At 41.5% G+C, this 57947-nt stretch overlaps 1 protein-coding gene across 1 annotated transcript; it reads left to right on the forward strand.

Annotated features, from left to right (window-relative positions):
* The first annotated feature begins 6949 nt into the window (after positions 1-6949).
* Positions 6950-54236, forward strand: LOC127652270 (gap junction gamma-1 protein-like). The gene is made up of 2 exons (XM_052138416.1): positions 6950-7421; positions 52514-54236. Exon 2 carries the CDS (start codon positions 52568-52570, stop codon positions 54011-54013), a length of 1446 nt encoding a protein of 481 aa, XP_051994376.1. The 5' UTR covers positions 6950-7421; positions 52514-52567; the 3' UTR covers positions 54014-54236.
* Positions 54237-57947: the final 3711 nt, after the last annotated feature.

The raw sequence follows: 57947 nt of genomic DNA on the forward strand, positions 1-57947 counted from the left end.
TTGATGTGCTTTTTGGAACTTCAAAGTTCTGCTACCATTCACTTGCATTGTATGGATCTATAGAGCTAAGATGTTCTTCTCAAAATCTTTCTTTGTGTTTAGCAGAAGAATGAAAATCATATGCACTGCCATTCAAAAGTTTGGGGTCACATGACTGAAACGTTTTTCATGATCTTAAAAACCTTTTGATCTGAAGGTGTATGCTTAAATGTTTGAATTTGGTTTTGTTGACAAAAATACAATTGTGCCAACAAATTAATTTATTTCGATACAAAAAAAATTGTATTTTAAAAAAAAAAGGTTTTGAAATGGTTGACTTGGACTGAATAATAAAGCAGCCAATAAGTGCCAAGCATAGATGGGTACTCCTTCAATACTGTTTAAAAAACACCCCTGGGTGATACCTCAAGGAGTTGGTCGAGAAAATGCCAAGAGTACATTTCTGTAAATTCTAATCAAAGGGTGGCGTCTTTGAAGATGCTAAAATATAACAGTTTCTTTTTATTATTTATTTATTTTTAGCCACAACATAATTTCCTGTTCCATTTCTGTTATTCCACTGATTTGATGACTTTACTATTATTCTAAAATGAGAGAGAAAACAAAAATATAATATAGAGTGAGCAAATGACCCCAAACTATTGAATGGCAGTGTACATCTGGGATGGCATGAGGGTGAGTAAATTATGAAAGAATTTTCATTTTTGGGTGAACAATCTCTTTAAGGATGGTGGTGGCCAGCTGGTACTGTTTCAGTCTAATGCTTAGAAAAAGACTCTGGTTTAAAAGTTCACTCAGAATGCATTTGTGAGTAGCATTGCTTATGATGGCCCATCTGATAGCTCTCCTTAAGTAGGTCAATGAATACCTTTTGTTTACAGATTACGATGTTCATTGTATCTTTTGAAGCCATGCCTCCCTGACCACTTCACTTGTTACTCTTATTTACATTTCTCTCTCTCTCTCTCTCTCTCTCTCTCTCTCTTTCTCTCTTTATATATACACTCACCTAAAGGATTATTAGGAACACCTGTTCAATTTCTCATTAATGCAATTATCTAATCAACCAATCACATGGCAGTTGCTTCAATGCATTTAGGGGTGTGGTCCTGGTCAAGACAATCTCCTGATTTCCAAACTGAATGACAGAATGGGAAAGAAAGGTGATTTAAGCAATTTTGAGGGTGGCATGGTTGTTGATGCCAGACGGGCCGGTCTGAGTATTTCACAATCTGCTCAGTTACTGGGATTTTCACGCACAACCATTTCTAGGGTTTACAAAGAATGGTGTGAAAAGGGATAAACATCCAGTATGCGGCAGTCCTGTGGGCGAAAATGCCTTGTTGATGCTAAAGGTCAGAGGAGAATGGGCCGACTGATTCAAGCTGATAGAAGAGCAACTTTGCCTGAAATAACCACTCGTTACAACCGAGGTATGCAGCAAAGCATTTGTGAAGCCACAACACGCACAACCTTGAGGCGGATGGGCTACAACAGCAGAAGACCCCACCGGGTACCACTCACCTCCACTACAAATAGGAAAAAGAGGCTACAATTAGCAAGAGCTCACCAAAATTGGACAGTTGAAGACTGGAAAAATGTTGCCTGGTCTGATGAGTCTCGATTTCTGTTGAGACATTCAGATGGTAGAGTCAGAATTTGGCGTAAACAGAATGAGAACATGGATCCATCATGCCTTGTTACCACTGTGCAGGCTGGTGGTGGTGGTGTAATGGTGTGGGGGATGTTTTCTTTGCACACTTTAGGCCCCTTAGTGCCAATTGGGCATCGTTTAAATGCCACGGCCTACCTGAGCATTGTTTCTGACCATGTCCATCCCTTTATGGCCACCATGTACCCATCCTCTGGCTACTTCCAGCAGGATAATGCACCATGTCACAAAGCTCGAATCATTTCAAATTGGTTTCTTGAACATGACAATGAGTTCACTGTACTAAAATGGCCCCCACAGTCACCAGATCTCAACCCAATAGAGCATCTTTGGGATGTGGTGGAACGGGAGCTTCGTGCCCTGGATGTGCATCCCACAAATCTCCATCAACTGCAAGATGCTATCCTATCAATATGGGCCAACATTTCTAAAGAATGCTTTCAGCACCTTGTTGAATCAATGCCACGTAGAATTAAGGCAGTTCTGAAGTCGAAAGGGGGTCAAACACAGTATTAGTATGGTGTTCCTAATAATCCTTTAGGTGAGTGTATATATATATACATATACATACACACACTGGCAGCCAAAAGTTTTGAATAATGTACAGAATTTCCTCTTATTGAAAACAATTGGTACTTTTATTCACCAAAGTGGCATTCAACTGATCACAATGTATAATTTTTTTCAGAACTTCTTAAACTATTTCAAAGTGTTCTCATCAATAAATCCTCCACATGCAGTAATGACAGCTTTACAGATCCTTGGCATTCTAGCTGTCAGTTTGTCCAGATACATTTCACCCCACACTTCCTGTAGCAATAACCATAGATGTGGCTGTCTTGTAGGACACTTCTTACGCACCTTACAGTCTTGCTGATCCCTCAAAAGCTCAATGGGGTTAAGATACATAACACTCTTTTCCAATTATCTGTTGTCCAATGTCTGTTTCTTGGCCCACTCTAACCTTTTCTTTCTGTTTCAAAAGTGTCTGTTTCTTTGCAATTCTGCACCCCTGAGTCTTCTTTTTACTGTTGTACATGAAACTGGTGTTGAGCGGGTAGAATTCAATGAAGCTGTCAGGACATGTGAGGCGTCTATTTCTAATGTACTTATCCTCTTGTTTAGTTGTACATCTGGCCTTCCACATCTCTTTCTGCCCTTGTTAGAGCCAGTTGTCCTTTGTCTTTTGAGACTGTAGTGTACACCTTTGTATGAAATCTTAATTTTATTTTATTTTGCAATTTCAAGCATTGTATAGCCTTCATTCCTCAAAACAATGATTGACCGACGAGTTTCTAGAGAAAGTCAAAAATATTTTTGACCTAATATTGACCTTGACATGCCATTCTATTGCATACTGTGGCAACTCAAAAACAAACACAAAGACCATGTTAAGCACAATTTCACTAACCAAATAGCTTTCAGCAGTGTTTGATATAATGGCAAGTGATTTTCTAATAACAAATTAGCAATTTAGCATGATTACTCAAGGATAAGGTGTTGGAGTGATGGCTGCTGGAAATGGGGCCTGTCTAGATTGAATCAAATTGACTTTTTTCAAATAGTGATGGTGCTGTTTTTTTACATCAGTAATGTGCTGACTATACTGTGTGATCAGTTGAATGCCACTTTGGTTAATTAAATTTCCTTCTGAAACAGCTAAATCTATACATTATTCCAAACCTTTGGCCGCCAGTGTGTATACATATATAGAGAGAGAGAGAGAGAGAGAGAGAGAGAGAGAGAGAGAGAGAGAGAGAGAGAGAGATACAGCAAAAAACACAGCACTTTGGTGCAGTGCCAAATTAAACACAGATACACAAACATGACACTGCCACCCCATGGCACCTTTGTTGAAAAATGAGCCAGCCCAGAGGTCAGAAGAGAAGTACAGAAAGAGAAGAAAGAGATTAAACTAGCAAGGCAGAATTGCATCCTATGCACTGACGTGCGGTCTGGGTAGGCAAACTAGGCACTGCCTACCCTGCCAAAATTCAAAAATAAAATGTTTATTAAATAATAAACTTGTATTTATATTTTTACTTTTTATTCTTGTGATTTTTATATATGCAATATGTGTGTTATTCCAATTGTTTAGACGTTATGATGACAAATGTAGCAGTTACGCATAATCAACTAAAAACAAATGGTAGAATAAGCAGTGCTTTTACGGTCCATTCATTGCAGACGACAAGCGGAAAACCCATGTTGCGCATGCGCACTGCCTTTTGACGTAAATATGTTATGCCCGTAATCATCTCCGTTACGTATCATACATGGACCAATTAAAATCGAGATATTCCTGGACATTTGCGTAGCTAACGTCATTACACAACAGCTAGCGTACATGCCTAATCCCCGCCAAATTCAAAATCAAAATGACAGCACCGGCTGTAATCACGGAATTAAGACATTTTTCCAAGCTCGATTTTAATTCCAAATATGAGTTAATTGCACGAGGGAGGTCTACGCCAGCCTTAGATGGACTAGTACAGCAAAAGGGCCCAAAAATTATCCGATCATTTCAAACTGATTGGTATGTAAGAAAAGATTGGCTATGTGGCTGTGCGCTTGTGTGTGTGTGTGTGTGTGTGTGCGTGAGAGAGAGAGAGGGAGAGAGAGAGAGAGAATACACGATATACATCCTGATTTGTACATTTCTTGATATGCCGCGCTTGTGCGTAACGTTCACTGTTTACGCGCTTGTGTGTGTGTGTGTGTGTGTGTGTGTGTCTGTGTGTGTGTGAGAGAGAGAGAGAGAGAGTACACTATATACATCCTGATTTGTACATTTCTTGATATGCCGCGCTTGTGCGTAACGTTCACTGTTATTACGTATTATATTAGCTTAAACAATACATCAGGTAATCTGGCTTTCATAACTCACTGCCTAGCCTCTTTAAGACATCACCGCACGTCACTGATCCTATGTGATAGATAAAGAGGAAGAGCGGATAGAGTCGTCCATATCCGACACTAAATGCTAGGGTTGATAAATCTTAGGGAAAATGAGGGCCAGGCCTAAGTTTGCTTGGTCGTCAAACTGCCATTAATCCAAAGCTTTTCAAAAACGTAACTCTTGAAACATTAAACAGGGTCAAGACAGACTTACCTCAGGCATTTAAACAGTGCATGTTAAAGGAACCGTTCACTCAAAAATTAATATTGCCATTGTTTACTCTCCCTCATGCTGTTCCAATCCTGTATGACAAAAGGATTGTAATCCAATTACAAAGTAATTAGTTGTTGTAATATAATTCATTTTTAGTACACAAAGTAATGATACTTTATATTCAAATTCTTGTAATCAGATTACAGTTATTTACTTTCAAGGAAGTTAAATTCAATTAAACACATAATTCAATTACGCTATTTTAAAAATAATATTATGTAAAATATACAAATTGGTTTATTTTAAATATTTCTTTAACTGCTATTTAAAAGATTGTTTTTCCTTTACAAACACAATGAATGAAAGATTATTCTCTTTTAAAGAGAAAATAAGGCTTTGACATCATATATTTATAACTGAGCTCATCCTCTTATGCTGCATTCCATTTACCTCGGAAAGTCGGAATTTCCGACTTCCTAGTAGGAAGAGAGCAGTGGAATGCCACATGAAGTTGAACTTTCAACTTGGAAACTCGTGTGCCGAGATCCCGATGCGTGACGTCACACAAACTAGTCGGCACATGTTGGTAGATGTACAAGTTAAAAATAAACATGAACTTTTATTAAATAATATCGATCAATGAGTCAAAGTTTCTACATTAAATTATATTAAAGCTTGTTTAGCAAATGTTTGCAGAGACAGGTGTACAAAACATGGTAAATTATTCTCAATATATCTTTTGACAATCGTACACCTGTAGCACATACGCTAGCATTGCTTATCAGTTGGGTTGCTAGGAGACGTCTCTGGTGCAGTCGTACACCTGCTAAGCTAATGGGAGCGTTGCAATTTTGTTACATTATATTCCGACAGTATGGTAATGGAATGTCTTTATGGTCAGAGATAGGAGATATCAAATAGGAATATCTCAGTAGTGGAAAGGAATGGCTAAACTTGAAAATGTGATATTCTGAGTCCATTACAAAGAAGTAAATTAAAACATTTTTTTTAATTATTATTTAAAGAATGTAATGTGGCATTCAAATGTGATATCAAATAGAATTTCAATCATAGTCTGAGTGTCATAAAAACTACATTTTAGAGGTCTAGAGTGGTTTTAGACCTCCAGTTGCTGTTCCCATTAGTTGATCAGCCTCATCATAACACTGACATGTTGAGTTCACACTTGCAATACATCTTTGAGAGTTTTCGACTAATCAGTGTTGGCTGTCTGATCATTTGCTTAATCACACTGACTGACTGATTAATGGATTGACATTGAACAGTTTTATTGGACCCATGCCATCCTAGCAACAATAATTATTTCATGCCACTGACCAATCTAACCCTGCCATCATTTGACAAGTGAGAAAGGCAAGAAGATAGAAAAAAACTGTCAGAAAGAGAGAGAGAGAGAGAGAGAGAGATGCCTAAGAGAAACCCCCGTTTCTGATGTCACTGTCTGTATAAGATGTCAACCAGTGCACCGAAACCATGTCAGCCTGTCAAATGTCCTGTCAGAGTGCTTGAATGTCAGAGTTGAAAGCAGACGGATAGGTGACAATGGTTCGTTCAGATTTTAGACTGATGGAACACAGTTTCAGGGTAAGAACCATCGGCTCAAATACTGCTTGAGGTTGTGGGCACAGTGGCAGGTATTGCAAGTCTTGGTTTATTAAGCAAAAGGGATGAGAGAAGGGACCAATAGTTCAGGTTTAACAATAGCATCTCTCTCGCTTGCTCATTAAAATTATTTACGTTTATTCAAATAAAACGATACCACGAGCTGTAAAATAACTGATTTCGAGAATAAAATAATTATAATAATACCTGACCGAAAATTGGCAGTCTGTACCGGGCGGTAGAACACACGCTTTTTATGTTCAAAAGAAGTCAAAAGAGAGCGGGCGCGCGCAACGGGTTCGCGCGCAAATGCTCCCTTTGCCTTTTGAGAACGTCAGAAATTCCTCTCGTCAGTGTGCTACCATCCGTCAGTTTTCCCCTTCAGTATTAATACGCTTGAGCATCCTTTAAACAAGGTCGTGCACCTTTGCCTGTCCGTTTGGCAAGAAAACAAAAAAGTAATGTGGGTGAACCGTGGAAGCAGAAATCGGTCCAGCTTCGCATTGAGAAAGACGACGGAGACGCTTGGATACAACTTGAAATCGTAGTGATTCGTTGTTCTCAGACAAGATGGACAGTTCACACGTGTTCTGTGTAGTGCGTTATACTAGGTGCGCGATTGAAATTTACACTGCAAGCGCGCGAGAATTTTTCTCAAGGTAAATACGCGGACGAGACGACCTCGCGTTAGAGGCGCGAAAATGAAATCAGCTGCCAGCAAGGTTCAGCACCGATTTCTTAGAAATGACTGAAGATTTACACTCAGCTGCGCTTGTTTTAGCACAAAATTGGAAATGAATATTAACAACACTCGAGGCACATCGTAGAATAACGTTGGTGACTTAACAGTATGTTAAAATTGGACAATATCTGTTATACTCTGAGGTCTCCTGAGGTCTTCAACGCTTACAAGACGGAAGCAACATCTGGGCAGCGATTAAAATAAGGTTGACCTACCGTCATTTGACCGGGGCATCCTTCTTCTTAAAATAATCATCACAGACTCGCCGAGCGGTGAGAGACTTTTTTTTTTATTCTTTAGTATGATTATATTTTGTGTGGAGAAGCAGCACGTGCGTGAGAATGACAGAATTTTAGCGCCTACATTTAGGCGAGGTGATGATGACTATCAGTCAATTGTGTTTTTAGTTTATAAATGTATTTGAAAGAAGGAAAATGACACACTTTTGTGTAAAACCCAGCACAATAGTAATTACTGTACAACGTTTTTGCGCTCTGGAGTGAAAGTAAAGGCACTTATCCATTTAGCGTTCAGATTAGCGTTTGTGTAGACAGAAACAAAACATCATTGGAGATTTATTTATTTTTTTGCATTTTATCTGGTTTCACTTTTAAAGTTTTCGCTTTGGTGTTGTTGCACATGAAGTACCAGAGAGACGATTGTCGTTAAAGGAATATTCTGGGTTAAATTCAAGTTAAGCTCTATTGGCAGCATTTGTGGCATAATTTTGATTATCACAAACATGTACTTTGACTTGCCCCTCCTTTTCTATAAATAAGCAAAAATCGAGGTTTCAGTGAGGTACTTACAATGGAAGTGAATGGGGCCAATTTGTAAACTTAAAAAAAAAACCTCACAGTTTCAAAGGAATAGCCACATAAACAATATTTGTGTTAACATTATTTTAGTGTAAAAAAAGCGCTTACTAACCATTTCTGTGTAATGTTATAGCCGATTTTACAACTTTAAAATGATATCAACAATCCCTGAAACAACTGTAAAAATTATTTTAACAGAAGAATTAATGTAAGTGCTTTTATAAAATTATAAGCTTCACAAAGCTTTTGCTTTTTTTTTTTTTCTAAAGAAAAGTCTAAATTATTTATTATAAAAATTAACTTGTATTAAACCCAGAATATTCCTTTAACGCTACAAGGGACATGATGGTTGACAAATTTGACCTTTTCCCCTGTTTTTTATATGTTGCCCTTATGTTTTCTTGATTTGCATGATAACAAAGTCTTCTTTTGTTTCCTTCATCCTTTTCCTTTTTTCTTCTTCTACTTCTTGGTATAGTTGTTGTTGTTATTATTATTATTGTTATTACAAGAAAAATAATTGCAGTAATAACAATAAAACATTTATGATTAAAAGGTGAGAATACCTGTAAAGTCTACCTCTTTCTCTTTCACTATACTACTTTGTCAGAATATATCCTGAGGTTAGGTAATGTTCATAACATGTTTGTTTTAAAGTGGACTGTGGTTGCCATTGTCTATTTGAATGTATTTTGTTATCCATTTAGGAAGTGCATTGGTCTCTATGTGATAGGCAGTTAAATCCTGTGTTGTTTTTATCCATGGTTGTCTTTTATCTTGTGACCAGCTAGTTTTATTCTAAGAGGAAACCATATTTTCTGCTTAAATGTGCATTCTGCAGTACAGCTGTTCTACTTACTGCTCCACAGCAACAAGCCTTGCAGGTATTTGTCACAGTTATGCACCAAAACACCTGATTAATCTAATTAGTTTATATTAGAGCATGAAAAGTATTTAATTAGCTGAGGTGGGGTGGTGGAGTGGAATAGAACAAAATACCCCTAGTGTGTTTTTTATTTTAAAACCGCTAGTATTTTCTAGTATTTTTTTTGTATTGTCTAGAATGTATTATTTTAAAAATGGCTTAGTGCTGAGTGTAGCAATGCTATCAATGTATCAGTTATGCTCTGAGGTCTCCTGAGATCTTCAACGCTTACAAGACGTCACTGAGCACTTTATTAGGAACACCTGTACGCCTACTTATTCATGCGATTATCTAATCAGCCAATCATGTGGCAGAAGTGCAATGTATAAAATCATGCAGATATGGATCAGGAGCTTCAGTTAATATTCATATGGGGAAAAAAAATTATCTCCGTGATTTCAGCCGTGATATTGTTGGTTATATCAGACGGACTGGTTTGAGTATTTCTGTATCTGTCACTCACTCGATGTTGTGACACTAGGGGGTCACCGTTGGTAGCCCAGACATCTCTGATCTTTGAGAAGGCCAATGGGAATTGTCGTGTGGGATTTGCATGCCACTTCCCCGGACATAAGGGTATAAAAGGAGATCTGCTTGCAAACACACATTCAGATTCACATTCAGAGCCGAGCAGACACATTCACTGAGCTGAATCCTTCCTGCCGTTATAATTCTCTTAAAAGAGTGGCACAAACTTTCGTTTGTGTGTAATTCCTGGTTGTAGTCGATTTCTCTCCGCTTCTGACGGCCACGATTGCTGCCTTACGTGCTTGGGTGCTACCCTTGGGTGCTTGGATGGTTCATGCCCTCATTGTGGTCGCGGCTCACCTTCATAAGAGGGCAAGCCACCCCAGAGGCTCCCCGACTCGCTCATTCTACCGATGGGTACGAGGCAGGTTCGGTTAGCACTGGGGGCGATATGGGGACATCAATGGGAGCCTCTTCGCCGGGTATTCCCCCATGGACCTCCCATTCTCCCGGGATGTCCAGGTGGTCCAGGAACGCCACCTTTGGCTCAACCTAGGTCGAGTCGCAGAGGCCAACAAGGTTCGTTTCCTTGACGCCCCCATCTCCCAGGTTGGGCTTTTTGGCGACACCGTTGGAGACTTCACCCGGCAGTTTTCAATGGTAAGAAAGCAGATGGAGGCCATACAGCATATCCTGCCCCGGCGGAGCCACAGACCCCACGCTCCATCTACTCGTCGCCCTGGGTATCCCCCTGTGGAGGCAACACCAGCTCCGGCACAGCCCGCCCCATGGAGGCTCGGCATGGAGCTACCCGCAAGCCCCGGACGCCTCACGGCCGCCTGCCAAGAACCCCAAGAAGGCTTTGAAGGGCCCCTGATACGGGCAGCCCCGGGACTCTGCACTACGGGAACTGGTAAGCAGCTGGTAACATAAAGTAGCGTCTGTTTGCTAAGTGGTGTATTTCCCGAGGCGAAGACCCCCAGCGATGCGCAGCAGGATCAGTGGTTTCCTTCCTGCAAGACAAGTTGGAGGGACGGCTGTCCCCCTCCACCTTGAAGGTTTATGTGACCGCTATATCGGCGCATCACGATGCAGTGGACAATAGTATTTAGGGAAGCACGATTTGATCATCAGGTTCCTGAGAGGTGCGAGGAGGATAAATCCCCTCAGGCCACACCTCATTCCCTCATGGGACCTCTCTGTGGTCCTTCGGGAGCTCCCTTCGAGCCCCTTGAGTCAGCTGAGCTAAAGGCGCTCTCTCTGAAGACCGCCCTTCTGACGGCGTAGAGGGTAGTGGACCCTACAGGCTTACTCTCACATTATCCTGAGACCCCGACCGGGCTACGTGCCCAAGGTTCCCACGACCCCTTTCAGGGATCAGGTGGTGAACCTGCAAGCGCTGCCCCTGGAGGAGGCAGACCCATTCTTGGCATTACCGTGTCCGGTGCGTGCTCTTCGAATCTACTTGGATCGCACGCAGAGCTTTAGAAACTCCGAGCAGCTCTTTGTCTGCTTCGGTGGTCAGCGGAAAGGAAGTGCTGTCTCCAAACAGATGGCATACCATCACCATGGCATACCATGCCCAGCATGTGCCGCCTCATGCCTGCCAGTGTGTTGGGGTAGTTATGCGATGGCTTGCTGCGTTGGCTATGAGGCACACCGAGTTCTGCCCATCTCACACCGCCAGTCTGCATAACCCGGTTCAGCTCTTGTGGCATTTTCCATCGGGACCCCTAGTGTCAACTCATCGACACAACATCGAGTGAGTGACAGATATGGAATGTCATGGTTACTGATGTAACCTCCGTTTCCTGATGAAGGGAACGAGACGTTGTGTCCCTCTTGCCACAACACTGAACCAACCGCTGAAATGGCCGGGTCTTTGGCTCGGCTCCTCAGTGTGTAACTTGAGTGTGTGTTTGTGAGAGGCACTCCTTTTATACCCGTATGTCTGGGGGAGTGGCATGCAAATCCCACTCGCCAATTCCCATTGGCCTTTTCTCAAAGATCAGAGATGTCTGGGCTCCCAAGTGTGACCCCTTGTGTCAATTCATCGACACAACATCTCGTTCCCACCATCAGGGAACGGAGGTTACATCAGTAACCATGACTTGATCTTTGCCGTAGAAAAAAAATAAATAAAAAAAAAGAGTAAAAAAAAAAACTGTGCAGTACCCTGGTAAAAGAGACAGGAGTAGCACATTCTGCACACACACACACACACACACACACACACACACACACACACACACACACACACACATGTTGTGTTTCCATGTTTTATGGGGACTTTCCTTAGACATAATGGTTTTTATACTGTACAAACTTTATATTCTATCCCCTAAACCTAACCCTACCCCTAAACCTAACCCTCACAGAAAACATTCTGCATTTTTACATTTTCAAAAAACATAATTTAGTATGATTTATAAGCTGTTTTCCTCATGGGGACCGACAAAATGTCCCCACAAGGTCAAAAATTTCGGGTTTTACTATCCTTATGGGGACATTTGGTCCCCACAAAGTGATAAATACACGCTCACACAAACTCAGAGAGAGACATGATCAAGCCTAGGAATCTGATCAGAAGCCCCTGGCCTGTGTACAATTTTGTAGCATGAGCAGCATACACAAACACACACACACACACACACACACACACACACCCACAAAGGGGACACAACCAGTTTTGACTAACCAGATCAAGGAGACATCAGATAAGTGTGGAGGCTCTGAAACCTCTCATTTGGTCTTTCAGTCTTTAAATAGAAACATTTGAAGAACAATATGAATGGTGAAGATGAGGAAGAAATGGACAAACATTGGGGAAAATCAGGGAAAATTGGTTGTTTCGCTCTGCACCAACAAGTGATTTTTGGATGTAGCCTTATTTTATATGATCCCACTGTGATTTTAGTCTATATCTCTCTGCCTTTTTTATTCCCTTACACACACACACGCACACATGCAATGAAAGGAGCCTACATTAATGTGTGTGTGCGCGTGCGTGTGTGGTTATAAATCTTCAGTGACATTCCCAGTGGGAAGGAGTCTCATGTGATTCTTTTCTCCCATTCAGCTCAGTACCAAAGTATACAAAACACACACGTGTGTGCATACTATGCTTCTGTGGCTGAGTGAGTAAATCTGTAGTCAGTGTAATGTTATGTGACAGCAAGGGATGATTGCAAAGACAGGACACACCGAGACAACAGGCCAGATACACAAACACAAGCCACCCTGATATACAGATTTCTCTCCCATGGCCTGCCCAACATAATCTTTCTCAAGACTTTCTCTCACTCACTCACTCACTCACTCACACGCATACACACAAATCTCCACATTGACACACAACCTTGTGTCAGCGTGGGAATTCTTTAAGTAGAAGGAAAAGAAAAATGAAAGCCAGATCAAGTAAACTTTTAAAATTGGTCATAATCATGGCAGCAACAGGTATGTAATAAAATCGTAATACATATAACATTTTAATATATAAATGTGTACTATATACATTTAGACATAGGGCTTGCAAGACTAATAATTTATACCGGTTGACTAGTCCCAGAAAAGTGGCCGGGTCAATGTTCACCCCATCTGAATTCAAAATGATGTCCATCATTTTGATACATCAAATATAAGAAAACCATTTTAACCATAGCACCTCAAATTTCATCTGAACTATCTCTATTGTCTGTGATATATGTGCACTCCCTGCATGCGCTTGAGAGAGAGAGAGCACGACTGAGGTGACGCGGGTAAGAAATTAAGCATGCGTACCCCCATTGACAGATTTATTTGGCTTGCATTATCAAACAGTCAAGTCCCTACAGTTTCTTGATTAGTTTAATTGCTCTTCGGAAGAACTTTGGCTTGTGCGGTATATGAAAATGTACACACTAAATGTCCACAGTGCTTTGCAGCATGTTTTCCTCTCACATGCAGATGACATAGTATGCGGATTGAGGAATTTTCCATATAACAAGTGCGAGTGGAATCATGTGATCCACAATTGATTTAATTGTCATCCGAATGCATGAGTTTTATCACAGAGGAGCCATGCAAATGTACTTTTACAGACTTCACCCTGAGAAACAATTGCCATCCAAATAGGGCTTTAGAGTAATTTAAACAGACTAATTTCACTGTGATTTCAGCGACAGTAGGTCGAAAGTAGGAATGCACCAATATGGAATTTCTGGGCCAATAACCATAATACCGATAATCCCCTGCTCATTGTGGCTATAATACCGATAACCAATAATAAAAAAAAAAAGGTTTAATTTTTAAACCTGGAACTGCTAGTCCATTTATTAAAAGCTTCTCATTTGAAAAATATATGTAATTTAAAAGCTTGGAATTTGGACTTGATGCTATTTAAGGTTTGGTGGACAACATGACCCAGAAATGTGCCTTTATAACAGATGAAAGCTGACTTGAATGACAAAATAAATGACAATAAACTTGCATAAATTTAATGGTGCTCATTTATATGAGTGTTTACAGCAGGGTTCCACAATAGGCTGCCCGCGGTCCACATCCAGCCCGCGAGAGACAAATATTTATCCTACGCTAAAGGACTGTTCACAACAAATCCGTGACGATTATGTGAGACAAACTTCCGACGAAAGGTCTATACACAGAGTGTGTAAAAAATAAAAATGTAAAACAATTTCACCCCTGTACAGTTGGCAGCGCTATTGCTGTTCTATTTATACCAGTCTCAAGCATTAATTTACCTAATTTGGCAAAACTGTTTCATTTTGTTAGTTCCATGGTGTTGATGCATTATTATGTTGATGCATTCCATGGTGTTGATGAGAATAATGAACTTCAGGGAAGTGCTCGATGACCTGATGAGGTCGTGGAGGGCACCATTTGCTGCCTGAAACCGACTTCCAGGTTCGTCCTCTCTCACTACCCTTGACGGCGGGGTGGCCCACAGGTACACAGAGGTCCCTCAGGTGGATAAGGTGGTTGCGGTGCACCTATGCCCGCAAAACGCCGCCACCTGGCGGGATCGTTCAGCACTCCACTCAAGGGCCTGTGGGACTACGTTGTCTCTGGCGACCAAAGCCTACAGTGCTGCTGGACAGACTGCCTCCGCCCGGCATGCCATGGCCCTCCTGCAAGTACACCAGGCCAAGGCACTGAAAGAGCTGCACAGGGGTAGTCCTGATCCCGTTGTGCTGCAGGAGCTGCTCTCAGCGACCGACCTTGCCCTCTGGGTGACAAAGGTCATGGCACGAGCACTCGGTCAAGCGATGTCCACCTTGGTGGTCCAGAAGCGTTATCTGTGGCTGAAACTAGTCGAGATGAGGGACGCCAACAAAGTACACTTTATCAATGCGCCCATCTCCCAGATCAGCCTACACCGAGGACTGCCCAGCAGTTTATGGCGGTGAGGAAACAAATGGAGACTATACAGCACATTTTGCCCCGGTGGGGCTCAAGATCCCATACCCCATCTGCTCGCCGAGGGTGTCACCCTGTGGCGATGAAAGCCCAGATCTTGGCCCCAGTGTAGAGCCCCCTGCAGGAACCTGACACCCCCCACCTCACAGCCTGGAACAAGGACCCGGAAGGTTCCTAAGCCCCTGAGAGTGGAGACCCAGGGAGAGAGATGTCCGCTACAGAGCTGGTACCCAGACCACAGGCAGAAGACCTAAGTGGACTACCACCGGCAGTGGTAGACATGATCACCCAGGCCAGAACTCCCTCCCTTCAACTGTTCTTCCCAAGCCAAAGACACCCAGAGATGTGCAGTCAAGTCAGAACTTTCCTTCCTGCAGGAGAGGTTGGAGGGGTGGCTGTCCCTCTCCACCTTGAAGGTATATGTGGCTGCCATAGCGGCCACCACAACACGGTGCATGGTAAGTCCCTAGGGAAGCACAACCTGATCATCAGGTTCCTCAGAGGTGCATGGAGGCTGAATCCTCCTAGGTCACACCTATTCCCCTCTAGGGATCTCTCCGTGGTCCTCCTGGGCCTTCAGAGAGCCTCGTTTGAGCCGCTAGATTTAGTCGAGCTGAAAGCCGTCTCCTTGAAGACGGCCCTCCTAATTGCGCTCCCCTCCATCAAGAGGGTTGGGGACCTGCAAGCGTTCTGTGTTAGCGACACTTGCCTGGAGTTCGGTCCGGCAGATACTTATGTAATCCTGAGACCCCGGCCGGGCTATGTGCCCAAGGTTCCCACGACCCCTTTCAGGGATCAGATGGTGAACTTGCAAGCACTGCCTCTGGAGGAGGCAGACCCAGCCCTGTCATTGCTGTGTCCAGTGCGTGCTTTGTGCATCTACTTGGACGCTTTAGACGCTCTGAGCAGCTATTTGTCTGCTTTGGCGGACAGTGGAAAGAGAACGCTGTCTCCAAACAGAGGCTTGGATCATGGATCACTTGGCATACCAGGCCCAGGCCATGCCCGCCCCTTTGGGAATAGAAGCACACTCTAAAAGGAATGTGGAATCCTTGTGGGCACTGGCCAATGGCACCTCTCTAGCAGACATCTGCAGAGCAGTGGGCTAGGCAACACCCAATACAATCTCCGGGTTGAGCCGGTTTCATCCCGTGTTTTGTCAGGTACGAACAGGTAAGTTCGGTAATACAGAACAGCTGGCCGGGTGTATCGTTTGCGTGTAGCGCCTTTCCCCTCCGTGAAGCAAAGACTTGCTCTTCTTCTCCCATGCGAGTTCAAGAACCTGTGAACCCTGGATGTCCTTCCTCCCTAGCCCTTTGGCTTGCAAATTCGGTGGAGGAATTTGCAGCCTAACCCACTATGGGGTCTAATATGTCCTGTACTGGGATAGGTGCTCCCCAGGCCTGGTTACTCCGGTAACCCCCTGTGATTGTATTTTCCGCTCTCTCTGCCTTGGTCACTGTGTTTGTAGAGCTCCTCCCCTTCGAGGCAGGACCTACCACGCGCCTCTTCCATGTGCGGTTGGTGAGCTCACGTGTCGTATTGCCACATGTTCCTCCCCTTCAGGCAGGATATGTCCTCTGTGGAGTCTTTTCCCCCTGAAAGAATAGGAAAGAACACCTTCCCCAATGCATATAATAGCATTAGATGGCCTCAGCCGAATCTAATACTCTGTGGAAAGAAAATATAGAGAGAAACAAATGGGAAATGGCCTGTTGTTACTACAGCAGATGAATAAAACCAGACCCAAAACAACATAAGGTGCAGAGATGTTGAAATGATCCTCACAGAGCGACATGAGTGTACGCACTCACACTGTCTTTGGGGCTTCCTGAGTCCCTGCCTGAAGGAAAGAAGCAGCAGACTGTCAGAGATTTTCAGCCGCAAGCAATTAAACCATTACAAAATATCAGCTGTAATTCCATTATTGGCGATCCATAAGGGCTCTGTGGAAGCAGCATTTGTGAAACTTCTCATTTGAAACAAGCTGTATGACCTGGTACATGTTCCGACCGACTGAATGGAAGGGGGATGTGGTCCATTCATGCATCGGCATGTGAGTCTACCTTGTTCATTAAGAAGTGGGTGGAAGAGCAATTAATTCATAAAAGTGACAAATTTTTATACACATTAATGAGTGTTCACATGACTCGCATCAGTGCTGCCGAATACATTGAAATCTATAAATCTATTGAAGTCTCATAATTTCTTTTAATTAAATATTACCTTATAATTTACGAGTATACAGTGACCTCAGTTACTGAACTACAGTAACTACATTCACAAAAATCACTAAGACTTAACATAAACCAGTCCTCTTTTACTTTCTACAATCAAAGCAATTGCCATTTATTCTCTTCAAAATACATGTTTTCAATGTTTATTGTTCATATCCTCTGCTATCTTGCATGGCAAACTCGTTAGATCACCCCTCCATGATGCTTTCTGCACCACTTGTCATGTGGAGGGCAAAGCACCGCTTGACACTGGTGTTGAGCAGCACTTTGACGCCCCGACGAAAGTCATGTGAAAGGCGCCTTGCAATGACGAAAGGACATTACTGAAAAAACATTAATATTATTAGGCTATTATTGTTTTAAAAAAAAAAAGTTGAAGTCATGCTCGGCAGTTTAAATACTGTGGGAAAATGATAGATCTGCTTTTTTTCTTATAATATTTAAACTTTCTACTGAAGTTAGTAGATTTGTAGACATGCACAATTGAATAAAGGAGAAGGTAAGGACGTTATTGAAACTAACTATTATTTAACTTTGATTCATGTCTTTTTTGATAAAGTCATGAAGGAAAATCACTCATTGCTGAAGTGAGGGTTAATCGATCGACCCCGACTTCACTTGTCAGATGTCCTACTTCGGGCGGCATCCAGTCATAATTTTTTTTTAGTTTTTTTTGTTTAGGACGTATTTGGGACATACTTGAATTCTGTAGAAACACTTTTCTGTGTGTTTGTTTCTATTATGAGCATAACCGTGTTCAAGTTGGAATGTCTTTTTTGGACTTGGCCTCTTTCACTATTTTATACTGTTTGCAGTTGGCAAAATATACACATAGCAAGAGATGTAATCAGAAATCTTTCCTCTGTATCTGTCTCTTCTAGCTGAACACTTTCTTTACTGATAGAAGTGGGTGTATTCTTAATTTCACAGGAGTAAATTTTATAAAGTAATTATAAAAATGAGTTACAAAAACAAGCTTTTATTGTGCTTTCTGTTTTTCTTTCCCTGTGATCTGTTTCTCCTTTTCTTTCACCTCTAACTCTCCCCCAGTGATCCTGCCATGAGCACAGTGACAGACCTCTTGGTTGCATCATCAAAGCAACACATGAGTCCTCCAACACAGGTCAAAAAGTATTAGACAGAATGTGCGTGTCTGTGCACATTTGAATGTGTGTGTGTGTGTGTGTGAGATGTCCTTGTTTCCTGTCTTTTCCCCAAGTCATGTTCAGAGGGAGTATCGTTCACCCATGGCTGGGTTTCCATGGCCACAAGGACCGAGCCAATCAAAGCACAGGGCCACCATGTGCTCCAGACGAGGAAAAAGCCCACTGGCGACACATATGCTAGCGTGCTAAAGCAAACCCAGCATCTTTGCATCCGCTCCGCAGCTCTGCCTTCTTTGACTTCTCCCTCAATTTTTTTATTCTCTGTCCTTGAACAATAAATCTATCCTCAGTTTTAAACAGCTTGATGTATTTATAATGTTTTCACATTTGTTGTTACTTTTTTCTCCATGGTGTCTTCCTAAGGCAAGACATGAATAATGAGGGGAAAGAAAGGATGGACAGAAGTAGAGAGAGAGAAGTCCCCCTCAGACCACAAGACTTAACTCAACCTGTAAAAATAGAAATGGAGGTGAGAGGCATTCATTGTGGAATGCTTCTTCCACTTAAAAATGTGGCTGATTTATAATGTCTGAATGTTTATACTGAGAGAGTGTGGAAGAGTGAGGTAGAAAGGAAAGAGAGCCGGAGTACATCCAAAATGGATACGTAGAGGGAAATCTCTGTAAATAATTTTCTTCAGGCCAACAGCTGAATTTTCCTGTGGTTTAATGTTTTTTTTTTTAACTGTAATAGAATTGTATAGTTTACCTGCGGGAATGATTGTATACATGGAAATGGATTCCATTGTTAGAGGATAATCTCATTTTCATTTTAACATGGTTTTCATTTATCATGGCATCATCTTCTTAGGTACAGGATCTTAGGAGGAAAGCGTAGATGCAGCACTCTCTCTCGCTCGCTCACACATACACACATATTCTTTATAATCATACCTTGATGAAAGACTTAAAGCTCAGATTTTGGAGAAATCACCTCTATGGCATGTCACTGTTTCCATGGAAACTAAAATATTTTCCCAAGACTCACTCTAAACTTCTTAAACATGGTATTTTTCACCTCATTTTCGCCTCTTCTTCCTTCAAAAAGTAAAATCAGAGAGGTCAACTGGGATCAAATATTAAAATATATTTTGATGAATTGGCAAAGAATCAAAACTAGTGATGTCAGCCGATTATCATTTTTAATTGTGATTGATCACATAATTTATTGTAGTGAATTGCAGATTTTGAAAATGCTGAAATTAGTGGTACATGCCGGTTTATGCTAGTTTATATTTTATTAACGGTGTTAATAGCAATTAAGTACGTTAAACTCATGCATTAACACGTTAATTCTGACAGCTCTAATAAAAACTTACTTTAGTTAAACTATCCAAATATCGCACAAATATAAAGATTGGAGGCATATATTCCAGCATAAGAAGCTCACCAATATTATCAAAATATTAAATGAGAGGAAGGCACAGTAAAGAATGGCATGCAAAAGCATTAATACGTCTGTATCTTAACAAGGAGCTTGAACTGTGGATTAGATTCAGCTGTCAAGGATTTGATGCTCTTGTATTTACCTCACCAAACTAGTGTTGTCACGGTACCAAAATTTCAGTAGTCTGTACCGATACCGGTGAAATTTCATGGTTCTCCATTTCAATTTCACAGTTCTCTATATACCTATATTGGTATATACCAATAGATACCAATTGGTATCTATACCAATATTCTCTATACCTTTTTCACACTCCGGGTCTTGGAACGCGAAAGTAAGCGTTTGCAGGGTAAACTTCGGCAATGGTGAATGGGAGACCACAGCAAATATTATTTTCACTTATCCATTTGCTCAAAGACCAACCCCCCCACACCTTCCCCCCCCCCCACTATTACGTTTGAGGAGGAAAAAAATAGAGCGTGTTGGATTAGAGAAGATGCCAAATTTACTGTCACTCAGTAGCTGTGGTAATTATTATTTTTTAACTAATTCCAGGGTAATATAACAATAAACATAATGTTATAAATTTACACTCAATATTTAAAAAATGTATTATCTTTTTTTATTTTTTTTATTTAGGCTGACAAATAAGGCAGAAATGCATTATTATAGTCTGAAAAAGGTCTATTTCAGGCATCTAGCTTTTATTTAGAATTGTGCTTTTATTATGAAGTGTGTTTTTTGCTGCAAGCTTCACTTTTCCGGATAAACGGTTCACATTATGGCTAAGGGTGGGCATTGTTGGTCATTTTGTCTACTCGAGAACTCTGACTAATTACTCGTCATGTACTCAAGGGGCAATGACATGTACATAACTGTATATATAATAACATGTCTGACAAATGTTTTGGCTGCTGAATTGCGTCTTGTTTTTCCAGTGTATCGTATAAAAGATTGCGTAAACAAAATATAATACATCATATTTTGTCATAATGTGAAGGTTCGCTGCAGAACTCAATGAAAGAATGGGCACAACACGCGCACCAGTTTTTTCCGTGACTGTCTGAACCGTCTATTTTCAAATTGCTTTCAGTTTTGAAAACGCTGCATTCTGTTCCATCTAGCTGCGCTAGCTGTTTGAAACACTCACTTGCTGGATATGTGTTGAGTCCACTGCCACACGCGCCGTGTGTGTGTGTGTGTGTGTGTGTGTGTGTGTGTGTGTGTGTGTGTGTGTGTGTCCAAGTGTTCACTCCTGTGAGAAAGCCGCAATGCTCTGTATTTTTGCTGTGATAATTCATGAAGTGTTCCATTGAACTCGGATAGTTTGAAAATCCACCATTCAACTGAGGAAAGTGCAACGTACTTATGTAGGACTTATAATTTGGAAACCGGTTCGAAAAGCTTCAACTCCCATTTAGTCGAGAAGCAGGTGTGTTATGTCACTTAGGGCAGGAAGGTTTACAGTCAGTAACAAACATTCCCTTTTATTGAATAATATCCATTAACGAGTCAAAGTTCTTACATGAAATTATAAAAAAACATGTTTAGCAAATGTTTTGCAGAGACAGGTCTTCAAAACACGGTTAATTACACTCTTTGTTTTGATTGTCATAACGAGAGCATTGTTAAAATCAAAATTGACCAAAAGGAAATCAATGAAGTGAGTGAATTTAAATATTTAGGTGGCATTGTAGACTCTAAGCTAGGGCCGGGCGATATGGCAAAAAATATAATTCGATATCGATATTTATCACGATATTCAATCACATTTGCAAATTTTTTGGGAATTTCCAAAAAAAGATGAGAAAACAAAATACTAAACAGTCTAACAATCTTTACAAAACTGCGTTGGGGGCCCAGCCAATGCAGTGGTGTCTGAGGGATCTTCTATGAAAATATTACAGTATTTTATAAAGTTTATCAATTGAGTGCAGTTGGATAAAAATGGGGGCATAGAAGCCCTTGTGATTGAGGAATTATACTGTATGGGGGTTCAAGGGTATCTCCAGAGAGAAACCTTTGAAAATGTAAAAGTCTGAATGGACCATTTTTCTATTTTCATTAAAGTGAGAAAGACTAGGCTACAAACTAGTAATTGTTTTGTCTTTCATCCTTGTCAGAGATGATGAAATCTGAGTAGAACAGAAGTCTATTTGTTTATTATTAAAGGCTTGGAACATGCTGATTAATAAAACTAAATATAGAAAGAAAAAACTTTATGGTCTAAAGGTGCTCTGGAAACACGCACCTCATGTTTACTCACATGTGGGGAAAAGAGGATGCGGGTGCGGCCCGAGACAGGGCATCAGTGAAGCGTGTTTCAGTGCTAGAGAAAAATATTCAAGAATACATCGCAGAAAGATGTGATATGTTGTAACCGGCACTGTTGTTTTTGTCACGCTGCTCAATAAAGATGATGAGAGGGTGTAACCGTCGTCATGATGTCTTGCAGTCAAGATGCAATCAATCTGGGGTCCGGAACGCGGTGACCTGTGTAGCGGGAGCAATAGCAACTTCATACAGGGTTCAGTCTCCGGGCGCCTCTAAGGAACCTGATAATCAAGTCGTGCTTAACCAAGGACTTGCCGTCCACTGCAACGTGGTGGGCCGCGATATCGGCTACATACACCTTCAAGGTGGAGGGGGACAGCCTACCCTCCAGCCTCTCCTGCAGGAATGAAAGCACTGACCGAACTGTGCATCTCTGCGGGTCTTCGGCTCGGGAAGAACACCAATTCACGAACAAGCTCCACTTCAGGGTGTAAAGTTACCTGGTGGAGGGAGCTCTTGCTTGGTTGATCGTGTCTACGACTGCAGGTGGTAGATCACTCAGATCTTCTGCATCCCATCCAGGGGCCAAGAAAGGACCCTCTGAGAACCAGGACTGGGTGGGCCAATAAGGAGCCAACAAGGTGACCTGTTCCTTGTCCTCCCTGATCTTGCACAGCACCAGTGCAAGAAGGCTCACTTGGGGAAATGCATACTTGCGCAGCCCCTGGGGCCAGCATCTGTCAACGCATCTGTCCCAAGAGGGGCTTCTGTCAGGGAGTACCAGAGCGGGCAGTGAGTGTTGTCCTAGGAGGCAAAGAGATCTACCTGTGCCATGCCGAATCGGCCCCAAATCAGCTGGACCACCTGGGGGTGGAGCTTCCACTCTCCGCTGGGCAAAACCTGTCACAACAGTGCATCGGCTGTCGTGTTGTGGTTGCCAGGGATATGAATGGTGTGCAGCGACCTGAGTCACTGCTGAGTCCAAAGGAGGAGATGGCGGGCGAGTTGTGACATATGATGAGAGCGCACGCCGCCTTGGTGATTTATGTACGCTACCATCGTGGTGCTGTCTGAACGGTTCAAGACGTGCTTGCCCCGAATTAGCGAGAGGGACAGCCAGCAACTCTATGCGGTTGATGTGCCAATGCAGCCGGGCCCTGTCCTGGTACCAGTGGCAGCGTGCCCGTTGAACACGGTGCCCCAATCCTGTTGAGAGGCACCTGTGATGACTACGACAGGTCTGGACACCTGCTGTAGGGGGACTCTGGAGGTCTGTCCAAGGGTTGAAAGTCTGATGGCAGGAGTGGGGGATTATCACATGGTATGTGCCGTGGCGCCATGCCATCTTGGGACTCAAGTCTGAATCCAGTGCTGAAGAGGTCTCGTATGCATCAACCCGAGCGGCATGGCTGAGGATGCCATATGCCCCAGGAGCCTCTGGAATTGTTTTAGAGGAACCGCTGTGCCAGGCTCGAAGAGAGCGAGGCACCTGAGCACTGACTGCGCACTCGTTGGTGAGGTGCGCTGTTATTGAGTCTAACTCCATGCCGAGAAAAGAGATGCTCTGAACCTGGATGAGCTTGCTCTTTTCCCTTTTGACCTGAAGCCCTAGACGGCTGAGGTGCACCTGGGCACCTGGTCCCTGTGAGCGCATAGCAACTCTCAAGAGTGAGCCAGGATGAGCAAGTCGTCGAGGTAATCGAGTATGCAGATGCCCACTTGGTGAAGACGCGAGGGGACAGGCCAAAGGGGAGGACCTTGTACTGATATGCCTGGCCGTTGAACTAGAACCGTAGGTTGGTGTCGAGGCAAGATGGAGACGCCTTTTTTGGGTACGATGAAGGGCTATAGAAACCCTTCATCTCGGCTGGAGGGACGGCTCTATCGCGTCCTTGTGAAGCAGAGTCGTGATTTTTGCCTGTAAAGGGCTGTTTTTTTTTTCGCCGCGTACGGAGGTGGAGCAAATACCGCTGAAACGAGGTGGGAGCCAGGCGAACTGAATCACGTAGCCAAGTCAGATGGTCCTGGCCAATCGACGGGTTTGACAGCGAAAGCCACGCGTCCAAACTCCACGCGAGGGGCACTAGAGGGACAATCGTCAGCTCAAGGGAGATGTTGTGTTCCATTCCTTTTGGCCAGAACGATTAATTTTATTTTTACTTATTCCAATTGGAATAAAATTCCTTGACTTTGTTCACTTTTGACCATTTTCTTTACTTTTTATTGGTTTTATTTCACTTTGTTTCACCTGTTGTGTTCCCAGTCAAAAATGACCAGCCATTGGAAATGAATGGATTAGACTACAAAATGCACCAATATTAAGTGTTCAGGAGCATCCCAATCCTTTAGATGACCACATATGTGAATGTGTGCACACAATGTGTGTTGAGCACCCTTTTGTGCATCGTCTATCTCTGTACACTCTTTGAGGAATTTTTCAAGATCTACTTATCATATTATGTTGTGTATGGGCTTGTTTGAATCGGGATAGCCTGCTGTAAGTTAAGATATGGCATTATCTATGTTATATGTATGATTCAGGAAGTTATAAGGAAAATATACACAAATACTCACTGCAGTTTGGCAGTGAAACAAATTTATGCTTTGGATTTAACTAATTGAGACCTTTCTAACGATATATAACATATCTCATCTTTTGTATGTTTTTATCAACTCTGAATATAATTGATGAGATAACAAATGTGCAAATTATGAGAACTAAACAGTTCTAATTTGTCATCTAATTAAAAATTCTTATTTAAGAATTTTCAAGATCAGCTTTAAAGTCTAGATTCCAAGCCTAAAAATTACACCTATTTTGTTCAAAAAGTACAAAACTTCATAATTACTAAAAAAAGAAGCTGACAAAAATATCTAATGGAATATCTTAGGATAATATATGCAATATGAGAGATTTATTAACAATCTCAGTAGGCCAGTCATTTTTAACCAGGAACACAAAAGGTGTTAGCACAAATAAACACAACACAAGGGTTAAACTTAGTGATATAAAGAGTAATGCAGTATACTTAAGGTGATATACTTAAAGAAAAGTTTGCTTTTTGGAACTTCAGAATTTTGGTCACCATTCACAACTAAAGCTGAGCTGAAATATTCTTCTAAAAACCTTAATTTGTGTTCAGCAGAAGAAAGAAAGTCAGACACATCTGGGATGGCATGAGGGTGAGTAAATGATCTGAGAAGTTTCATTTTTGGGTGAATTATTCTATACTTTCGCCTAGCACTGCAGTGCGTGCGCCCTGTGTGCGCAGGTCTCGGTGGCCCGAGGCAGTTATATATAGGTGTGTGAACAAAAAACTTTGAGATCAACTGACTTAAACAAACCCAATAACATTGAAGTGCCCAAAACTTTGCCCCACAGAGTAAGTGTGTGTCAGGGATGTGCACAGACATTTTGAGGGGCAGCAGCTTAAACTGAGAAAAAAGGGCACCACCTCGTTTCATTAATAGATGCCCGGCATGCAAAGTGAATGGCTCATAAACACAGGATTAAAGGGAAAATTTAGTGTTTGTGATCTGATAATACAATTCATTTAAGAATCTAGCAATCCAATAAACATGCTCTGCTTAACCCTTAAAATCCTGATGGAGGGAGAGAATGAGTGGGTGGATGGATGGAGTTAACGGTTACAAATTCTGTATAGGCGCAGATGTAAACGGATGAAAAAGGGTAGAGGGAGAGCTGAGAGAAAGAAGGGATTGGGGGAAGGGCTTCAGGAGAGATTAGTTCTGTTCACCCTCACACTTGCACACATTCATACTGTGATCCATTGCTATAGCATTTAAAGCATTTGTTTTAACATCAAGCATGTACATATGTGTATTTGCATACACAAGGATTATAAATGTGAAATAAAGGGCATTTTTGTGTAATGTGCATATATGTGAGAAGGATTGTGATAATGGGAGTAATGTGCGAGTGTGTGTGTGTGTGTGTGTGTATGTATTCAGAGCAGTCTGCCTCTCTCCCCTCAAGTCATTTACAATTTCTGCATGGTTTGATGAATATGCTCCAGTGTTAGTGTGTTTATATAGATTTATACAACAGAGCGAGGGAACAGTTCAGTTTGAAGTCTCTGTGTTAAATATACAGTTATCTTCACCCGTGCTCTGTTCTCTCTGTGTTTAAAAGCGACATCTCTGTAGGCCATTTATTTTTCATCACAGTACATTACCATTCATAGAAATGTTGGGGAATATTATTATTGCATTCATTTATAAAAAATGCTACTCTGGTGCACTCATGCTGACATTCTCCTCTTGCCTCTGGATTCCCTCTGTCACCTCACTGCTGTTTAATAAATGGACATAGCAGTTTGGTGATAGCTTCCAAAGCTGCCTGGATGCATAGTGTGCACCTGTGGGCAGGTTTAAGTGGTTTACAAGGACTTTTTTGTTTTTAGGGTATTATGCTATAAATGTGGTTTATGAGGAATTTCTAGTGTCCCCATAATTCAAATCGCTTAAAAAAAACAAACATTCTAAACGATGTTTTATTGAAACTGTAAAAATACTGAAAAAACTTTTTTTGTGAGTGTTAGGTTTAGGGGGAGGGTTAGGGGATAGATTCTATAGTTCAGAGAGTCCTCAAAATGATAGCTGCACCAACGTGTGTGTGTGTGGGGCATTTGTGCTTGTGTGTGTGTTTATTTGATAATGTGAATTATGCCATTTAAATCTTCTGCTTGAAAGAGCTCCATTGCAACACACTGCATGAGCTTTTTAAAGATACACTCAAACACAAAACATAGCACGACACAAATGTACAACATACTTCCAAGTGTACTGACTGTGAAGCCAGTAATTTTTAAGTCCACAATTGCATTTGTTGCTCTTCATTACTGCGTTGTTGTTATACTATACTGTTGTGGCCCCAAATTACTCAGCTGCCTCCACGTCTGAGACTGTCAACCAGTGCATTTTGTCACGTGGCGCGTTACCATGGAGATATAGCAAGTGTGGTGGCCCACGCCATCCATCGCGGCATCTACGCACAACTCACCACATGCCCCACCGAGAGCGAACCACATTATAGCGATCACAAGGAGGTTACCCCGTGTGACTCTACCCTCCCTAGCAACTGGGCCAGTTTGGTTGCTTAGGAGACCTGGCTGGAGTCATTCAGCATACCCTGGGATTCGAACTCACAAACTCCAGGGGTGGTAACCACTGAGCTACCCAGGTCCCCTAAAATACTCTTTTCTTTTGGAAATGTGTACAATTATGAACTGTGAAACAAATAAGCCAAAGTGGGGAGAAAATATATGCTGACATCCTGCTGCTTTTGTCAGCAGTCACATCATCAATAAATACAAGAGAACCAGTTCCATTGGCAGCCATACATGCCCACGCCATGACACTACCATCACCATGCTTCACTGATGAGGTGGTATGCTTTGGATCATGAACAGTTCCTTTCCTTCTCCATACTCTTCTCTTCCCATCACTCTGGTACAAGTTGATCTTTGTCTCATATGTCCATAGGATGTTGTTCCAGAACTGTGAAGGCTTTTTTAGATGTTGTTTGGCAAACTCTAATCTGGCCTTCCTGTTTTTGAGGCTCACCAATGGTTTACATCTTGTGGTGAACCCTCTGTATTCACTCTGGTGAAGTCTTCTCTTGATTGTTGACTTTGACACACATACACCTACCTCCTGGAGAGTGTTCTTGATCTGGCCAACTGTTGTGAAGGGTGTTTTCTTCCCCAGGGAAAGAATTCTTCGGCCATCCACCACAGTTGTTTTCCATGGTCTTCCGGGTCTTTTGGTGTTGCTGAGCTCACCGGTGCGTTCTTTCTTTTTAAGAATGTTCCAAACAACAGTTGATTTGGCCACACCTAATGTTTTTGCTATCTCTCTGATGGGTTTGTTTTGATTTTTCAGCCTAATGATGGCTTGCTTCACTGATAGTGACAGCTCTATGGATCTCATATTGAGAGTTGACAGCAACAGATTCCAAATGCAAATAGCACACTTGAAATGAACTCTGGACCTTTTATCTGCTCCTTGTAAATGGGATAATGAGGGAATAACACACACCTGGCTATGGAACAGCTGAGCAGCCAATTGTCCCATTACTTTTGGTCCCTTAAAAAGTGGGAGGCACATATACAAACTGTTGTAATTCCTACACCGTTCACCTGATTTGGATGTAAATACCCTCAAATTGCAAAACTGCAAACTTGTTATTTTCTCAATATTACACCTAAATAAAATTAAACCATAAATAAGAACATACAAATTTTTATGAGAATAAGATTGTCCAAACAAACAGGGACATTTAAGCAGGATGTAACATGTACTTTCTATAAACTCTTTTGAAAAGGAAACTGGATATAAAAGTGTGGTTCACTCAAACCACTAAAACTTGTTGTTGTTGCTGTTATGTTTTTTTTTTTTTTAAATGACCAACTGGTATTTCCAAATTCTCTTTCTAAAAAGTTCTACTTATCACTGGTACCTCTTGTCCAGTGTGTGGATCATTTTTGGAAATCCCACTTTGCTAACGGTGCATCATGTCTCTTTATATCTCTGTGAAGACTTGTCATATGGCGTGACACTCGCAAACACATCTGTAATTGTGCTTTGTTTTGTTTGGGCTTTTTAATGTAGTTTTAGTCAATGAAAACTGTTGACATTTTAGTCATATTGATATTTTAGCCACTGAACACTGTAAACATTTTAGCCATAAGAGTATTATTGATAAGCATTTGTCAATATTGTCTATCCAAAATCAATATATATATATATATATATATATATATATGAGCTATAGAGAGAGAGGGAGAGAGAGAGAGAGAGAGAGAGAGTGACTCATCAGTGCTTATTTGTGCTTATGTAGGGGAGGGAGGCTATAATTTATTTTTAAACATTAATTTATATATAATATATTTATATATTTTATATATATTATGTTCCCACCATCCAAAAGACATGCAGGCTAGGTTAATTGGTGTCTCCAAAAAAATTGCCCTAGGTGTGGATGTGGAGGTGAGTGTGAGTGTATGTCTGTCTATGTGTGGCCCTGTGATGGACTGGCGACCTGTCCAGGGTGTCCCCCGCCTTTCGCCCAATGTTAGCTGGGATAGGCTCCAGCCCCCCGCGACCCTGTACACAGGATAAGCAGTTGACGATGGATGGATGGATGGATATATATTATGTTTTATTTTCTGTATATATATATATATATATATATATATATATATATATATCGCACTGAATTAATGTGTTAAATCGACAGCAATTAATCGCAATGCCCCTGGACCGTAATAAGGAAGATTCCTGAGAAAGGCATGCTTGTAGTACCACCTGTTTACTCCAGAGGGCAGTAAGTGAAACTTCAGCTGCATGGGCAATACGCAGTTTATACAGTGAACAAAACAATCATTCAGCAGGCAGCACAACACAAACATGTGTTACGTTCTTGCGTTCAAAACACTTGATGGAGCGCAAATTCTAACTAAGGGATCTCAAGATGTGTTCTAAGTATTCTATATATATATCACAGATTTTGAGCAGCGGGAAAAGTTTTTTTTTTTTTTTTGGAATTTAGTGAACATTTAAATATATTTTACCCATAATTAATTTCCGTATGCCGGTGAGTTTGATGTGTGACCGGCAAGTACCAATACTGTATATCGGTACATCATCATAAACATCTCTCATTCATGAGTTACAAAGGTTTTTTGCACTGATTTGGTCACAAAATTAAAAAAGTTTGTGAATGTCAGAGCTGGTTTTAGCACATGAAGAATACACTGAAAGCAACCAAGGGGAACACACCTATGCAAGTATATCTGGAGTTTTACTATTGTGTTTTACTCATGCTGTCATGCATTAAATCTCTTTTAGAGCATAGTTAATTAAAATATGTATTTTCCATATCAACTTGCTTTGTATATAAGACTTATACTGTATGATTACATTTTAGCCTGGTGGTGTGAATAAAGTCTGTGCTTCATAATGATATGTTGGTTATTATGTAACATTATTATATACACATTTAAATATATTGTGTTTTGACATTATAGTTATTTTCTATTTATAACAATATGTGACAATTATCACATACCTTTATACAGTTTGGGTGTTTAACATAATTCTATGTGCATTTCCAGTTTACCTGTATCCGACTTGATTATTTTGGAAGAACAATTGGCATGTGTACAGATAACTGACATATTTGAATAAATTAGCAAAAAAACAACAAGTGTTTTATCCATGCTCTCCTCCTTCATAGTGCTCGACTTTGGTGAAATTAAGCTGTCACTTGAAAGGTCTAACTTTATTGAAAGAAAAAAAAAGCATTTTGGCTTTAAGTAAACAGCAGTATGGTATCACTTTTTCAAGATTTATAAATGGAAACAAAAATTTGCAGACTCTTGCCGCATCTCATAGTGCAGCACACTGAAGGTACATGGACACAGTCATACATTGGCATCGCATGAAACTATATCTGAGTGTTGTCGTCATAAATATCTATTATATTCTATGTATTACCATGAGTTTACAGTACTCCCATTGTGTTTTGTCATCGTACTTTGACCATCACTGTTGTAAATGACTGCTATTCAAAAAATTTTCACATCAACATGAGCAAAACTATCATGTCATTAACTGATTTAATATATACTAAGTTACTTTCTGTAGAAAGTTGGCCCATGTAAGACACAGGTTGAGCGTATCCATCTACAGAGCCATACAGAGGTACATTAACAAAGGCTGTAATTGTCTATTTGTCGCTATGTTTTCTTTACCAAACCGTATGCTCCAGGTGCGTCGGTAGTCTTGAGATGAACTGTGGATGGCGAACCGTACAGTTTATTTCTTAGGTTTTTTTTTTTTTTTACCAAGAAAGTTCACCTCTAAAACGTACTGAACATATATGCAGTTTACATGTACTGGAAACTTTGACAGAATTGGTGTCTTAAGTATGAACGGATGTTCTCTCAGGAAGACTTGCAGACTTGAGTGAAATTTAAGATGACATTTATTTGATGAATATAAAACAGAAAAATGTCTCTCTTTGGCGTCTGGCAGTCCGAATAAGTTGCTCTCGGAACCATCATATCCTGCCGGAGGTTTGAGGCAGGGGTGAGGAGCATACCCCTGTACAGGATGGGACTCAGTTGGTGGTGGTGGGGGGGTGGAGGTTTGCCGTGTTAGCACACTGAAACAGCAATGTAAGCAATGTATAAGCAGACTTCTAAAGCAATGGCTTACATGTGATTGGCTAGGAATTACCCAGCTAATGGTGCAATGATGTACAGCTGCTAGTCTCCCCACTGGAACTAATCTGCGCTTACATTTCTGATGGACTCTGAATAGCACTGAATAAACAGAGGGACTGCTTAAACTGGGGAATATTTGGTTTGCATTAAATGTTATTTGGAGGGACTTTACACCTGGTATTAATTGGCATTTTGTGTGATCCGATCACAAGTGAACTGATCGTCTACACCTGCGTCTGTTTTGAACTTGTGTTCTGATTTTGTCCTGTGTTCTGTAAAATTCAGAGTCTGGGGCAAAATAAAATTTGAGAGCCCAATATCTCACACATAAAACTCTGAATCTTCAACCAAAATTCTTGGATCTTAACACATCTCCAAAAGACATGGTGTCACTGAGACACTCACGGAGGCAGAGATATGAACTCAATTGCAGGGTTTATTGAACAGATGATATGAAGCAGCGATGTATACAACAGGTAAGACAATTGAGAAACGGTTGAGATGTAAACAGAAGGTAAGTAGTATCCATGCAGGGTATATAAGCGATGTAAAAATGAAAGGTGAAACTCACAACAGTCCTTTGATAAGTCCCCCGAACCCATATATTTCCAAAATTTTAATAAAGATAATCCCATTCTACCATATCAAATACCTTTTCGGAGTCAAGGGAGATGGCAGCGACCTCTGAGTCTGATCATTCGCCACTGACCACATGATATCAATGAAATGCCTAATGTTATCAGAAGAGCTGCAGTCCCGAATAAACCCCATCTGATCTATATGTATAAGAGGTGTTATAACTTTGTTCAATCATTTAGCCAGAATTCTTTACAGTATTTTAACGTCTAGCTGGATCAGGGAAATTGGATGGTATCTTTTACACTCACTTGGATCTTTGTCCTTTTTAAGTATGAGATTGATCTGGGCTTGTGTCAGTGCGGAAGCTTTCCATTCTTTAATGATTCCGTATAAACTTCAAGCAAAAGTGGAGCCAATTCTGTAGCATAAGATCTAAAAAAATTCAGCGGCAAATCCATCTGGCCTCGGAGCCAGATAATTATTCCGGCGCAGGACAGCGCCAATCTGCGTCCATCCCTCTTAACTCAAACAGTCCATGTATGCCTACGAGAGCCCCATGACAACTTTGCCATCGGATTGCTCAAGTCCGGTGCTTCTATACAAATTTAATGAGACAGAATTAAATAACATAAGAAAATCTATAAAACAAACTCTAGCCAATAGGCAGAATGAACACAAAGAAAGTGTAGATTCATCCACATACTGTCCCGAAGGTGTGTTCCTCCCCAAAGCAAGCTCCAGCCTTTAGTAGAACCAACACACACACACACACAAAATAAATACACTTTCAGTTTCCTCTGGCATTCAAATTAATGTTTAGTGAGCCGGCTGTTTCATAATTGATGCAGATGACCTAATCCTTCCAATGTCCAGCAAAAAATATTCCACAAAACAAACTCCATCCAATAGGAGGCATGAGCACAAAGAACGAGCAGAATCATCCACATCTGTCCCGAAGGAGTGTTATTCCACAAAACAATCTCCATCCAATAGGAGGCATAAGCACAAAGAAGGAGCAGATTCATCCACAACTGTCCCGAAGGAGTCTCCAGCCACTAGGCGGAACCAGCACTAAAAGAAACAAAGAAGGCGCCCAGTTTCCTCAGACAGTCAAGTGAATGATCAGTGAGTCAGGTCCACTTGGCTGCAAAGCGAGCACCATACAATGACTTACTCATTCCCTTGACTTTATAAAGGACAATGCTCGTTCGGGACAAGTAAATACTTTGCGGCCATCCTTAGCATCTATTCTCAATCTGGTCGGGAACTTCAGTGTAAAAGCGACTCTCTGTCAATGCAAATGTTTCTTGAAATAGTGTTATTCCACAAAACAAACTCCAGCCGCTAGGCGGAACCATCACAAAAAGAAACAAAAAAGGCACCCAGCTATCTTGGACAGTCAAGTGAATGTTCAATGAGTCAAGCTCAATTGGGAGCAATGTGAGAATCACACCATGGCTTACTCATTCCAATGACTTTATGAAGGACAATGCTGGGGACATGTAAATACTTTGTGGCCATCATTAGTATCTATATTCTCAGTTTAGCCAGGAAAATCAGTGCAAAAGCGATCTGATTGATGTAAGAGTTTGCATTCCTTGAATTGATCACGTTTCTCTCTTGATGAATTCGCAAAGTCTGGAAGCAAGAAAATTTTGTGGTTCTACCAAGAAACCCTTCCTTATCTCCTCGCCTTACGTAACACAAGATCTTTATCGAATTATCAGAATTGATCGGGCCTGTCTCTCTCAGCGGATCTCTGAGCCGGGACTTTGTGAGCTCGCTCCATTTCCAGCTTGTGTCAAGCAGACTCGTGAAGAGCTCGTCTAGGAATTTCACCATATCTTCTGGAAGTGCTGTTGCATAAATATTTGGTTTACAATGCACAATTGATAATTGATTCATAATTGATTAATAATATTAATAATTTAATGTAATAAATAATCTATTTGGTGAGGTTATTTGATTTATAATATATTAATTGTTAACAGTTAAAATATAATAATATAATAAGGCACGAAAACACTTATCTTTAGTGGAAATGGAAAAAAAAACGAGTTGTTCGTTCCCGGTGGACTGCTGATGAGCAGACTCTTCATGAGACTCTGCTATATTGCATTTAAGCTCATAATTAATGGACTTTTGGAAACTCTTTTCTTCACAGCGAAAGCAAAACCTCTTTGTTTGCTCTTCCAAAGGCATATGAATTGAAGAATCAGTGGTTTAAATGTATTTGAATTATTTAGCAGTACAACCACAACCAATGCTGGATTTTCAAGATGGTTACTCCTGAAAGTTCCCACTTTGTTGTGGCAATCTGGTGCTTCAGGATCACAACCTGAAAGTATGGTTTATTATTTGTGGATTTATCTGCTACCCAGAGTTCAAATGCAGAGTTTTGTATTGTAGCTATGGTGTACACCCAGTGAACTGCTGTAGGCCTCTGCTAACCTGATAGCTAATGTTATTGTGTTGAAATAGATTTGCTAATCAGCTGTAGGCCCACTTTTACCTACAATTGTGTAGAATTATGCAGATTGTTTGTCGTTCTTACTATCATGAATAGTGATCAAGTCTGGAGATGGATTTATTTTTACAAACGGTCATTTTACGTCTGCAATCCACGGTAGTGCTTGGCTAACTTGGTATGTAATGTTATTGTTTTGGTAAGGGTTTACTATTCAGCTTTGGCCAGCTTTTATGTAAAACTGTGTAACAAAATGGTCGATCTCAAGAGTCTTATATAATTAATAGCTGTAATGTTACGGCCGCCATTCTCGTTAGTCTACAGCTAACTTGCTCACTAACTGGGAGTAAGCCTCTGTTCTCAGGTGAAAAAGGTTTGGCTACACCCTTTCCAGCAAAAGATGACTAACTTAGATGCACTATGTGTCTTTTACTTGAAGCTTTGTCAGGTTCACAATAATCAACAGTGTACTAGTAAGTGAGCTACAAAAGGAAAACCTACCACTGTGAAACGTCCTGCTCAAGTCGTGCTTGTGAAGGTGGTTCGGGTCGATCGGCTTGTTCTTCCAAACTTTCATTATTTCATTCATTATCATGCTCAGGTACGGCAAAAACCTACGCCACTTTTACCATAGTTACAATAGTGTTTACAGCTGCTCAGCAAGACTCGGGAGCTGAAACTCGGTTACGTTAAGGGTTGTTACATTTCCAACACCTCGGGGTTGACCAATCACAACAGACTGGGCCAGCTGACCAATCAGAGCAGACTGGGCTTTTCAGAAAGGGGGGCTTTAAAGAGACAGTAGGTTAATCAGAGTGTTTCGGCCAGAGCATGAAAAGAAATGTACAGTACAAGAGAAATAATGTTTTTTTGAACATTAAAGCATGTAAACCTATTCTAGTAGACCCCAAAATAAAATTATGAACCTGTAAATTAGCATGAATAAATTGCTCTTTAATGATCATTAATTAATACTTCAATGATGGCCTATAATTAGACACCGAAGTTAAAAAAAAGTCTGCCTTTAATTTAGCTGGAAGATTCATAATAAGATTAACTCAAATCCAAATAAATTCAATCCAATTGCAGATTCTGAATGTACTGTTTATATGTCCCCTAAACTTTTAAATCTGATACAAATATTAGTTTACATGTGCATTACATGTATTTGGAACAAAACGTCTGCACATGCGAAGAGTATCAGTCATTGCATTCTGAAAAAGCGGTGAGAATGGCACCAAAGTCCATCTTTTGCCTCTTAAGCTTTAAAATGTAACATTTAACATTTACTTTCCTAATCTGTCACATACAATTGACTGTCACTATGGCAAAGAAGAAATGCTTTAGAAATTATGGTAAAGACATCAGGAAGTGAGTGAAGACACGTGCATGCAGTGGAACACAGAGCGCCGAAACCGCATCTGCTGCTTAAAGACCCTATTGATGTGATGTCATGAAATATATGTGCCCTGCAGAATACTCAACGCAAGCCTGCATACACTTAATAATCTCAGTGTTCTCATTGCTTTGTATAAATTAGGTTCCCCGCAATGAGTATTATGTAGAAACAAACATACACACCACATTTCTGTGCATGAGCACAAAGTATTTTAGAATCCGATTGAGAAAGTTGTTGGATACAAACTTTTGCAATATTTTCTTATAAACTGATTATTCTGATAATCAGAAACTGTGGAGCACCTGTTCCAGCACAGGCAAGTCAGTGCCTTCGGAGCTATAGGGCTAGGGAGGAAGGACATACAGGGTCCGTGACTTGTGGACTTAACTGGGGGAGTAGAGCGCACGTCTTCACCTCAGGGGAGGGGAAAGGCACTATGCGCAAGCGATTCACCCAGCCAGCTGTACCGTATTACCGAATTCTACGTGTTCAGACTGTCAAAACATGTGATGAGACCGGCTCAACCCGGAGATTGTAAAACCTCACGAAGGTATTGGGTGTTGCCAGCCTGCCGCTCTGCAGATATCTGCTAGAGAGGTGCCATTGGTCAGTGCCCACTTGGATGCCACACTCCTTGTAGAGTGTGCTGGAACTGTCGCTGTGTTGTCTGAGCGAAACAACACGTGCTTGGCGTGAAGAAAACCGCAGAAATCTACGCAGGGCAAAAAAATAAGCATGTAATACACACCTTCCAATTTGTTCTTCACATTGCTGTCTGCCTTCGTAACACTAATTAAAAATCTGCCCTCTTACCACTAATTAAAGAGTGTTAGGTACACAGGCAGGTGCTAGGATGCCTGGGGAGGTAGAGGTAGAGCAACCTTTCTATCTCTCTCTCTCTCTCTCTCTCTCTCTCTCTTTCCCTTTATTATGTATTTAGAAAGGTTTATGATTGAATAACAGCATATTCATGACACATACAAATGCCTCAAGCATCACTCCAGTACATTATGTTTCCACTCAAGTACACCTCCCTCTCTACATACATAATCACATGCAAAGTATTTGCCACTGATAAGCTTGCATTTTATATTCAAGCCAAATCTAAACCTGATTCTACTGCAGCAGTCGTCGTCTATCAAAATAACATACATGCTAATTGTTCACCTTGGCTGATTAAACTCAAAATTGACATTTCTATGATGTGGTGGTCAAAATGTATGAATGGCCGTGCAATAAAAAACAGCTGTAATTCAATGTGGTGCACATTTAATACATATCTTGACCTATTGACACAACTGCCACAATTGGAACAACTGGAAAAATGATTAAAAGTTAAGACATTGAAGGACATTTTTAAAAATGCTTAAAACACCTACTACTTCCTTCACTCATTGTGTTCTTTGGGGATATACACTTATTGAGCACTTTATTAGAAACACCTATACACCTATATCAGCCAATTGTGTGGAAGCAGTGCAATGCATAAAATCATACAGATACAGGTCAGTAGCTTCAGTTAATGTTCATATCAACCATCACAAAGGGGAAAAAAATTTGATCTCAGTGATTTCAACCGTGGCATGATTGTTGGTGCCAGACGGGCTGGTTTGAGCATTTCTGTAACTGCTGATCTCCTGGGATTTTCAGGAATCTCTAGAGTTTATTCAGAATGGTGCCAAAAACAAAAAATATTCAGTGAGCAGCAGATCTGCAGACAAAAATGCCTTTGCTGATGTGAGATGTCGACGGAGTTTGGCCAGACAGGTTCGAACTGACAGAAAGTTTATGGTAGCTTAGATAACCACTCTGTACAATAGTAGTGAGCAGAATGCACAATATTTCGAACCTTGAGGCAGATGGGCTATAACAGCAGATTATTACACCATATTGTTCCTAATAAAGTGGTCAGTGAGTGTATCAAGGTGTAAATTTGTGTATACAGTAGCATTTAGAGACACATCTCAATAAGGATCCTAACTAAGGATTAATTTATTTATCAATTTAATTTTATTTATTTATTTTTATTTTGGGGTGTACTATCCCATCGAAGCTGTGTATTTTCTGCTTAGCTCACATTTTTTTACAAATCTTAGAGCATTTGAGTCAAATGTCATGCTCGAACCAGTAAGTTTTGGACAGCAAGTACAGCTCATGCTTAATCATTATATAAACTCAAGCTAGAACTAAATCTGCAACATTAGCATGCTATAGAAGCACAAACAGAAGAGTTAAAAGAACAAAACATGAGATTATGTGACACAGATAAGTGTCACAATATCACAATAAGAGATATGCAGGGCCAAATTACATTCTGTCATAAACTAATTTTATTTTATTTTATTTTAAACTAACAGTAAATCTATAATCTTTGCCATCAATTCCCAAGCCTTAATCTACAACAAACTGCCTCTGTAACAAATAGTAATTACTGGGTAAATATTTTCATTGCAAACACTAGCATCAGAATGTCTCTCTTAATGTAGTCACATTAAAATTATTGTTTCCTTATTGCATTAGGGGAATGCATGACGAATTTTTATGAGATTTTCCCCACTGACTGTGGAAGTAGCTGTGAAAATGTGATTGTAATCTCGCCTCACTCTTTACTGTGAGAGAAAGACATAAAGAGAGGGGGGGAAAGAGAGGGAAACAGGGTTTGGATAAGAATGCATGAGCTGGAGATCACTGCAAGCTCTAATTTAAGCCATGACCAAAGATGGGCAGATGAATAGAAGAGCAAACATTAAGTTCCCTTCCTTCCAGCAGTGTGTTTTGAAAGTGCTGGAGAGAGAGAGTGGCTTTACAGAGGAAGTGGTGGGGGTAGACTATAAGGTTAAGAGAGAGAGCTACACACTCAATCTTAAGGATTCATATGTATTTTCTAAATTTGGCTAATTTGTATCTCGTATATCTGCACTCATATGAATTCTTATGACTTTCACTACAACCAATGGTGTCACTGGACATAATTTCCATCTAATACACAACAATTACTTGCTTCTGTCACACACAACAGCTTCCTATCATGTTTACACATTCTACTGATCAGTTAGGTTTAGATAAGGGGTTTGGGTAAGGGCATAATATTAATAAGCATGTCCTTAATGCCTCGTGCATGAAACATGCGCTTACTTCCGCATTAGACATTACGTCTGTAAAAGTAAATTTTCATGGCTCCTCTGTGATATAATACGGAGCAAGCCAAAATTCTTGCGAAGAGCAATTAAACGAATCAAGAAACTGTAGGGACAAGACTGTTTATCAACACAGCCAAATAAATCTGTCAATGGGGGTACGCATGTTTTGTCACCCGCATCACCTCAGTTGCGCCTATTGCACACTCTCCAAATCTCACGCTAGCAGATATAGAAGCCACACATATCAAGGACAGTAAAGATAGTTAGAATGAAATTTGAGGAGCTATGGTATGGTTTTTTTATGTTTTATTTATTAAAATGACAGACATCATTTGGAATTATCTGTCAGTGTTTAAAAAGTGGAGGTGGAAATTAAATATTTTAAATATATACAGTAACCCAGCCTCTTTTCTGGGACTTCTCGACCCTTATAAAGGAGTAGTCATGCAAGCACTATGTATAAATGTATTTAGTAAACGTTTCTACATTAAAATGTGTTATAGTAAAATTGTATTACATTGCTGCCATAATAATGGATCATTTAAAAGTTAATGTGATCTGGCTCTCATTTTTCTTTCCCTGCGAGTACCCACTCACTGTGGTGGAGCAGCTACGTAATTTTATTGTGAATTATTTCAGTATTTTCTGTTACACAATCCTCCAACTTTCACAACAGTCCATTACTGCCAGAGCTGTTACCATGCACAGCGCAAATGTACGGCACTTAGCAGTGGTCAAAAAGGATTATAAACTCAGAGATGTGGATTCGGAAAGTCATTAAATTACTACACGACCTTGGTGTTTGTTAAAAAACAGTAGGTCATTTCGTCGGGAATTCGTTTGCTGGAGGTGGGAGAATTTTTTGGGGGATTTGGACAGCAATAAAATCACGGCCTACCCCCTGTAAATGCTGGAATTACTTCATGTCATCATGTAAAATAACTGCTGTCCATGGCAATTGTTTTTTCTACCACCTCCCGCAAGAAAATTCCCAGCCAAATTACCTACTGTTTTTTGAGAAACACTAAGGCCGTGTAGTAATTAAATTACTGTCCAAATCCACATCTGAGTTTATAATCTAAAAGTCATTTGAAAATCCTTTTTGTGTAAGTCTAAGTGCCGTACTGTTGTGCGTTTCTTGGTAACAGCTCTGGCGGTAATGTACAGTTGTGAAAAATGTTTTATTTATTTCACAAAAATAAAATACCGTCACCGCTCAACCACAGTGAGTGGGAACTCATATGTAGAAGGAAAAGAAAAACAAAAGCCAGATCACGTAAACTTTTAAAATGGACCATTATCATGGCAGCAACAGGTATATATACCTGAAATCAAATCGTATTATATAACATTTTAATATAGAAATGTGTACTATATACATTTATAAACAATGTTGTGGAGTAACAGAATATGTGTAGCAGGATTACGTATTTAAAATAAAAAAGTAACTGTACTCCACTACAGTTACAATTTAAATAATTGATCATTAGAATTTTGATTACTGAAGAGAGATTACTATGCATTTATTGTAATTTGTTTCATTTAATATTTTGTCTTTTCAGATGGAAAACATGGATATAAATGATGCGATCCAAAGTGCGTTTGAACAGCTGTGAAACACTTTCTTATGATGTGTTACATTCATACTAGCAGACAGATGCCAAATCTAAAAGAAAAGTTTGAAGCACAAGAAATAGAAATAAACCTTAGCATTTTACGCTAAGCTAAAATGCTATTTCTAGCCATTTTACATGCACATGTTCCCAGGCACTGGTTTTCCTGGAAAAATATCAAACCATTTTAAAACAAGATCAGTTTGATTAATTTTGTTTTAGAAACAACACTGCATAAGATATTTAGGTTTTTCAGAGAATGTATTTTTAACATGTGTATTTTGTCTTACTGTACTGGAAGAGTTTTTATAGTCAAAACAAGTGAAAAAATCAACCAGTGCTGATGAAGTAATCCAGAGTATTTAGAATACGTTACTGACCTTGAGTAAACTAACAAAATATGTTACAAATGACATTTTACAGCATGTAATCTGTAGTGGAATACATTTCATAAGTAACCGTCCCAACCCTGTTTATAAAATAGGACATGCACGACTACTCATTCATCCGGGTCAACTAGTCCCAGAAAAGTGGCCGGGTCAATGTCTACCTTATTTATAATGTTCAGTTACCCCCAACACTTTTAAAAAAAACACCGATGGACAATTCAAAACAATGTCCGTCATTTTCATAGATAAAACATTTTAAACATAGAGCCATACATTCTATTTTAACTATCTCTGCTGTGCGTGATATATGTGCCTTCTCTCTCTCTCTCCCTGCATGCGCTTAAGAGAGAGAGCGGGTGCGATGCGGGTAAGAAACAAAGCATGCGTACCCCCATTGACAGATTTATTTAGCTTGCATGGTCAAACAGTGTTGTCCCTACAGTTTCTTGGTTAGTTTAATTGCTCTTCACATGAACTTTGGCTTGTGCGGTATATGACACTTTACACTATAAATGTCCACAGTGCTTTGCAGTGTGGTTTCCTCTCACATGCAGAGGACATAGTTTGTGGATTGAGAAATTTTCCATATAACAAGCGCGAGTGAAATCATGTGATCCACAAATAGTTTAGCTTGTACCCCGTGATTTAATAGTCATCTGAATGCATGACTTTTATCACAGAGGAGCCATGCAAATGTACGTTTACGGACTTCACCCTGAGAAACAATTGCCATCCGAATAGGGCTTTAAGGGTGCACGGCATCTCTGCGATTGCGAATGTGTGTGTATGTGTTTGTAGAGGAAAGAGATTGCGGAAATCTTATGGTTTCTAGTTACAGGCAACATCTCCCCTGATTTTAGCTATCCGCTCTTGTTCTACACTCATCATTGTTTGTTCCCCGCTATCAGAGATATTAACCCACCCAGCAGCCCACATCAAAACCACAACAATTCCCCCTCTAACCACAACCCTCTCTGACCCAGATTTCTGGGGGAAATAGGGTAAAAGGGCTATTGTGAGTGTTGAGACGCCCTTCTTTGCACATTTTTTACACGACACATGCTCTTATACACACAAAGTATGTGTATGCATCTCTCTAGTGCTAATGTAAGGTCATTTATCTCTAATCTCTAAGGCTGTTCTTTAAAATAGAAGGAAGGAGGAAAGAGATGAAAGGAAATAAGAGGGGAAGCAGGCTGAAAAATGAAAGACAGAATGTTGAGTATGTTTAAGTACAATATTTTCACTGTGGGTTTGTGTAACTGTACAGGCAAATACATCAGTGCTATTTGACCCAATGCAGAAATCTGTATTCAAGTAGTGTGTTTCTGTGAACTGGAGGGGACCTTTGTCTTATGTCTTAGTAGATATAAAATGTATTATATCTCGTATGTAAGTTTGGAGAGAGAGATGGGTGGTGTTGATGGATTGGTGAAGGGTATAGATTGGGTTTGATGTGGGCACAGGGGCATTTTGCTGAGCATGTACACTGTTTGTCCCTGCCAAGGAGCTGTGTGCGTGCGTGTGTGTGTGTGAGAAATAAGGGACAAGCTTATTCCTGATTTATCTCATTATGTCAGTGTGAAGTGGACCAAGGAAGGGACGGAAACAGATGTCCGCTTAAGGGGTAAGCTTTATTATTACAGTTAATTTTACTTGTATCACACACAACTATTCTTTGCTTTGTGTCAGGCTCTCTCTCCATGCTCTGGGGCTGCTGGCTTTTTATCCGCTCTCCTCACGCTACTGCAATTAGAGACAGGTGTTAGACATAATTTAGCTCAGGTGTGAGCGCCCTTACCGCTTTTCTCTCCCGGACGGGCGCTTGACCACGCCCCCGCTGCCACATACCCCCACCGCCCGACTCAGGCCGGGGCGTCATCCGGCCTGCCTACCACTCCCCCCCCCCATTTCTGGAGAGGAAGTCAGCGGCAGCCATCTGCACCCCTGGTCTGTGGACCACCTTGAACTTAAAAGGCTGGAGGGCCAGATACCAACGGGTGATCCGGACGTTAGTATCTTTCATGCGGTGGAGCCACTGCAGTGGGGCATGATCCGAGCAGAGGGTGAAGGCCCGCCCCAGCAGGTAGTATCGGAGGGTGAGGACCGCCCACTTGATGGCCAGACACTCCTTCTCTACGGTGCTGTACTTAGACTCCCTTAAGGAGAGCTTCCGGCTAATGTACAGCACCGGGCGCTCCTCTCCCTCCACCACCTGCGAGAGTACGGCCCCCAGCCCTCTGTCTGAAGCGTCCGTCTGCAAAACAAAAGGGAGAGAGAAGTCTGGTGCATGCAAAAGCGGCCCCCCACAAAGTGCAGCTTTAATCTGTGTAAACGCCTGTCGGCACTGCTCTGACCATTGGACCGGATCTGGAGCCCCCTTTTTAGTGAGGTCAGTCAGCGGGCTGGTGACGTCCGAATAATTAGGCACAAATTTCTGTAATAGCCAGCCAGCCCCAGGAACTGCCTCACCCCCTTTTTGGTCTTAGGTCTAGGGCAAGTCACAATCGCTGCGGTCTTATCAATTTGGGGACGCACCTGGCCATGACCCAAGTGGAACCCCAGATACCGTACCTCCACACGCCCAATCGCGCACTTCTTAGGGTTTGCTGTGAGCCCCGCCCGCCGCAGCGATCTCAGGACGGCCCTCAGATGTTGCATGTGCCGCTGCCAATCATTGCTATAAATGATAATATCATCTAAATAGGCAGCGGCGTACGCGGTGTGCGGTCTGAGGATCCGATCCATGAGTCGCTGAAACGTGGCAGGAGCCCCAAACAAACCGAAAGGAAGCGTCACAAATTGGTGTAATCCAAACGGCGTAGTGAAGGCTGTTTTCTCACGGGACATTGGTGTCAAGGGGATCTGCCAATAACCCTTTGTTAAATCCAAGGTCGAATAAAATCGAGCAGTACCTAACCGATCGAGCAGTTCATCAGCACGGGGCATTGGGTACGCGTCAAATTTAGACACCGCGTTGACTTTTCTGTAATCCACACAGAAACGAACAGACCCATCACTCTTGGGAACAAGAACAACCGGGCTGGACCAATCACTGTGGGATTCCTCTATTATGCCCATATCAAGCATTGCATCTAATTCCTCCCGTACTATTTTCTTTTTATGTTCGGGTAAGCGATAGGGGCGGCAACGCACCACCGCGCCCGGCTCGGTCTCGATGTGGTGCTGTATGATGGTTGTACGGCCCGGTAGAGGGGAAAACACATCCGCAAATTCCTTTTGTAATCCAGAAACCTCTGTGAGTTGCCGCGGTGAGAGCTGGTCTCCACAAGTGACCGGAGTGTTAAGATTGTAGTTTTTGTTTACCTCTGGTCCGAGCTCCGCACTCTCCGGAACTACCGTGGCCAACGTCACAGAGGCTGCCTCCTCTCTCCATAATTTCAGGAGGTTGAGGTGATAAATTTGACGTGCGCCCCCTCTATCGGTACGTTTAACTTCATAATCGAGATCCCCTACCCGTCGTGTGACCTCAAAGGGTCCTTGCCACTTGGCGAGTAATTTAGAGCTCGATGTTGGGAGTAATACGAGTACCTTATCTCCCGGTGCAAATTCCCGTAGCCGAGCACCCCTGTCATACAGCCGGCGTTGGCGTTCTTGAGCTTGGAGCAAATTCTCCTGTGTTAGTCACCCCAGTATGTGGAGTTTTGCTCTAAGATCGAGAACGAACTGAATTTCATTTTTGCTATTAGAAGGTCCCTCCTCCCAAGCTTCGCGGATGACATCAAGGACACCGCGGGGGCGTCGCCCGTACAGCAGCTCAAACGGGGAGAACCCTGTGGAGGCTTGTGGGACCTCTCGTACCACAAACAACAGGGGGTCTAGCCACTTATCCCAATTTCTAGCGTCGTCGTGTACAAATTTACGAATCATGTTCTTGAGCGTTTTATTAAATCGCTCCACTAGGCCATCAGTCTGCGGGTGGTAAACGCTAGTGCGAATCGATTTAATGCCCAAGAGCTCGTAAAGTTTGTGAAGTGTTCGTGACATAAAAGTCGTGCCTTGATCGGTGAGGATTTCTTTCGGAATCCCCACCCGGGAGATTATCTTGAAGAGTGCCCCTGCAACACTACGTGCTGAGATGTTGCTCAGAGGCACTGCTTCCGGATATCGCGTTGCGTAATCCACTAGGACTAACACGAAGCGATGTCCGCGTACTGACCGTTCTAATGGCCCGACGAGGTCCATCCCAATTCTTTCGAAGGGGACCTCGATTAATGGTAGAGGGCGCAATGGCGCTTTTGGAGTGGCCGGTGGGTTTACCAGCTGACATTCACGGCACGCCGCACACCACCTGCGGACGTCACCGCCAATGCCCGGCCAATAGAAACGGGCTATTAGACGGAGAAGTGTTTTCCGTTCCCCTAGGTGACCGGCCATAGGATTATAGTGAGCCGCCTGGAAAACCATTTCCCGGCGGCTCCGTGGAATCAACAATTGCGTTACTTCCTCCTTTGTTTGAGCGTCCTGCGTCACTCTATATAACCGATCTCTAATCATGGCAAAATATGGGTATGAAATGGCGATGCCCGGCCGGAGCTGTTGACCATCAATTACTCTCACTTGGTCAAGAGCATGTTTAAGGGATTCGTCCCGCGACTGCTCCAGAGGAAAGTCCCCCTCAGGGAGTTCCCTGAGAGGAGGGGCGGCCACCTCGCCTCTTCCCTCGTCATTCAGAGCAGCCGAGGACGGCCCCGGCTCCGCCTCCCCTGCCAAAGCATCGAACACCGCACACCTCTTTATGCAGGACCCATCCGCACAAATACCCTCTAAAATATCTTTAAAATTCGGCCAATTGGTACCCAAGATTAGCGGATGGGTGAGGCGGGAACTAACCGCTGCCTCCACACTATGGTTTTTTCCCCTGAATTTAATCGCCAAGGTCACCATGGGATACTTGTGAACATCCCCATGCACACACCTCACCCTCACCAGTTTAGCTACACCCAAAGCCCCGGGTTGAACCAAGCGTTGGTGGATGGTGGTCTGGTTACAGCCGGTATCCAACAATGCTTGGTATGTACCCCTGGATCCTTACCGAACACGGTACGCTCCAGCCCGATCGGGGGCAGCCTGCGGGAAGTCGGAGACCCGCACCACCGTCCCTATTTCCATCAGCGGACACTGATCCCGGAAGTGGTCCGGGTCTCCGCACCTCCAGCAGACCGGCCCAGGCGCCACGGCCGCACCCGTGCTGGCGGGCGCCCCCACCTGAGGAGGAGAGCGGCTGAAGGACAGGGAAGGGGTAGGCGGGTTTTCCCACGGCCGGGAAGCTGGTCTCGTGAATCCTCCGCGCCTGCGGGGGGCAGGAACGGACCCTGGGGAGAGAGCAGAACGAGAGGGGAGAGGGGAGGGGAGAAAAACAGGGGAAGACACAGGGGAAGGGGAGAGAGAGACAGAGGGCTCATCCGCCCTGGGAATCGCCGCCATGTGGTCCTCCGCGAGCCGTACGGCTTCCTCCAGCGACGTCGGGCGGTGGCACTGGACCCACTCCGCCGTTTGCGCTTGTCCAAGCGCTGGACAAACTGCTCCAGTACCACCTGATCGACCAGCTCCTCGACGTCGCGGTCCTCCGCAAACAGCCACCTCCGACAGGCATCACGGAGCCGCTGGGCGAACGCAAACGGGCGGTCGGATTTATCCAGTTTCAAGGCCCGGAAAAGCTGGCGACTTTCTTCCAGACTCCGACCAACCCGTTGCAGGATGGCTCTCCTCAGGTCAGTATAAGCCAGGAGGCTTGCTGCCGGAAGCTGTTGTGCCGCGAGCTGTGCCTCCCCGGAAAAGAGAGGGACGAGGCGGGCTGCCCACTGGTCGCGCGGCCAACCCCAAATTTCCGCCGTGCGTTCAAAGAGGTCCAGGAACGCCTCTGGATCATCTGCCGGCCCCATCTTCTGTAGCGAGGGTGGGGGCAGTGTGGCGCGGGGGTCCGGGTTCGCGGCTGCGTCTGGAGCAGCCTCCTGGCTGAGGAGGCTCCGGATGGCAAGCCGTTCTTCTGCTTGAGCCCGCATTATTTCAAAGAACCGGCGATCCTGGTCCTGTCGGAGCTCCACCAGAGCCTGTTGGTGTCCCTGATGGAGAGTAGCTAGGGACTGGAGGACTTCTGCCAGCTGGGAGGACTCTATGGGGCGACTCTGCTCCATAACTTGGAAAAAAAAGATGTTCCTTCTAGTCCCGGGTTTCGGCACCAGTGTGAAGTGGACCAAGGAAGGGACGGAAACAGATGTCCGCTTAAGGGGTAAGCTTTATTATTACAGTTAATTTTACTTGTATCACACACAACTATTCTTTGCTTTGTGTCAGGCTCTCTCTCCATGCTCTGGGGCTGCTGGCTTTTTATCCGCTCTCCTCACGCTACTGCAATTAGAGACAGGTGTTAGACATAATTTAGCTCAGGTGTGAGCGCCCTTACCGCTTTTCTCTCCCGGACGGGCGCTTGACCACGCCCCCGCTGCCACAGTCAGCAATGATCCAAAAGTAGATTCTACAATCTCCGAGTTGAGTCGGTTTCGTCTCGTGTTTTGTCAGGTCTGAGCATGTAGAACTCGGTAACACGGGGTGATTGACCGGGTGTACCACTTGTGCTAGCGCCTTTCCCCTCCACTGAGGTGAAGACGTGTGTTTTTACCCTCAGGTGAGTCCACAAAAGCTTGCGCTCCCTGGATGTTTTTCCTCCCTAGCCCTCTAATCTGCGAATTCAGTAGAGGAATTCCCGACCAGACCTACTATGGTTACTAACTACTCTGTATTGGAACAGGTGCTCCACAGGGTTTGGCCATCATGGATTAATCCCCCTGTGAGTATTTTCCGCGGGACAGTTCCTCTGCCGGCAGTCCCGCGTCTCCCTTGGGCAGTTCCCTCTTGCCCCACTGGTCGCTGTGTTTGTAGCAACTCCTCCCTTGTGACGGGAAAAACCCATGTGACGTATTTGCCACATTTTTCACCTCTCCCCCAGCCTGGGCAGGATGTGGTCTCTGCGGGGTCTTTTCCGCATGAAAGAATAGGACTGGAAAAGAACGCCTTCCCAATACGTATTATAGCTAGATGGCCCCAGCTGCATCTAACACTCTGTGAGGAGATACATAGAGTGGAAAAGGCAGCAGCTGGCGTGGCCTGCTCCCATGCTCGCCACGTTGCTTGTTCCCACCCCTCATGCCGGGAACCTAATAAAAACAATATGACGTCTTAGTGGGGCGTTGGGGAGGGTTACGTGCAGTCTGATGCTCATGCGCCTTTGACACGCTACAGCCTGCTGCACCTGCATCAGCAGATCACGTAACGCAGTCAGTGTTGGTGACGCTATTGAATAGGGACCCCTTGTGTCACTACTATCGAACACACAACGTCGAGTGAGTGACAGAAGGGGAAAGTCTAGGTTACTAGTGTAACCCCCGGTCCCTGATGGAGGGAACGAGACGTTGTGTCCCCCTTGCCACAACACTGTACCAAACAGCTGTAATGGCCCAACCTTGTTCTCGGCTCCTCAGAGCAGAACCTGACTGAACCGAGGCACATCCCGCCTTTTATACCCGTATGTCCGGGGACGGGACATGCAAATTCTGTTCGCCAATTTGGCAATGGCCTTTTTCATATTCAGAGGTATCAGAGGCTCCCAAAAGAAGCTACAATTGACACAACATCTCTTTCCCTCCATCAGGGAATGGGGGTTACACTAGTAACCTAGATGTTAATAAGCATACAATACTTATACTGTATTTTTGAACGTTTATATTAACGGGCTATTTATTAAATCAAATCAAAGGCTCATCGTGTTTAGAATAATTATAATTTTTACATTGCTTAAAAAATAAGCGATTAATTTTTTTTGCTCCTTTAGATTATCATAGTTTTAAAAATGTAATAAGGTGAATTTTTATAATGGATTGTCAGTACATAGTTTAGTATTAAAAGTCTGGGTCTAGGACAAGGCTAAAACAGTACAATCTGTTCATAAAAGGCATTTGAAAATGAACAGAAATAGATGATGAAGGACTGGTTAACATTTTCCAAGTTGGTTTTAATGTGACTCTTCATATAACAAAAGAAAAAAAGTTTAAATCCGTTTAAATAAAATTAAATACCTGGGATATGAAATTGTTGAACATTAAATATGTATAAATTACAAAAACTGTTAGCATTTTATAAGCATTAAAAATAAACGTGCAAAAACTGTAAATTTGGATAGGCTTGCTAATGTGGTTACTTATTAAAAAGATTGTAAAAGGGTCAGGAACAGACAATGCAAACATTTCCAAATCTTTATAATTTATAATTTACAGACATTTTGTATAATAAAGCAACAAATAATGAGAGGCTTTGTGTTACAGTGAATTTGGGAATTCTCTGAATCGTGCTGTGCCTAAAACCTCCTTAACCAATGTAAAATCACTGTAACACATGGCTTCAAGTGGTTTTTTGCTTTTAAAACATCAGCAGCAATATATGACTATAAAGAAATTTTCAATAATTATTTACATTTCTTAATAATGATTGGAATTATGGATGCACCGATATGGCAGATCCAATACCGATTTTAACAAAAAACCTATAGGCCGATGCCAATATTTTTCAACTTATTGTATTTTGTCATCAGATCACTGTTTTACTTTAGAATGCTTAAAACATTTACAGAGAGCTATAAAAGCTTTTTCACTGTTTTAAAAATAAATAATTTCCATTGAACATTGGATCTGTTTAACACATGACAGGCCACAAGTATAAAGAAAGACAAGTATAAAGAGAGCCATTGTGAAAGATACAGTATATTCAAGATAAAAAGAAACAAAACATTTCTAAATATTATAACATGAAGGTTGATATGAAAAAAGGTTATTTTGTACTTCTAAAAAAAATTTGTACTTCTGTTTTTGCACTTTAAAACGTTTCCTTTTAAGGTTTAGTAATTGCACAAAGCCATATTGCAGTTTTAATCTTAATTCAATCGATCATGCTGCATTAAAGGATATCATACCGATATCTCTGAAGTCAAAGTATGCTGGTTTCAAAGAGTTTTGGATGGTTTCCCTCATCATGTAGCATAAAGGTAAATACCGCTTTCACAACTGTAACGTTCTTTTATGGGGTTTTTTCTGCAATAACGTGAGAATGACACAGAATTAAAATATTACATGTTCTTAGGAGTGACAACCCATCTACATATTATTATTTTTGGATAGTGTATTTCAATTCAGAGAGTTTTTACAAAGTGTGTTACTAATTAATTATAAATATTGTGTTTTCATGCTTATTACCGTTATGCCGATGGTTTATTGGTCAATATTTGGCCGATAAATATCTGCAGCCAATACATCAGTGCATTCCTTATTAGAATAAACAATTCCTTATTTTGGCCTAACTATAGGCTATGCCAAGTAACACAGAAACTTGCCACATTATTATAGAATATGCACACAACAGGTGTGCGTTTTGGGTCATTTTACAAGAGCATTGAACATGGCTGATCAAATCTTAATTTATAGTCAGAAGTGTCCAATTGATTACATATAACAAGTCATTTTATGGCGTACAAGAGCACAGCCTATGTTAGATGGTTAGATGGGCTGAAATGTCCTTGTGTTTTTAATTGCTTGTTGATGCTAAAAAAATTATTTTACATTAATAACTATCATAAAATTATGTTGTGAATTAGTTTATACGTACCAGACATTCAGTATTACTTATTTAACTTGGAATGAAACCAGAGGGGATGCCCTGCCCCAGAGATCCCATGGATATTTGTGTTATATTAGAAAAGTCTGTTGTGACAATACTAGTGTTGAGGCACATTACATTTTGTGCATGCATGTCTAATACACACAGAAAAATGTCATTACAATGTAATGGCAGTATGTTGACTCCCTGTGGCCACAGCCTGTGTGTGTATGTCCATTTGTACTCAGCAGTCACAAACACAAAACAAAGTCCCTTTTTCCCTTTGGGAGTGAGTGCTATTTCAACCTTGAAATAGAGAGAGAGTGAGTGTATGATAGAGAAAGAAACGGGTGAGATGAAGGGAGTTGGATGGGATCATGCATAACAGGAAGGGAAGTCATTCAAGGATAGATGCTTCATAGTGACAAGTGGATCTGTCTGTCTTTTGTATTTTGAGGATGTGCTTATATAGCGTGTTTGTGTGTCTATATATGAGTCACACTGTAGGGCTATATTCCTCACCCCGATAGCCTCTACCAGTGTAGTGAGACACAGATTAATGGTGAAGGACTAGTAGGGGGCTGGATGGAGCAAACACATCAGCTGAGGTCCTCTTCTCTGCAGGTTGGGCAGGGAAGCCCTGGACCCTCTGGGCCCTTTGAGTTGGCAATAAGAATATTGGGAAAGGATGGTGATCTTTGAAGAGGGATAGAGTCTCTTCTATTTGTTCTTTCTTTCTTTCTTTCTTTCTTTCTTTCTTTCTTTCTTTCTGTCTCTCACACACATACACTATATTGGCTTACTTGGACACATATAATCTGTGTATCCCTTGTGTTTGACTGCTCAGATGTGTCCTAATATGGTCGTAGCAATCAATGCCTTAAAGGCTTTATTGGAAGCAGGAATCCAAACATTCATTTAAAAATAAAAAATAAGCAGAGTTAACTAGAGAGGTCACACATGCACCCGCTCACTACCGCCTGTCTAAAGCTGTTCTCCCTCAGGAAGATTTGTGTGGTTCAGGCTCATTGCTCAAGGAAATTGTGTCTGTGTAAAAGAGAGTGTTCCATTCATTGAGACCATGAACTCTCAGTTGATCTTTTATCAAGCAGTATTGCTAGCTGAATACATAAACATATCATAACAGACATATGTGTTTAAAGAAAATCTCTTTCTTTTGGGTTGAACTAATTAATTTTACCTCGTTTGGTTTAAATGATCTGTCAATAATGAGGTATTTGTCAGTTTAATGCCATCAATGATGTTATAATCGAAGGAAAATAGAGTATGGACATTTCATTTATCACATTAAAACAAGGACATCAAAACATAACTAGCCTCATAAACATAATCATTATTATCTGAACTTATATATTCCCATTAAAGAGGCACCACAACCAAGTAACAGAGAAACTTACAGTTGTAGATTTATGTGTAGAATTAGATCCAGAAAAGCAGATGAGGTAAAAATAATCATATATTTTTATTCTTATTTTTTTCTTATCTTTTATTTTCTTTATAATTTCCACGTAAAGCACTTTGAATGATCACTATGTGAATGAAATGTTCTATATAAAAGCCTTGAATCTAAAAAAACAAAAAAAAAACTTACTGCATGCATTACTTTGTCCTAACTCTAAATATTTCTGGGGGTTGGTTGTGTGGCTGAAATGTTCTATTATGTAATGAGTCATTTTAAATGATAGTGTATATATATACAAAATATAGTTGTATTTTCTGGACATTTTGAAGGGACACTGAGGGAAGGCTTTTCATTATTTTAAAGAGAGAGTTCACACAAAAATGAAAAAAATCTGTCATCATTTGTGCACCCTTATGTTTTTTCAAACCCAGATTACTTTCTTTTCTTCCATGGAACAAAAAATGAAAAGTTGCGCAGAATGTTAGCCTCAGTCACCGTTTATGCTCATTGCATATTTATTCTATAGAATGAAAGTGAATGGTGACTGTGGCTATCATTATGCCTAACATTTTCTTTTGTGTTCCACAGAAGAAAGAAAGTCATACGGGTTTGTAAATACCCGTATGACTTTCGTACCGTAAATACCGTAAATAAACACAGAAGTTTCTTTTTTTGGTGAACTATTCTTTTATGTCATGGTCTTTTCATTATTGGGTTCTTACAAAAGATGTTCTCTGTTTGTCCATAGTGTCTGTGAGCTGTGCAGTGTGGGACGCTGTCTGCCCCGTTGTCATCAGACGTCATGAGCTGGAGCTTCCTGACACGTCTGCTGGAGGAGATCCAGCACCACTCCACGTCAGTGGGGAAACTCTGGCTCACCACGCTAGTTGTCTTCCGTATCGTACTGACTGCAGTGGGCGGTGAGTCCATATACTACGACGAGCAGAGCAAGTTTATTTGCAACTCAGGTCAGCCGGGATGTGAGAATGTCTGCTATGATGCATTTGCACCACTCTCGCACGTGCGATTCTGGGTTTTCCAGATCATTCTGTCTGCCCTGCCCTCTCTGCTCTACATGGGCTATGCAGCCAATAAGATCTCCCACAAAGAGGAGTCACGGGGTGGAGCAGGGGCCGTGGCTTCAGCAGGGGACGGGACAGGGGGAGGATACACCCAGCGGAGGCCAAGAAAGATGTATTTTGGGGCAAGGCAGCACAGAGCAGGACACGAGGACGGGGAAGAGGAACGGGAAGATGACCCCATGATCTACGAAGTGCCTGAGATAGACACCTCACGCCGGGAGTTGGTGCCACCGCGACCCAAGCCCAAAATGCGTCATGATGGACGCCGGCGTATCCGTGATGATGGGCTGATGCGAGTGTATGTTCTACAGCTGCTGACACGTTCTGCACTGGAGGCGGGCTTTCTGGCAGGACAGTATCTGCTGTATGGCTTTCGTGTGGAACCAATCTTTGTGTGCTCAGATAAGCCCTGCCCACACCATGTGGACTGTTTCATCTCACGCCCTACAGAAAAGACCATCTTCCTACGAATCATGTATGGTGTCAGCTGCCTTTGCTTGCTACTTAATGTGTGGGAAATTATTCACCTCGGAGTTGGAACCATTAGCGATGTTCTCCGCAAACGAAATGCAGCAGCAACTGAGGATGAGTACCAACTGGGCCTGCTTACTGCAGGGGGTGTGTCTGTAGGAGTAGGCGGGCCAGCACTAAGTGAGGGAGAGCCAGGAGGCGGGGTTGATGGAGGTGTTAGAGAAGCAGACTATGTTGGTTATCCGTTCTCATGGAACACCCCTTCTGCACCACCGGGCTACAACATTGTGGTAAAGCCTGAGACCATGCCATACACAGACCTGAGCAATGCCAAGATGGCATGCAAGCAGAACCGTGCCAACATTGCACAGGAGGAGCAGCAGCAGTATGGCTCCAATGAAGACAACTTTCCATCAGCAGGCGAGGCGCGGCCACTACAGATCAACAAAGACGTCATTCAATTAGAGGCTGCCATTCAAGCCTATACCTTGCAGCACCATGCCAATAATAATAACCATGATGACCAAAACGACAACCATGACATTGATGAAAAGCCTCAGATTAACATCACTACAGCACCACAAAAGGAGCGAAAGCACCGGCCCAAGCATGGAAAATCTGGGAGCGCTGGAAGCAGCAGCAGCAGCAGTAGTAGTAGCAAGTCAAGAGAAGGCAAACCATCTGTCTGGATCTGAAATCTATACACACATGCCTGAGCATTATACTCTGGGAACAGTTACATTACATATATTTATATTGAAGAAATATTCCTGGCTCAGTACAAGTTAAGCTCAACGACAGCATTTGTGGCATTGTGTTGATAACCACAAACATTCATTTCAACTTGTCCCTCCTTTTCCTAAAAAAAAAGAAAAGAAAAATGCTAAATTCCAGTGAGGCACTTAAAATGTAAGTGAATGGAGCCAATTCATAAATGTAAAAATACTCACTGTTATAACATTTTGTCCAAAATACATAGACAATATATGTTTTAATGTGGTTTTAGTGTGATAAAATCAATTAACCTTTTCTGTGTAAAGTAATAACCAATTTTACAACTTGCAACAATAATGCAATGCTATGACTTTACAGCTCAAATAATATACACATGAGTTTTAACAGAAGAGTTAATGTAAGTGCATTTAAATAATGATAAGCTTCACATTTACACCTTTAATCCCTCCAAAAATTGGCCCCATTCACTTCTATTGTAACTGCCTCACTGTGACTTTGATTTTTGCCATTTCAAAGAAAAGAAGGGATGAGTCTAAATACTTTTTTGTGGTAATCAATACTATGCCTCAAATGCTGTCTAATGCTCTTAACCCAGACTATTCCTTTTAGTATTAGAAGATTAACACACACTTATGCATTTATACTTTCAATTTTGAAACCAACTTTGTTTAGATGCAAAATTTGGTGTGTATCTCACAGACTAAGACCACACACAAATGGAAAATATGCTGTATATCTTTTTAAAATGCTTTAAGTGCCTTATTGATTTTTCCTTTTCTTGATCTTCCTAAAGTAATCTTGGGTTCTCAAGATTATGTCTAGCTTTGAGGACATCCACGGTACAAGGCAGAAAAACCCATTCGTTTTGAAGTTTGGAGCTGTTTAGCAAAAAAAAGTGGATCCATCTTCCTGTCGGATCCATTTGAAGCGATGACACTTCGATCCAAATCCGAGCCAGCTGTCTTCCTGTTTTTAAAGTTAAACAGTAACGTTTATATCACAGTGCTAAGTCGTAACAATGCAATGATCTGCCAGTGCATTTTACATTACAATGTGGTGGTGGTGGTACACTGCGTGCGGTCTTTAAGACTGCATAAAACTGAACAGACCTTCTTCTGTGAAATAAGCTGTATAAATCTATACTTACAAACACACACACACAATTAAAAATGTCATCATCCCCCACCCATATGGTATGGGTGTTACCTCCGAAGAAGCCATCGGTCTCAACGTTTTTGAGATCCAATGAAGTTTTGATTAGTTTCTGTGTTATTACGTTCAGATGGATTAAAATCCCACTTTAATCTTATACTGTCCCCTACTGGTTAAAAGAGAAATTGCAGTCTAGGTAGTCATAGTCTTCTCAACCACACTAAATACTGTAAATACATCTGAAATATTAATTCTGGTGTCACTGTCCTTTCAATACTTGTGTACTTGAATATCTTTTGGCAAACAAACTTTATAGAACCGATACAAGTTTTAACTTGGATACGTTGAGATTTAACGGTGCTGCAGGCCCATAAGAAAGCTGACAAAATCCAGACACTCTCCAAGATATACAATATACTGTATATATCTACCTAAAGATACACACACACTGTGTGAATTGTCTTCCATTTTCTTTTACTGCCACATTCCAACTTGTGAGACTTGATGTTTGAGTTTGATTTGTGAATGTTTGGATGTTTGAGTTGTGAAGACTGCCATGGAAGACCAAGTACTGTTTGTCAACATAGACAATAAAGACATTGTGCGACTATGCAGTCCTGCTGACTGAGGAAAACATGCCATAGAACACCGTTGTGTGTGCCTGTGTGTAGCTGAAGATGAGGCTGAGATGTGATTGCATGCAAGTAATCTTGATGAATAAATTAAAGAAAGAAAAAAATTAACCCTTTACATATCAGCAATTCAGCAAGAATTTTCAGTGCTGAAGATTGTGGCATTAGGTTCAAGGTTACTATAAGCTGGACTTTACATTTTAAAAAATGATTAGGTTGCTTTTTTATTAGCTTTTTTAATACATGGAATTGTATTTATCAGTGCCAATATAATGCGTTAAATAGGTTTTCTAGGATTTTTTATGATTTCATTGTCTTTAATAGCAACAACAAAAAAAAGAGACAATTTTGGTGTACATACTTGTTGTCTCCCAATTGAAATACACTTCCCAATGTGCTTAGTGAATTGTGCTTCTCCTTTGTTTTTGATGCTATATAGATTGGTTATTTTGTCTTTGTTTCCTCTTCTGATGGTTATAAATTATCCCTTTAAAGATGCCCTTATGATTTTGCATGGGAGGGGAAATGAAAATGTTTAGGAAAACAGGGAAATTCCCCAGAGCTCTTTCTAATGAAAAATCACAAAACTACAACAAAAAGGATTCTGCAATGTAGCTGTACTTTGACCTTTCTGTGTGTTTGTGTGTGGGTGGGTGTGAGTTTTAGCAGCTGTATATTCAAGAGCTCCAGATGGTGTGAGTAGAGACCCCTCTGCTCCACATCTGATCACCACTTTTTGTGTGTTTGTTTGTATGCGTGTTTGTGTGTGTGGATTCTGGGTTAGGCAAGGCCATTTTTTATCGAGTCTCAAAAAAAGTATTTTTGTCAGAAGTGTGAGAAAAAATAAACTTTAAGTAGTAAGCTACTTTACTTCTGAGTGTCTTTGGATATATGACACATTGCTTTGACAGCAAGTCTTCTCGGCAGGGTCTGGTGGCATTATTGTTTCTGATGGGTTTGTGTATGTTTGTGAGCGTGGAAGCATGTTTTTCTACATATTGTACTTCCCTGGTTGTCATCATGCCACTTTAAACCCTAATCTATTCTATTTGACCTCTGTTTGTCCTGACTTTGTGTTTCTATAAATGTTGTTGCTGTGTTTAAAAATGAGGGAGAGGGGGAAAAAAAAGTTTTTAATGTGCCCAGATGGATTGTCCAGCGATGTACAATTATTTCCAATTTTGGAAACCCCTCTTTTTGAATTTGAAATGGATGTGCAGAGCTATTTTGTTAATAAAATGAAAATGAAATACATTGGAATTACAGTACATTTATGTGTGACAGAATGTAGAAAGAGTATGTGCATTTGGCATTTAAAAGTATGCATGCTGAATCACCCCTTTCTGTGTGTCAAAGCACTGATTTCGATTGGTCGTGAAAGGGGCCAGTCAATATCCTTAACTTTGACAGATCCTCAAACCATGTTTATCACTCTAACTCATGTTCACAACATCATGTTTATTTCTTGGAATTTGTCATAGCCGGTTTCTTCTGAAAATTGACTGCATATGGCATCAGGTTGTCTCATAAACCATTAACACATTGTAAAAAAGAAAAACAGTAGGCCTAGTGTCAAATGAGGTTCCCATCGGGAATATGTGCTAACGCACATCCCTTTTACACTGAAAAGGGTAGCCTGACCTGCCTACAAACAAATATGGTGCACCACAGTGTTTGTATACTGAGTTTACTCCTGTTTTGAGGAAATATTTAAACACACAGTAATGGGAATTATACCACTTAAAGGTATATTCTGGATTCAATACAAGTTTCTCAATCGACAGCATTTGTGGCATATTGTTGATACCACAAAAAAATAAAATAATAATAAATTTGCCTCATCCGTACTTTCTTTAAAAAAAGCAGACATCAAGGTTACATTGAGGCACTGTCAATGGAAGTGAATGGTGCCAATTTATTGAGGATTTAAAAGGCAGAAATGTGATGATTGCAATTTTATAAAAGCACTTATATTCATTCTTCTATTAAAACGTATTAATTAAGCTGTAAAGTTGTTTAAATTGTAATTTTTACTGTTGTTTTAGGTTGACATTACATTATGGCAATGAAGTTGTAAAATTGTCTGTAACTTTACACAGAGAAGGTTGTA

The sequence above is a fragment of the Xyrauchen texanus genome, chromosome 12 (assembly GCF_025860055.1).
Source record: "Xyrauchen texanus isolate HMW12.3.18 chromosome 12, RBS_HiC_50CHRs, whole genome shotgun sequence".
In the NCBI taxonomy this organism is placed as follows: domain Eukaryota; kingdom Metazoa; phylum Chordata; class Actinopteri; order Cypriniformes; family Catostomidae; genus Xyrauchen; species Xyrauchen texanus.

What these genes read in the sequence shown, in the direction of transcription:
- LOC127652270 (XM_052138416.1), top strand. Translation starts at nt 52,568, where the DNA reads ATGAGCTGGAGCTTCCTGACACGTCTGCTGGAGGAGATCCAGCACCAC.